This window comes from Leptodactylus fuscus, chromosome 6, assembly GCF_031893055.1.
Source record: "Leptodactylus fuscus isolate aLepFus1 chromosome 6, aLepFus1.hap2, whole genome shotgun sequence".
NCBI lineage: Eukaryota > Metazoa > Chordata > Amphibia > Anura > Leptodactylidae > Leptodactylus > Leptodactylus fuscus.
Window position 1 is genome coordinate 170,780,692 of NC_134270.1, and position 72,089 is coordinate 170,852,780.

Sequence of the window (72,089 nt, forward strand, 5' to 3'; positions counted from 1 at the left end):
ATTGTGGTCCGATTTTAGACTCCACCTCGTCAAAGACGAGCCTCCTGCAGAACCAGCATTGATTGTCCGAATGCTATACACTGTATAGCATTCAACACTGGTTCTGCAGGAGGGATGCTGGGGATTGCTACTCAAAGGTATTATCCTGTGGGTATACCATTCTCCCCGCGCCGTGTCCTACTCCTTCCACTTTGCCTTTTACTCATCCTGCAAAACCAGCGTTGATTGGTCAAATGCTATACAGTGTATCGCATTCAGCCAATCAACGCTGGTTCTGCAGGAGGCTCGTCTTTGACAAGGTGGAGTCTAAGATCGGACCACAATGTAGACTGCATATTTAACATTAAAGCAGTCTCCATTGTGGTCCGATCTTAGACTCCACCTCGCCAAAGACGAGCCTCCTGCAGAACCAGCGTTGATTGGCTGAATGCTGTACACTGTACAGTATAGCATTCGGCCAATCAATGCTGGTTCTGATTGGCCGAATGCTATACAGTGTATAGCATTCGGCCAATTTTTACAGCGAATAGCGAGTAGTATTCGATCAAGTATGAGTATTTCGAATACCATAGTATCTACTTGATTGAATACTACTCGCTCATCTCTACTAGTAATATCTGGTGAAGATCTTCTGCATCAAGGAGGCAATAAACATTGTTTCATTGTTCTTTTTTTTTTTTTTTTTTTTTTTTAAATGTAGGTTGTGAGCCGCACATAGGGCTCACAATGTACATTTTTCCCTATCAGTATGTCTTTGGAATATGGGGTGGAAATCCATGCAAACACGGGGAGAACATACAAACTCCTTGCAGATGCATTTTTGCCCTTGGTGGGATTTGAACACCAGGACTCCAGCGCTGCAAGGCTGCAGTGCTAACCACTGAGCCACCATGTGGCCCCTTGTTTCATTGTTCTTCACTGTATAGAGAAGATTCCTTCCGATCTGATCTCCTATAACAGTCATCTCCAGTACTGAGCACTTCCCTTCTCACTAACTAGTTCCATTCATATGGAATTATCAGACTGTCCCTGTAAATTGGGATAAAAATCCCCCTGATTGATAAAATATCTGCTAAATAACCTCATTTATGAAAGCTGTCTAGCAGGGATTGGTCAGTTGTAGTGCAGGGTTTATTCCCAGGATAAACAGGATTTATAGAGTTGATGTGACATCATTATTATATATATCAGACCTGCTGTAATATTGTGTTATGTGACAGCTCTTATGTGTATTTTTCAGCATCACCCCACTATACATGGGCCCGTATGGGGTGCACAACAGAAACAGAATGTGATCGCAACCAGACTACGGTCTACGACTTCTATAATGAAACAAATATCTGTACCAAGGCTTCTGGTGGTCCTGACTGAAAACCTTTATGAATAAAAGGCTAACATAAATGATAAATATTTGAAGAATGGAATCTTTTTCCTGATAAAATTTCAATAAAAAGTTTCATTCCTTCTTTACTTCATTCCATGTATACTAAAATTTGCTGCACAAGATGACCAGCTTTGAAAACAACATGATTTTGCCATACACTATAGAGATGTATGCTGTATACAGATGTATTACTTATTAAGATGGTTGTTGATCACTGCAGTCTACAAGAAAACAATCAATGGCAGCAGTGTGGTAAGCTATATAATATCAAAGCATAGAATAAGACAGTATAGCCCCTCTGCTATTAGCCACTGCAGCCCCTCTATGGTCTACCCCTTTTGCTGTGACATCATGATGTCACAGAACAGGAATAATGATATCATTGATGGCAATACGTTAAGAGCCATGTTACCAAATGCTATATCTGTATGTGCCTATCTGTGGATGCCCATGAGTGTGATCTGAAGTCAGTCAGGGGTTTTGCTACTTGTCATGACAATGTATCAAATTAGCATAATGAGAAGTTGGATAATTAATAAAATTTGTAGTTGGTCACTTCTATATTTCTTCTAATGTTGCTGTCATTTTAGTAATTTGCTTCCTTCGATAAATACATTACAAGTACTATAATACTGCTCCTATGTACAAGAATATAACTACTATAATACTACACCTATGTGCAAGAATATAACTACTATAATACTACCTCCTATGTACAAGAATATAACTACTATAATACTACTCTATGTACAAGAATATAACTACTATAATACTACTCCTATGTATAAGAATATAACTACTATAATACTACACCTATGTGCAAGAATATAACTACTATAATACTACCTCCTATGTACAAGAATATAACTGCTATAATACTACTCCTATGTACAAGAATATAACTACTATACTACTGCTCCTATGTACAAGAATATAACTACTATAATACTGCTCCTATGTACAAGAATATAACTACTATAATACTACCTCCTATGTACAAGAATATAACTACTATAATACTGCTCCTATGTACAAGAATATAACTACTATAATACTACTCCTATGTACAAGAATATAACTACTATAATACTACTCCTATGTACAAGAATATAACTACTATAATACTTCCTATGTACAAGAATATAACTACTATAATACTACTATGTACAAGAATATAACTACTATAATACTGCCCCCTATGTACAAGAATATAACTACTATAATACTTCCTATGTACAAGAATATAACTACTATAATACTACTCCTATATACAAGAATATAACTACTATAATACTACTCCTATGTACAAGAATATAACTACTATAATACTACCTCCTATGTACAAGAATATAACTACTATAATACTACTCCTATATACAAGAATATCACTACTATAATACTACCTCCTATGTACAAGAATATAACTACTATAATACTACTCCTATGAACAAGAATATAACTACTATAATACTGCTCCTATGTACAAGAATATAACTACTATAATACTACTCCTATGAACAAGAATATAACTACTATAATACTACTCCTATGTACAAGAATATAACTACTATAATACTACCTCCTATGTACAAGAATATAACTACTATAATACTACTCCTATATACAAGAATATCACTACTATAATACTACCTCCTATGTACAAGAATATAACTACTATAATACTACTCCTATGAACAAGAATATAACTACTATAATACTACCTCCTATGTACAAGAATATAACTACTATAATACTTCCTATGTACAAGAATATAACTACTATAATACTACTCCTATGTACAAGAATATAACTACTATAATACTACCTCTTATGTACAAGAATATAACTACTATAATACTACTCCTATGTACAAGAATATAACTACTATAATACTACCTCCTATGTACAAGAATATAACTACTATAATACTACTCCTATGTACAAGAATATAACTACTATAATACTACCTCCTATGTACAAGAATATAACTACTATAATACTACCTCCTATGTACAAGAATATAACTACTATAATACTACTCCTATGTACAAGAATATAACTACTATAATACTACCTCCTATGTACAAGAATATAACTACTATAATACTACTCCTATGTACAAGAATATAACTACTATAATACTACTCCTATGTACAAGAATATAACTACTATAATACTGCTCCTATGTACAAGAATATAACTACTATAATACTACCTCCAATGTACAAGAATATAACTACTATAATACTACTCCTATGTACAAGAATATAACTACTATAATACTGCTCCTATGTACAAGAATATAACTACTATAATACTACCTCCTATGTACAAGAATATAACTACTATAATACTGCTCCTATGTACAAGAATATAACTACTATAATACTACTCCTATGTACAAGAATATAACTACTATAATACTGCCCCTATGTACAAGAATATAACTACTATAATACTACCCCTATGTACAAGAATATAACTACTATAATACTACTCCTATGTACAAGAATATAACTACTATAATACTACTCCTATGTACAAGAATATAACTACTATAATACTGCACCAATGTACAAGAATATAACTACTATAATACTGCGCCTATGTACAAGAATATAACTACTATAATACTGCCCCCTATGTACAAGAATATAACTATGAGAAAAAATTCCAAAAAGGATTCAAACAAAGTTTGAAGGATCTGCAGCTCAGAGGAGGTTAAAACTCAAAAAAAAACTTTATTTCATACTTTTAAAAGGACTCACCCCAAGTGGGTGAATACATTCAGAAGTTTAACAACAGAACATAGTGAGAAAAAGATAGAAAAATGTGAAACTAAAACCAAAACCGCTGACGCGTTTCGGGACAGATTTTTAATGTCCCTTAATCATAGCGGAATACAGCCTACACAATGTGTTGCCTCGATCTCTTATATACTACTGACTTTAACCCAGTTTAGAACACTTAATTGTCTAATCCTCATCAGCCTTCTACATGTCGGTAAAAAACTCCACCCGATAACTTTTACAATGCCGGTAAATAACCCCAACCCATAATAAAACACCCTAACAGTCAGGTTTAAGATACTCAAGCCCTTCCAATTGTATAACAGGCATCCAAAAGAAAAAACATTAAAGAAAAATACGATATTCAAATTGATGGAAGAATATAAGATACCATGAAACTAGCTTTGCTAGGCATCAACCTACAGTTGTATCCCATAGAATATCAATCACAGGTTTCGTAAGTGTTTCAACCTACTCAAATCTGACCCCAAGGTAATTAACTTGCAGATCAGAAAAGGGGGAAGCTAAATGACTTTCGTCAATATTTACACAGTCCGTATCAGAATGCCGTCTAAACAGACTGTCGTCTCTTTAGTGTTAATTTGCTAGCAGACTGAGCGAAGGGAAAACAAGAGTTAAATAGGGGTTAATCTTCATGTACACATTTATTGTTGTTATACTGATAAGATGAACAAAGGGCTCTATTGTTATTATACTTGTAGACTGTACGAACGGCCAGTAGGGGTTAAATGTGAGTTAATCCCCATGTGCAGATTTTTTTTAATTATTTTACTGATAAACTGAACAAAGGAATTAGTTCTTTTTGTGTTAGTAAACTAAACGAAAGGCAAATAGTGGTTAAATAGGGGTTAATCCCTATGTACATGCCACTCGTTCTAAAACTAAAATCGGTGAAAGGATATATAACACTGACCTGCCAATGTTTGGGAACAAACAATCATAGCTCTTCTCATAGTACAAAGACTTTCCCAGAGAACATCAATTCCTCTGCACTGACATGTCAGTCCACCCCCGATAGATTGATTTATGGGGAGGACTTATCTCATTCACAAAAAGAGAACACGTGACTATCTTTTTCTCACTATGTTCTGTTGTTAAACTTCTGAATGTATTCACCCACTTGGGGTGAGTCCTTTTAAAAGTATGAAATAAAGTTTTTTTTTGAGTTTTAACCTCCTCTGAGCTGCAGATCCTTCAAACTTTGTTTGAATCCTTTTTGGAATTTTTTCTCATCGTTTTGCTCAAGGAGGTCAAGGAGAACAGGGTCGTGCACCACAGGAGGATAAATGAACGGAAGATAGGTGAGCTACTTCTCTATTTTTTCTAAAAGTGTTGTTTTTTGAAGAATATAACTACTATAATACTACTCCTATGTACAAGAATATAACTACTATAATACTACTCCTATGTACAAGAATATAACTACTATAATACTGCTCCTATGTACAAGAATATAACTACTATAATACTGCTCCTATGTACAAGAATATAACTACTATAATACTGCTCCTATGTACAAGAATATAACTACTATAATACTACTCCTATGTACAAGAATATAACTACTATAATACTACTCCTATGTACAAGAATATAACTACTATAATACTGCTCCTATGTACAAGAATATAACTACTATAATACTGCTCCTATGTACAAGAATATAACTACTATAATACTGCTCCTATGTACAAGAATATAACTACTATAATACTACTCCTATGTACAAGAATATAACTACTATAATACTACTCCTATGTACAAGAATATAACTACTATAATACTACTCCTATGTACAAGAATATAACTACTATAATACTACTCCTATGTACAAGAATATAACTACTATAATACTACTCCTATGTACAAGAATATAACTACAATAATACTACCTCCTATGCACAAGAATATAACTACTATAATACTACTCCTATGTACAAGAATATAACTACTATAATACTGCTCCTGTGTACAAGAATATAACTACTATAATACTACTCCTATGTACAAGAATATAACTACTATAATACTACTCCTATGTACAAGAATATAACTACTATAATACTGCTCCTATGTACAAGAATATAACTACTATAATACTACCTCCTATGTACAAGAATATAACTACTATAATACTACTCCTATGTACAAGAATATAACTACTATAATACTACCTCCTATGTACAAGAATATAACTACTATAATACTGCTCCTATGTACAAGAATATAACTACTATAATACTACTCCTATGTACAAGAATATAACTACTATAATACTGCGCCTATGTACAAGAATATAACTACTATAATACTACCTCCTATGTACAAGAATATAACTACTATAATACTGCTCCTATGTACAAGAATATAACTACTATAATACTACCTCCTATGTAAAAGAATATAACTACTATAATACTGCTCCTATGTACAAGGATATAACTACTATAATACTACTCCTATGTACAAGGATATAACTACTATAATACTACGCCTATGTACAAGAATATAACTACTATAATACTACTCCTATGTACAAGAATATAACTACTATAATACTACTCCTATGTACAAGAATATAACTACTATAATACTACCTCCTATGTACAAGAATATAACTACTATAATACTACTCCTATGTACAAGAATATAACTACTATAATACTACTCCTATGTACAAGAATATAACTACTATAATACTACTCCTATGTACAAGAATATAACTACTATAATACTACCTCCTATGTACAAGGATATAACTACTATAATACTACTCCTATGTACAAGAGTATAAATGCCCCCCTTTCTTTCTCCCCTTTCCCCCCAAAAATTAAATAAAATGAGTTTCCATGCTACTAGCTTTACATGCTGCTACTGTTGCACAATATACACAAAGTTATAAAACAGTTTTTAAGAATTCTTCTTACTGTATTACTTCAGTATTAGCTCAATAACACAGCATTAACTACTTCCGGACTACCCATAGACTTTATACATAATTCAAAAAGGAAAATGGGGGAAGGGGAAAAACACAGCCCAACAAGAAAAAACTCCTGATATTTTATAAAGTAACAATGTCCATATATGTCCGATGCACGGACTAACTCACGGCTCTGTAGAATCAAATCCCAGATCAGCTCAGTAGGCTGTGTATACACAACGTGCAGGAGGCTGTATTCCTCCTGCAACTCAGGCTAAATGTACCAGCCCCAGTTATAGGAGAAATCAGCCTCCAGTATAAAAAAAAAGAGTGATCAGATGTCCCCAAAGGTCTCATCACCTTATGGGGGCACAATCTGAAAAAAATAAATATATTATCTCTCTATCTTATAAAAATGAATTCTTGTCTGTCTGTCTGTCTGTCTATCTGTCTGTCTGTCTGTCTGTCTGTCTGTACTCTAATGCGAACCAAACGACTGGACCGATCTTCACCAAATTTGGTACAGAGATACTTCAGATATACGGGAAGGTTTAAGACGAGACTCCAACTCGCTCGGACGTACCGTTGCTGAGATACAGCATTCCAAACACAGTGCCCCCCCCTTAGCCAATACAAACCTGCAAGTCTTTCACTCATATTCCAACTGCAATACACACGGTCACTCCACATGCACAATACAACACTGATATCCAAACTGAGATACACGCATCAGAGGATTAGATACACAGATCAGCACAGAGTATCACACGCCACAGGATTAGATACACGGGTCTGCACACAGTCCCACACACCAGAGGATTAAATACGCATTTCTGCACACAGTTCCACACACTGAAGGATTTGATACGTGCATCTGCACACGGTTTCACATGCCGAAAGATTAGATACAGGCGTCTACATACAGTTATACACTCCAGAGGATTAGATACGTGCATCTGCACACATTTGTACACGCCATAGGATTAGATACACGCATCTGCACACAGTACCACATGCAGTAGGATTAGATACGTGCGTCTATACAAAGTTCCTCACGCCGAAGGATTAGATACACGCCTCTTCACACAGTACCACAAGCCAGAGAATTAGATACACGTCTCAGCCCACAGTACCACACGGGGGAGGATTAGATACGCTTGTCTACACACAGTACCACATGCCATAGGATTAGATACGCGCATCTGCACACAGTACCACACGCCATAGGATTAGATACGCGCCTCTTCACACAATACCATACAGGGGAGGATTAGATACACGTGTCTTCACACAGTTGTACACGCCATAGGATTAGATACACACGTCTGCACACAGTACCACATGCCGTAGAATTAGATACACGGGTCTGCACACAGTCCCACACACCAGAGGATTAAATACGCACTTCTGCACACAGTACCACATGCCATAGGATTAGATACGCGCGCCTGCACACGGTTCCACATGCCGAAGGATTAGATACAGGCGTCTACACACAGTTCCACACTCCAGAGGATTAGATACACAGATCAGCACACAGTATCACACGCCAGAGGATTAGATACACGGGTCTCCACACAGTCCCACACACCAGAGGATTAAATACGCATTTCTGCACACAGTTCCACACACTGAAGGATTTTATACATGCGTCTGCACAAGGTTCCACGTGCCGAAGGATTAGATACAGGCGTCTACACACAGTTCCACACTCCAGAGGATTAGATACGTGCGTCTGCACACATTTGTACACGCCATAGGATTAGATACACGCATCTGCACAGAGTACCACATGCCGTAGGATTAGATACACGCGTCTACACACAGTTCCACATTCCAGAGGATTAGATACGCGCGTCTGCACACAGTTGTACACGCCATAGGATTAGATACACGCGTCTGCACACAGTACCACATGCAGTAGGATTAGATACGCGCGTCTACACATAGTTCAACACGCCAAAGGATTAGATACGCGCCTCTTCACACAATACCACATGCAGTAGGATTAGATACTCGCGTCTACACATAGTTCCACATGCCAAATGATTAGATATGTTCCTCTTCACACAATACCACACAGGGGAGGATTAGATACATGCCTCTGCACACAGTACCACAAGCCAGAGAATTAGATACGCGTCTCAGCACACAGTATCACACGGGGGATGATTACATACGCGTGTTTGCACACAGTACCACACGGCGGAGGATTAGATACACGCGTCTACACACAGTACCACATGCCATAGGATTACATACGCGCATCTGCACACAGTACCACATGCCGTAGGATTTGATACGCGCCTCTTCACACAATACCACACAGGGGAGGATTAGATACACGTGTCTTCACACAGTTGTACACGCCATAGGATTAGATACACGCGTCTGCACACAGTACTACATGCCATAGGATTAGATACGCGCGTCTACACACAGTACCACATGCCGTAGGATTAGATACACGCGTCTGCACACAGTACCACATGCCATAGGATTAGATACGCGCGTCTACACACAGTACCACATGCCGTAGGATTAGATACACGCGTCTGCACACAGTACCACATGCCGTAGGATTAGATACGCGAGTCTACACACAGTACCACATGCCGTAGGATTAGATACACGTGTCTACACACAGTACCACATGCCGTAGGATTAGATACACGCGTCTGCACACAGTACCACATGCCGTAGGATTAGATACGTGTGTCTACACACAGTTCCACACGCCGTAGGATTAGATACGCATCTCTTCACACAATACCACACAGGGGAGGATTAAATACGTGCGTCTGCACACAGTACCACACGCCAGAGGATTAGATAAGCGCGTCTGCAGACAGTACCAAATTCAGTAGGATTAGATACGCACGTCTGCACAAGGTACCACATGCTGTAGGATTAGATACCCACATCTACACACAGTTCCACATGCCGTAGGATTAGATATGCGCCTCTTCACACAATACCACACAGGGGAGGATTAGATACGTGCATCTGCACACAGTACCACATGCCAGAGTATTAGATACGCGCATCTGCACACAGTACCGCACGCCAGAGTCATTAGATATGCACGTCTGTACACAGTTTCACTTACTGGAGGATTAGATACGCGCCTCTTCACACAATACCGCACGGGGAGGATTAGATATGTGCATCTGCACACAGTACCACACCAACAAGGATTGGATACTTGCATCTAAACACAGTACTACATGGGGAAGGATTAGATACAGCTTTACTCCAGGTATCCATATCAACTGATCACAGGTTTTTCACTGACATCCAAAATGAGATACACATAATCACATGATGCTTATGGACATACACACAAACAACATACAAAATACACCAGTGCAATTGGACAATTCTTATGGGGCCACTACACAAACATAACATGTAATATACCCGTGCGAAGCCGGGTCCTCCCTCTAGTATATAATAAAAAGTCTTAAAAATGTAAATAATAATAATAAAAATACGCTCTTACCACCTTATGGGGGCACAATCTGAAAAAAAAAATAAAATAAAATATATATATATATATATATATATATATATATATATATATACATATATATATATATATATATACAGTCCTATGAAAAAGTTTGGGCACCCCTATTAATCTTAATCATTTTTTGTTCTAAATATTTTGGTGTTTGCAACAGCCATTTCAGTTTGATATATCTAATAACTGATGGACACAGTAATATTTCAGGATTGAAATGAGGTTTATTGTACTAACAGAAAATGTGCAATATGCATTAAACCAAAATTTGACCGGTGCAAAAGTATGGGCACCCTTATCATTTTATTGATTTGAATTCCCCTAACTACTTTTTACTGACTTACTGAAGCACAAAATTGGTTTTGTAACCTCAGTGAGCTTTGAACTTCATAGCCAGATGTATCCAATCATAAGAAAAGGTATTTAAGGTGGCCAATTGCAAGTTGATCTCCTATTTGAATCTCCTCTGAAGAGTGGCATCATGGGCTACTCAAAACAACTCTCAAATGATCTGAAAACAAAGATTGTTCAACATAGTTGTTCAGGGGAAGGATACAAAAAGTTGTCTCAGAGATTTAACCTGTCAGTTTCCACTGTGAGGAACATAGTAAGGAAATGGAAGACCACAGGGACAGTTCTTGTTAAGCCCAGAAGTGGCAGGCCAAGAAAAATATCAGAAAGGCAGAGAAGAAGAATGGTGAGAACAGTCAAGGACAATCCACAGACCACCTCCAAAGAGCTGCAGCATCATCTTGCTGCAGATGGTGTCACTGTGCATCGGTCAACTATACAGCGCACTTTGCACAAGGAGAAGCTGTATGGGAGAGTGATGAGAAAGAAGCCGTTTCTGCACGTACGCCACAAATAGAGTTGCCTGAGGTATGAAAAAGCACATTTGGACAAGGCAGCTTCATTTTGGAAACAAAAATTGAGTTGTTTGGTTATAAAAAAAGGCGTTATGCATGGCGTCCAAAAAGAAACAGCATTCCAAGAAAAACACATGCTACCCACTGTAAAATTTGGTGGAGGTTCCATCATGCTTTGGGGCTGTGTGGCCAATGCCGGCATCGGGAATCTTGTTAAAGTTGAGAGTCGCATGGATTCCACTCAGTATCAGCAGATTCTTGAGAATAATGTTCAAGAATCAGTGACGAAGTTGAAGTTACGCCGGGGATGGATATTTCAGCAAGACAATGATCCAAAACACCGCTCCAAATCCTCAGGCATTCATGCAGAGGAACAATTACAATGTTCTGGAATGGCCATCCCAGTCCCCAGACCTGAATATCATTGAACATCTGTGGGATGATTTGAAGCGGGCTGTCCATGCTCGGCGACCATCTAACTTAACTGAACTTGAATTGTTTGTCCAAAATACCTTTATCCAGGATCCAGGAACTGATTAAAAGCTACAGGAAGCGACTAGAGGCTGTTATCTTTGCAAAAGGAGGATCTACTAAATATTAATGTCACTTTTCTGTTGAGGTGCCCATACTTTTGCACCGGTCAAATTTTGGTTTAATGCATATTGCGCATTTTCTGTTAGTACAATAAACCTCATTTCAATCCTGAAATATTACTGTGTCCATCAGTTATTAGATATATCAAACTGAAATGGCTGTTATAAACACCAAAATATTTAGAACTAAAAATGATTAAGATTAATAGGGGTGCCCAAACTTTTTCATAAGACTGTATAATAAAAAGTTTTAAAAAATGTAAATAAAATAACAATAATAATAATAATAATAAATACGCAAATAAAACACTGTTATTAAAGGTTATAGCCCCACCCCCGACGACACCGTACAAAATAAAAATGACCATAACAGAGAGGAAAAACTATATTATAAAGTTTTTCAGTGACACTTTGTGTTATTAAATAAAAAAAATAATAATAAATTGAAAACCAGACACAATTTCTCTCCTATTCTGTTTATATTTTCCTAGATATAAAAAAAATTAAAACACATTTGAAATTATAAACAACATAAAAATAAAGCCCTATGTGTCCCTGAAAAAAGACGCAAAAATTAGTTGACTCTGTTACAGCCCTCAAAACCGCACATACAAAAATAAACCTAAAATGTGTCTGGTCCTGGAGCACAAATTGGCCCGGTACTGGAGTGGTTAACAATGAAAATAACTTCACTCACGTTCTGCTCGGTGGATGGACGAACCCTTGTGGCCCGCATTCTCTTTAATAAGAGCACAACAGATAGCCATGTATGGGACTTTGGCTATCTTCGGCACCTCCTCAAAATGATTAAGAGTGTGAGTTCCTCCATCCACCAAGCAACATGCCTATATACAGCCTGGCTGTGGTCTGGCTGAATTCCCACCAAGTGGAGAGGGAAAAAACTATTCTCAGGTCCATTGGAGGTCTCAACAGACAAACACCCATCAATCACCTGGAGTTTCGGTAACATCCTGCTTTCTGAGAAAGAGAATTTTAGTTACATGCCAATGTAGTACACATTAATTATATGTTTTGGAAGTCATCCTCGAAGCAATTACTTACATTGCCAGTTTTACATGCTAGTTTCATTTAACAAAAAATGTATCTAGCACCCACACAGTTATATTTCTAGCACTTATGTATGAGCCAGAGTAGGCTGTATTAAATGTAACATTTAGCAATTTATTCCTATGAAAAGAAAACATTACATACATACAATCTGTTTTATAGATACAGAATCCCAGGAGCCCTGACAGTGTCATTCACTATACTTATAGATAGATATGCTTTACATATAGATTCCTAGAAGCCATGAGAGTATTCTACACTACGTTTTATATAGGGGTTCCCAGGAGTCCTAAGAGTGTTCTACACTATGTTTTATACATAGGTTCCTAGGAGACCTAAGAGTATTCTACACTATGTTTTATAGATAGGTTCCTAGGAGTCCTAAGAGTATTCTACACTATGTTTTATAGATAGGTTCCTAGGAGCCCTAATAGTATTCTACACTATGTTTATAGATAGGTTCCTAGGAGTCCTAAGAGTATTCTACACTATGTTTTATAGATAGGTTCCTGGGAGCCCTAAGAGTATTCTACACTATGTTTTATAGATAGGTTCCTAGGAGACCTAAGAGTATTATACACTATGTTTTATAGTGTTAGGACTATGCGGCAACTGAGGCCGAGGGGTTGGGTCGCAGCCCGTCTCTCTGCGGTTGCGTATTGCCGCCTGTCAATCCCTCCTTGTGCTGGCAGTCAGGTTTAGCAAGGGTTAAACCCTCTTGCAGCCGGAGGTTGTGGTCAGGCTGTGACTGACAGTCACATCGACCAATCACCTCCGTCTTGGGCAGCTGGCTTGGCCGAAAGTGGACCGACCTTTCCCTTTATAAAGAGGGATGTTCCTCAGCCCGCTGCCCTAATGTCAATTCACAAATGCACTATGTGTGCTTAGGCTAGCTAGCTAGTTAGAAATTTTGTTAGACAGAATTGTAGTTCAGGTAGAACGCTATTTCTAAAAAACTTTAGTTGTTAGCTTCTGTGGTGTGCCTCAGGAAGCCACTGTGTGCACACTAGCTAATTGTGGGCAGTCTAGCACAGGAGTGCTGTCCTTGTGCGGCTTCTCTGACCTACACAGGCCGCTGTGATTTAACAGAGCGAACTAGGGTGTGTAGAGGGCTGGCAGTGGCGTCTGTCAGACCCTGTTCACACCAGGGCGCTTCTGTGGTCCAGAGCCCAGCGGGCTCCTTTGGGTTTCATTTGTTTTTGTTTTTTTAATAAACCCAGCAAACCATAACATATAGATAGGTTCCTAGGAAGCCTAAGAGTGTTCTACACTATGTTTTATAGATAGGTTCCTAGGAGTCCTAAGAGTGTTCTACACTATGTTTTATAGATAGGTTCCTAGGAGCCCTAAGAGTATTCTACACTATGTTTTATAGATAGGGTCCTAGGAGCCCTAAGAGTATTCTACACTATGTTTTATAGATAGGTTCCTAGGAGCCCTAAGAGTATTCTACACTATGTTTTATAGATAGGTTCCTAGGAGCCCTAAGAGTATTCTACACTATGTTTTATAGATAGGTTCCTAGGAGTCCTAAGATTATTCTACACTATGTTTTATAGATAGGTTCCTAGGAGCCCTAAGATTATTCTACACTATGTTTTATAGATAGGTTCCTAGGAGCCCTAAGAGTATTCTACACTATGTTTTATAGATAGGTTCCTAGGAGCCCTAAGAGTATTCTACACTATGTTTTATAGATAGGTTCCTAGGAGCCCTAAGCGTATTCTACACTATGTTTTATAGATAGGTTCCTAGGAGCCCTAAGAGTATTCTACACTATGTTTTATAGATAGGTTCCTAGGAGTCCTAAGAGCATTCTACACTATGTTTTATAGATAGGTTCCTAGGAGCCCTAAGAGCATTCTACACTATGTTTTATAGATAGGTTCTTAGGAGCCCTAAGAGCATTCTACACTATGTTTTATAGATAGGTTCCTAGGAGTATTCTACACTATGTTTTATAGATAGGTTCCTAGGAGTCCTAAGAGTATTCTACACTATGTTTTATAGATAGGTTCCTAGTAGAGATGAGCGAACACTAAAATGTTCGAGGTTCGAAATTCGATTCGAACAGCCGCTCACTGTTCGAGTGTTCGAATGGGTTTCGAACCCCATTATAGTCTATGGGGAACATAAACTCGTTAAGGGGGAAACCCAAATTCGTGTCTGGAGGGTCACCAAGTCCACTATGACACCCCAGGAAATGATACCAACACCCTGGAATGACACTGGGACAGCAGGGGAAGCATGTCTGGGGGCATAAAAGTCACTTTATTTCATGGAAATCCCTGTCAGTTTGCGATTTTCGCAAGCTAACTTTTCCCCATAGAAATGCATTGGCCAGTGCTGATTGGCCAGAGTACGGAACTCGACCAATCAGCGCTGGCTCTGCTGGAGGAGGCGGAGTCTAAGATCGCTCCACACCAGTCTCCATTCAGGTCCGACCTTAGACTCCGCCTCCTCCGGCAGAGCCAGCGCTGATTGGCCGAAGGCTGGCCAATGCATTCCTATGCGAATGCAGAGACTTAGCAGTGCTGAGTCAGTTTTGCTCAACTACACATCTGATGCACACTCGGCACTGCTACATCAGATGTAGCAATCTGATGTAGCAGAGCCGAGGGTGCACTAGAACCCCTGTGCAAACTCAGTTCACGCTAATAGAATGCATTGGCCAGCGCTGATTGGCCAGAGTACGGAACTTGACCAATCAGCGCTGGCTCTGCTGGAGGAGGCGGAGTCTAAGATCGGACCTGAATGGAGACTGGTGTGGAGCGATCTTAGACTCCGCCTCCTCCAGAAGAGCCAGCGCTGATTGGCCGAATTCCGTACTCTGGCCAATCAGCACTGGCTAATGCATTGTATTGGCGTGATGAAGCAGTGCTGAATGTGTGTGCTTAGCACACACATTCAGCTCTACTTCATCGGGCTAATAGAATGCATTGGCCAATCAGCGCTGGCCAATGCATTCTATTAGCTTGATGAAGCAGAGTGTGCACAAGGGTTCAAGCGCACCCTCGGCTCTGATGTAGCAGAGCCGAGGGTGCACAAGGGTTCAAGTGCACCCTCGGCTCTGCTGCATCAGAGCCGAGGGTGCGCTTGAACCCTTGTGCAGCCTCGGCTCTGCTACATCAGAGCCGAGGGTGCGCTTGAACCCTTGTGCACACTCTGCTTCATCAAGCTAATAGAATGCATTGGCCAGCACTGATTGGCCAGAGTACGGAATTCGGCCAATCAGCGCTGGCCAATGCATCCCTATGGGAAAAAGTTTATCTCACAAAAATCACAATTACACACCCGATAGAGCCCCAAAAAGTTATTTTTAATAACATTCCCCCCTAAATAAAGGTTATCCCTAGCTATCCCTGCCTGTACAGCTATCCCTGTCTCATAGTCACAAAGTTCACATTCTCATATGACCCGGATTTGAAATCCACTATTCGTCTAAAATGGAGGTCACCTGATTTCGGCAGCCAATGACTTTTTCCAATTTTTTTCAATGCCCCCGGTGTCGTAGTTCCTGTCCCACCTCCCCTGCGCTGTTATTGGTGCAAAAAAGGCGCCAGGGAAGGTGGGAGGGGAATCGAATTTTGGCGCACTTTACCACGCGGTGTTCGATTCGATTCGAACATGGCGAACACCCTGATATCCGATCGAACATGTGTTCGATAGAACACTGTTCGCTCATCTCTAGTTCCTAGGAGTCCTAAGAGCATTCTACACTATGTTTTATAGATAGGTTCCTAGGAGCCCTAAGAGCATTCTACACTATGTTTTATAGATAGGTTCTTAGGAGCCCTAAGAGTATTCTACACTATGTTTTATAGATAGGTTCCTAGGAGCCCTAAGAGTATTCTACACTATGTTTTATAGATAGGTTCCTAGGAGCCCTAAGATTATTCTACACTATGTTTTATAGATAGGTTCCTAGGAGCCCTAAGATTATTCTACACTATGTTTTATAGATAGGTTCCTTGGAGCCCTAAGAGTATTCTACACTATGTTTTATAGATAGGTTCCTAGGAGCCCTAAGATTATTCTACACTATGTTTTATAGATAGGTTCCTAGGAGTCCTAAGAGTATTCTACACTATGTTTTATAGATAGGTTCCTAGGAGTCCTAAGAGTATTCTACACAGTGGCGTAACTAGGAATGGCGGAGCCCCGTGGTGAACTTTTGACATGGGGCCCCCCCTCCCCAAACCGATGCCGAAGACCTCGACTGACCCCCTCCTCCGCACTCTATTATGTCCCTTAGTAAGCCCTGCACACAGTATTATCCCCAATAGTGTCCCCTGCACACACAGTATTAACCCCTATAGTGTCCAATGCACACAGTATTATCCCCCATAGTGTCCCCTGCACACACAGTATTTACCCCTAGTGTCCCCTGCACACACAGTATTAACCCCTATAGTGTCCCCTGCACACACAGTATTATTAACCCCTATAGTGTCCAATGCACACACAGTATTAACCCCTATAGTGTCCAATGCACACAGTATTATTAACCCCTATAGTGTCCAATGCATACAGTATTATTAACCCCTATAGTGTCCAATGTACACACAGTATTAACCCCTATAGTGTCCCCTGCACACACAGTATTAACCCCTATAGTGTCCCCATATGTCCCACTGTGGACACCTATAAACATTTATTATACTCTGGGGTCTGAAAAGACCCCAGAGTATAATAATCGGAGACCCGGGGGATTAAAACCATTAAACCATTAAAAGAACAGAGATAGTTGCTTACCTGTTCCTGTCGGCTGTCCTGTCCGCTCTTGTCCAGCTTTAATGACGTCAGACGTCACATGACCCGGGAAGCTGGCCTGGGTCATGTGACGTCAGAGACGTCAGACACGAATGACGGAGGCCTGGCAGGATCGCGGAGAGTTAAGTAACACTGTTTTTTATGTTACCTTACCCCTCCCGGTGCGCCGATCATTATACTCGGGGGTCTGCAAAGACCCCCGAGTATAATGATAGCCTCTGTGGGCCCCGCAGTGTCACTTGCCGATCCCGGCCCAGCCAGGATCGGCAAGTGAATGGGGCCCGTAACGGACTTTTAAAAAAAAACAAAAACGCAGCGGTAGCGGCTGTCACCGGGCCCCCTAATGGCCCGGGCCCTGTGGCTGCTGCTACTGCTGCTACCACGGTAGTTACGCCCCTGATTCTACACTATGTTTTATAGATAGAGTTCTAAGAGTTTTAACAGTAATAATGCTAATATTGTCACAGCCTGGCTGACTGGTCTAAAGACTAATGTATTTCACTAAAATATATTAAATATATTTTAGTGAAATACATTAGTCTTTAGACCAGTCAGCCAGGGTGTGACAATACTGAAATAGTGGTTGTACTATACCCCTGTGAAGAGATAATAATGCTAATAACTTTATTTATGTAGCTCCAACATATTCCACAGCACTTTGTAAATCACAGGACACATGAACAGACTATATGAGAGATTACAATGTGACCAATAATTAAACAGATTTAAAAAAAAAATAGGAGTTAGAGCCCTGCTCCCAAGAGCTTACATTCTACAGTCTCATACACTATGTTCTATCAATATAGTTTTAGGAACCTTGAGAGTGTCATACATTATGTTTTAAGCCAATATAAACGGATTTGTAAATATATTCGGATTGAAACTAATCATTAGACCAAATCAGCTGAACCTCAAATTAAACAAAACTTCAAAAGTTGACCCATCTCTATTATTTGCCATAATAGATGTTACATAAAGATATTATCGTTCTTTCACATAGCACAGGCGATAGTGAGAGATCACAAAGGATCTCAATCATGGCTGATTTTGCATTTAGAAATGAGTGAAGTCTCCATTAGATCTACCCATGGGGAGAGGACACGGATGGCATCAAGACTCTTGTGCAATAGTGCCTGATGCCAGTGTGGTGTTTAGCAGACTCTAGTTTAAAGAGGTATTCAAGAGTCTAAGACATGGCTTTCTTCTTCTTAGGAGGTGACCGTGCATCTGTGGTCCACATTTTTTCTTCATCCCATTAAAAAGAATGAGACTGAACTGCGGCATGGCCATGTGAGCAATAATCCTGATGTCATTTCCTAAAAAAAGGAGTAAGCAGCCATGTTTTTGAAGTCCTGCATGATCCATTTAAAGGCTTTTGAGTTCAAAATTGAATATGAAAATAGCACATTATGGTGGAACTCCTGTCCTACTAGGGCATATTGAAATAATGGAGGGGGTGTTCAGATCCCCTTTTCTGCTCATACTTTGCAGATCTTGGCTTGTCCATGTTCGAAATCAATAGACCATATTCTAAGGAAAAGTAGCTACGTATGTAATAAATAGGACCAGATTGTCTACCATTTTATTAGTTGGTGATGTATTGATCGGCAATTAAAGGGTTAGGTCTCCATGTTTCTAAAGTCAACAACTTTGTCCTCTATTTATTCTCAGAAGATGTTCTTGGAGATGGAGCTCCATTGTTGTACAAGGTACACAGCCTGACTAGGACGGTGAGCTCCTGAAACATTACACAATGCCCTTGTCTTATTTCCCTTCACCATTGTCTTACCATGGTCCACACACAATGTTCCCTCTAAGGCTTTCTAGCTAGTGAGGGCAGAAGTCAAAAAGTCAACATAATATGTGTTTCGGTTTGGTCCAAACTTGTTCAGATGGAACTGGAAGGGAAATTATTATAATCTTGGGTCTCTTCAGACAAAAATAAAAAAACTTTATCCTTTTTTGTTTTCTCTTCAGGGCCACATTGCAGAGTCCGACAATCTGTGTCCAGTGGCGTAACTAGGAATGGCGGGGCCCCGTGGCGAACTTTTGACATGGGGCCCCCCCTCCTCAAACTGATGCCGAAGACCTCGACTGACCCCCTCCTCCGCACTCTATTATGTCCCTTAGTAAGCCCTGCACACAGTATTATGTCCATTAGTGGCCTCTGCACACACAGTATTAACCCCTATAGTGTCCAATGCACACACAGTATTAACCCCTATAGTGTCCCCTGCACACACAGTATTAACCCCTATAGTGTCCCCTGCACACACAGTATTAACCCCTATAGTGTCCCCTGCACACAGTATTAACCCCTATAGTGTCCCCTGCACACACAGTATTAACCCCTATAGTGTCCCCTGCACACACAGTATTAACCCCTATAGTGTCCCCTGCACACACAGTATTAACCCCTATAGTGTCCCCTGCACACACAGTATTAACCCCTATAGTGTCCAATGCACACAGTATTAACCCCTATAGTGTCCCCTGCACACACAGTATTAACCCCTATAGTGTCCAATGCACACAGTATTATTAACCCCTATAGTGTCCCCTGCACACACAGTATTAACCCCTATAGTGTCCAATGCACACAGTATTATTAACCCCTATAGTGTCCAATGCACACACAGTATTAACCCCTATAGTGTCCAATGCACACAGTATTATTAACCCCTATAGTGTCCAATGCACACACAGTATTAACCCCCATTGTGTGCCCTGCACACACAGTATTAACCCCTATAGTGTCCCCATATGTCCCACTGTGGACACCTATAAACATTTATTATACTCTGGGGTCTGAAAAGACCCCAGAGTATAATAATCGGAGACCCGGGGGATTAAAACCATTAAAAGAACAGAGACAGTTGCTTACCTGTTCCTGCCGGCTGCCGCTCTTGTCCCGCTTTAATGACGTCAGACGTCACATGACCCGGGAAGCTGGCCTGGGTCATGTGACGTCAGACACGAATGACGGAGGCCTGGCAGGATCGTGGAGAGGTAAAGTAACACTGTTTTTTATGTTCCCTTACCTCTCCGGTCCGCCGGTCATTATACTCGGGGGTCTGCAAAGACCTCCGAGTATAATGATAGCCTCTGTGGGCCCCGCGGTGTCACTTGCCGATCCCGGCCCAGCCAGGATCGGCAAGTGAATAGGGCCCGTAACGGACTTAAAAAAAAAAAAAAAAAACGCAGCGGTAGCGGCTGTCACCGGGCCCCCTAATGGCCCGGGCCCTGTGGCAGCTGCTACTGCTGCTACCACGGTAGTTACGCACCTGTCTGTGTCTTTCTTCTACAGGCGGATGAATGTAATTATCAATGTCATTGTCTTTGCCACTTTTTTCTGACTCATGGCCATGGGATTTTTGTACACTTGCATAATGTCCACCTTCAGTATTTCCTACCATAATGTCTACCAGTGCCACAACCCATGTCACTTCTATCTCCACTATCAACAGTCACATCTTTCTCTGTTATAGGTTCACAAAGCAGTAATTCTCCCTCTCCCCATTCCTATGATTTCTCCGCCTATCTGACTAAACTTTGTTCTAGTTCTTCTCTTCCTATTTTTTTTGTAGTTGGATCATGCAGTGATGATGATAGCCCACGTGTGTTGTAGCGTGAACATATCCCAAAACGGTGCTATATTTGCTAAAATCTTACTTTATTTCATTGACATCAGCACTGTAAGGGGGCATTCACATGTAGTAAAGTGGCGCTGATTCTGCCACGTTAACTCGCGACAGAATCAGCGCTGATAAACAGACTCCCACTGACTTCAATGGGTTCCATTTTCCCCGCGGAACACATTGATATCAATGGGTTACAAAGCCTCCCATTGATTTCAATGCGTTCTGCATGGAAAACGGAACCCATTGAAGTCAATGGGAGTCTTTTTTTATCAGCGCTGATTCTGTCGCGACTTATCGTGGCAGAATCAGTGTCACTTTTTTCCATGTGAATGCCCCCTAAGGTCTCTACCTAGAACTCATTACCTGAGAGCTTGTCAGTTCATGTCTATAGAAAAGTTGAGTCAACTCTCCTTCGTTAAAGGGGTTGTCTGAGTCCTTTCTTTTAGGGTTTATAAGTGATGCACATGGGGCCCAGTAAATATACATAAATAAAATGTATATACTTCTCCCGATTCTCTATTAACAGCAGTGGCTGCTGTGTACCAGTCCGCACCTGACAAAGCAGTGACATCCCCCTTGTATGAGGTGACCACTATAACCAATCCGCGGGCTCAGTTGTGACCTCTTTAGAAGGAACAAAGGAGGGAGGAGGAGATTTAAGACCTAACTATTGTTTCTTAATGAGAAGGTTTTACTTTCATTGGAGTTATTAAGATCCTCCCATGTCTGCCCAAAAACCTATAAATGAGGAACCTCAACCAAGATTTCCATCACACAATACGACCTGTCCTCAAGAGCTGAACAATGATCTCCCTGCTTGTAATTCTGAGTCTCTTCTCATTTCCTGCAGCAACAGGTAAGTTATCTGACACATCTGAGGACGAGATATTTGTCTGATTTATTGGTTTTACTATTAACTTATTGATAATATTGTTAATAATTAGAGATGAGCGAGTAGGTGTTCGATCGAATACTACGGTATTCCAAATACTCGTACTCGATCGAACACTACTAGCTGTTCAAAGTTTAAGGTTCGATGCAGAACCAGCGTTGATTGGCAGAATGCTATACATTCTGCCAATCAACGCTGGTTCTTCTCTTACCTTTAGAAGTCTTCTCCGTGCAGCGTACCCACGGCATCTTCCGGCTGGAATTCACTCTGCCTAGGCATCCGGCCTAGGCAGAGCCGACTGCGCATACGCAGGCATGCCCTCGCATGCGCAGTCAGCTCTGCTCAGGCGTCGGGCCAGGCAGAGCCGACCGCGCATGCTCAGTCGGCTCTGCCTAGGCCCCGATGCCTAGGCAGAGTTAATTCTAGCTGGAAGACGCCACCGGAAGAAGACTTCAAGGAGAATCCAGCCTGACCGTCACTCGTGGACTTGGTAGGTATAATTTTATCGAATGTTGCGTACCCCTGAAACGAGCATTTTCCCCCATAGACTATAATGGGGTTCGAAATCCGTTCGAACAGTCGAACAGTGAGCGGCTGTTCGAATCGGATTTTGCACCTCGGACATTTTAGTGTTCGCTCATCTCTATTAATAATGGTTAAAATAGTGGGTTAGAAAATATTTTAGCAAATGTTGGTGATTATTATAAGTGATCAATGTGCTGATTGTATCTTTTTTAGGTCTTTGGTGTTTTCATTGTGGGACAGGTCCGTGCACCGTAGATAGTCCACGGCTACTTTGTCCTTCAACCCATGCATGTGGTTCTGACTACACAATACAAGGCTCTGGTGAGTTATATAACTAAAATAGAAGGATAGTAGGATTGTGGGTGAATAATGGAAAGTGACTCTATTGTTGTTATGGAAAGGCTATAGTTCTAAATAGGTCTTGTGTAATATAAAAGGTAATGAGATGAGTGAACACCATTCGATCGAATATCAGGCTGTTCGAGGTATTTGATTCCAATCGAATACCATGAGGCAAACGCAGTAAAAATTTGTATCCCCTCCCACCTTCCCTGGCGCATTTTTTGCACCAATAACTGCGCAGGGGAGGTGCGACAGGAACTACGACAATGGAGGCATCGAAAAAAAAAATCTGAAAAAGGAATTGGCGGCCGAAATCAGGTGACGTCCAATTTATACGAACGGTGAGTTTAACCCCTTAGTGACCAGCCTATTTTGGACCTTAATGACCAAGCCAAATTTTGGAAATTTGCCCTGTGTGACTTTATCAGTGAATAATTCTGTAACAGTATAGCGCTTCCAAGCGATTCTGATATTGTTTTTTCGTGACATGTTGTACTTTACTGAGAAGGTACAATTAGACTGATATAACTTGTGTAAATTTATTAAAAAACTCGCTGAATGCTGAAAAAATGAAATGCTGAAAATTTTGAAAATTTTTCAATGTTTTCCATTTTCATCTGCGATATCTCACATATACACAATAATACAGGGCAAAAAAAGTTAGTAGTTATATATTTCTAAATGTTCCTTTTGTGTTTCAAGCATATTTGAAATAATTTTAGCATATTTGAGTACGGAAATTTAGACAATTTAGAAGTTTATCAAGTGTATAAGCAAATTTTGGAAATTTGGAGTATGTGATTATTTTTCCTGTACCAAGCTATGTTTGCAGACAGGAATTGGTGGCATAATGACAGAAACTCTCATTAAATGACCCAATTTGTAAAACTAGACCCCTTCAGGTATTCTTTGAGGGGTATAGTGAGTATTTTGATCAAACAAATATTGTTTTGCAAGAATTATTACAAATGATGAAAAAAATTACATTTTCATTTTCTTCAAATGTGTCATTTTAAAGCCAGTTTTTTTTTTTTTTTGCACACAACAAATCAAAAAGAAGAAACACACCCCAAAATATATCACCCCACTTCTCCCGTGTTAAAAAAAAATGTACACTTTGTGGCCTTAGTCCTATGTACAGACGCACGGTAGGGCCCAAGAAATAGGGAGGGCCAAATGGATTTCAAGACACAAATTTTTTATGCAGATATTTTAGGCCCATTGCACATTTGAACAAGATTTGAGTTACCAAAGCAATTGAAACCCCCCATAAATGACCCCATTTTATAAACTAGACCCCTTAAGGTATTCATTGAGGGGTATAGTGAGTACTTTGACACCAGAAGTTTTTAGAAAATTTGTGTCAAATAAAAAAAATCATATTTTTTTTACACAAAAGTGTCATTTTATAGGCAGTTTTTTTTGCACATATCACATGAGAATGAAGAAAAACACCCTAAAATAGATGACCCCATTTCTCCTGTGTTCACAAATGTACACTTTGTGGCCTTAATTCTATGTACGGATGCATGGTAGGGCCCAAAAAGATGGGAGCACCAACTGGATTTCAAGACACAATTTTTGCATCTAAATGTTTCAGGCCCATTGCGCATTCAAACAAGATTTCAGTTACCAAAACAATTGAAAACCCCAATAAATGACACCATTTTATAAACTAGACCCCTTGAGGTATTCATAGTACTGAGTATTGAGGTACCCCATAGGTTTTAAAAGAATTTGTGTCAAACTGAAAATTCTCATATTTTTTACACAAAAGAGTCTTTAAAGGCAGTTTTTTTTGCACACAAGGCATGAAAATGAAGAAAAATGTACACTTTGTGGCCTTAATCCTATGTACGGATGCACGGTAGGCCCCAAAAAGAAGGGAGCACCAACTGGATTTCAAGACACAAATTTTGCTTGCAGATATTTTAGGCCCATTGCACATTCAAACAAGATTTGCGTTACGAAAACAATTGAAAACCCCCCATAAATGACCCCATTTTATAAACTAGACCCCTTAAGGTATTCGTTGAGGTGTATAGTGAGTATTTTGACCCTATAGCCTTTTCACAGATTTTACTAACCTTGGCATGTGTAGCTTAAAAATTACTAAAATGTCCCTTTATCCCCAAAGTTTTCATTTTCACAAGGGGTTAAAGGAGTAAAAGGCCCCCACAGTATGTTAAACAATTTCTCCTGAACACAGCAATACCCCATATGTGGCCATAATCTGCTGTATGGGAACATGGCGGGGCTCAGAATGGAAAGAGCGCTATTTGGGTTTTGGATGGCAGATGTTGTTGGAATAGTTTTCAGGTGCCATGTCACATTTGCTGAGCCCCTAAAGTATTAATGCAATGGAAACCCCTCAAATGTGACCCCATTTTAAAAACTACACCCATCAAGGAATGTATCAAGGCGTATTATCATTTTGAGCCTAAAAATGTTTCCCAAAAATTAATGTACAAAATGAAAATTGAAATTTTGAAAGAAATATGCCATTTCGGGGCCCCATACGTTGCACCCACTTTGTGTTGTCAGAGACCTGCACTCCTAGAACTATTAAGGGGTCATCCCGAGGGGCAAAAATTCCCCAAGAAGTGGCCCCATTTTTTAGGGGCAATTTTAGGGTCTCGACAAATATGACATGGTGTCCAATCACCAACAATTTAAATCTGCACTCCAAAAGCACATATCGCTCCTACACATCTGCGCCCTGCTGTGTACCCAAATGGCAGCGAACTTAATGCCATATGTGGGTAGAAATGGCTGTTTGGTACAGCCGGGCAAAGAAGGGAAGGAGCGCTATTTTGGTTTTTAGAGCACAGTTTGGTTTTTGGACGTCACTTTTGCAAAGCCCCTGAATTGCCAATAAAGTGGAATCCGCAGACATGTCACTGCATTTTGGACACAAGCCCACTGATGGGATTTATCAGGTGGCATAGCGAGAGCGTTTTTAACCCCTGAGTGTTGCATTTATTTTGTTTCCAGGAATGAAATAGCAGCTGGTAATGAGAAGTTAAAAATGAAATTTTTCCAGAGATTCGCCATTTTAGTGCCCGATATGTTGTGCCCAACTTATGTTAGCAGAGATACAGACTCCAAAAACTGGTAAGCGGGCGTTTCGGACTGCTACATCGGACAGTGCTACACTGCTACATCGGCCAGCACTGCTACATCGGGCCATGCGCTCAGCTTGGCTACTCCGGAGTAGCCAAGCTCAGTGAACGGCCAGCTCTGCTTTATCTCTGATGTAGCAGTGCTGGCTGATGTAGCAGTCTGATGCAGCAGAGCTGAGTGTGCAGCAGGATTCAGAGCACACTCAGCTCTACTTCATCTCCGGTGTAGCAGTGCCAGCACTGCTACATCTCGGCATAGGAATGTAATGACCAGCTATAGCATTCGGCCAATCAACGTTGGTTCTGCCGGTGGAGGCGGAGTCTAAGAGTGGTCCACAGCAGTCTCCATTCTGGTCCGATTCTTAGACTCCGCCTCCTCACAGACGATCCTCCGGCAGAACCAGCGTTGATTGGCCGAATGCCGTACTTCTGTATGGCATTTAGCCAATCAACGCTGGACAATGCATTCCTATGGGAAAAAGTCAGCTCGCGCATATCGCAAGCTGACAGGGATCCCGACATAATACAATGACTTGGGCTTGTTAGAGGCCCCCAGACATGCTTCCCCTGCTGTCCCAGTTGCATTCCAGGGTGTTGGCATCATTTGCTGAGGTGTCATAGTGGACTTGGTGACCCTCCTGAGTCGAAGAGTGGGATCCCCTGAAACGAGCATTTTTTCCCCATAGACTATAATGAGTTCGATATTCGTTCGAATAGTTGAATATTGGGCGGCTAATCGAAATGAATATCGAATATTTTACTGTTCGCTCATCTCTAACTATGAAAGATGCAAAAATAAAAGAAAGATTATAGGTGTGAACAATTCCCACCTTGCAGACTCCCAGTGCAACTTTAATTTGTCACTTGGCCCATTTGTAGACCATTCAAGTGATTGGAGCTGAGACGCGATACCAAGCACAGCCACTGCACAATGAGTGACACTGTGGGGGTAACACGATGGCTCAGTGGTTAGCACTGCAGACTTGCAGCGCTGGAGTCCTGGGATTGAATCCCGTCAGGGACAACATCTGCAAGGAGTTTGTACGTTCTCTCTGTGTCTGCGTAGATTTCCTCCCATTCTACAAAGACATACTAATAGGAAAAAATGTATATTGTGATCCTTATATAGGGCTCACAATCCACCAATGTGATAGTCACCACACATGGTAAGGATCGGTCATGAATATGTTATTTTGGGAAACCTTGTATCATAAAATGTATTTTCTTATAACTTATTAGAAAATCCTGAGTGTATAGAGGGTGGTGGATCCTTTGCTAAGATTAGAGAGTTACAACAGTGCTAGAGGACCTGTCCTGTCCTGAATTACACAATCAGAATATTGACATCAATGAATACTGTGTAATATTTTGTTTCTCCTGTGGTGGCGCTGCAGAAAAATTGAACATTTATTTCCAGGATTCCTATAGATTATATTATATTATTTATTTGTAGATCGCAACGCACCTACAATTCTGAACAGGACATGCGTACCTAAATCTCAATGTGGCTTTGTGGGTAGCAGGACCACAGAGGGACCTGATGAACCCCGGAAGGTCATCTCATGTTGTAACAAGTTGATGTGTATTCCTGATTATGGTAAATGTAAGTCGTCTAGTTATGGTTCTTTTAGACATATGACTGTGTAGTGTCCCACCAGGACGTTACTAGTGGATGAATGGTTGATGTTTTATACATCAATGTGTTCTTATATTTACACAAGTTTACCTGGAGTTTTCCATCCAAGACATGATTATTTGCTGAAAAATTCTTTACTGAGATTTTCCCATGAACACAACCATATTTAGACTTGAAGACAATGAAAAGTTAAACATTTATGCAAATAGTAAATTAAAAATTCCTGAATTTTAAAGATTTTGTCTAACCATGTTATGGGTTACAATCTTATGCCTTGATTGGTTTCCAATGGATATGACCATGAAAGCAAGGAACTTTCTATGAATTCAAACTCGTCAGAAACTCAGACATGATTTCCTTATTGTAGTCAAGTTATCAGGAGGAAACTACATGTATGAGAAGATAACCTGACCACAATAAGGACATCATGGCTGGTTATCTGGAGGACACTACATGTATGAGAACATAACCTGACCACAATAAGGACATCATGGCTGGTTATCAGGAGGACACTACATGAATGAGAAGATAACCTGATCACAATAAGGACATCATGGCTGGTTATCTGGAGGACACTACATGTATGAGAAGATAACCTGACCACAATAAGGACATCATGGCTGGTTATCAGGAGGACACTACATGTATAAGAAGATAACCCGACCACAATAAGGACATCATGGCTGGTTATCAGGAGAGGACACTACATGTATGAGAACATAACCTGACCACAATAAGGACATCATGGCTGGTTATCAGGAGGACACTACATGTATGAGAAGATAACCTGACCACAATAAGGACATCATGGCTGGTTATCAGGAGGACACTACATGTATGAGAAGATAACCTGACCACAATAAGGACATCATGGCTGGTTATCAGGAGGACACTACATGTATGAGAAGATAACCTGACCACAATAAGGACATCATTGCTGGTTATCAGGATGACACTACATGTATGAGAAGATAACTTAACCATAATAAGGACATCATGGCTGGTTATCAGGAGGGGACACTACATTTATGAGAAGATAACCTGACCACAATAAGGACATCATGGCTGGTTATCAGGAGGACACTACATGTATGAGAAGATAACCCGACCACAATAAGGACATCATGGCTGGTTATCAGGCGGACACTACATGTATGAAAAGATAACCCGACCACAATAAGGACATCATGGCTGGTTATCAGGAGGACACTACATGTATGAGAAGATAATTCTGATACAATAAGGACATCATGCCTGTATTTCAGAAGTTTCTAGTTGGGTGGTGTAGCTTAAGATCGATAAGTCAGCCCCAACCCTGAGTTAGACAGTTGGTCTGAAAAGATGAGTCGATTGAAGTCTGGGCCTCACAATTGTTGACTGAGCCTGTAGACATCTATCCAGGGCTAGAGTTTTCATTAAAACATTTTTATTGAAGTTTTCAAAAGGAGATGCAAAACAAAAGGTAGTAACTAGAGATGAGCGAACACTAAAATGTTCGAGGTTCGAAATTCGATTCGAACAGCCGCTCAATGTTCGTGTGTTCGAACGGGTTTCGAACCCCATTATAGTCTATGGGGAACAGATACTCGTTAAGGGGGAAACCCAAATCCGTGTCTGGAGGGTCACCAAGTCCACTATGACACCCCAGGAAATGATGCCAACACCTCTGGAATGACACTGGGACAGCAGGGGAAGCATGTCTGGGGGCATCTAACACACCAAAGACCCTCTATTACCCCAACATCACAGCCTAACAACTACACACTTTACACACTCAATACCACCTCTCTGACAGTAGGAAAACACCTTGAAACATGTGTATTTGGCACTTGCAGTGAGGAGAGCTTGTCACCAGCAGTGAATTTGGCCCTTGTAGTAAGTTGAGGTTGGCACCAACATTTGTTTTGAAAATCAGGGTGGATTGAGCCTCTAACCAGCAGAGTTTGGGCAAATTCATGGTGGAGGGAGCCTCTAAACACCCCAGTTTGGGCAAATTCATGGTGGAGGGAGCCTCTAAAAACCCCAGTTTGGACCAATTCATGGTGGAGGGAGCCTCTAACCAGCCCAGTTTGGGCAAATTCATGGTGGAGGGAGCCTCTAACCAGCCCAGTTTGGACCAATTAATGGTGGAGGGAGCCTCTAACCAGCCCAGTTTGGACCAATTAATGGTGGAGGGAGCCTCTAACCACCCCAGTTTGGACCAATTCATGGTGGAGGGAGCCTCTAAACAGCCAAGTTTGGACCAATTCATGGTGGAGGGAGCCTCTAAAAACCCCAGTTTGGACCAATTCATGGTGGAGGGAGCCTCTAACCAGCCCAGTTTGGGCAAATTCATGGTGGAGGGAGCCTCTAAACAGCCCAGTTTGGGCAAATTCATGGTGGAGGGAGCCTCTAACCAGCCCAGTTTGGACCAATTAATGGTGGAGGGAGCCGCTAAACAGCCCAGTTTGGGCAAATTCATGGTGGAGGGAGCCTCTAAACAGCCCAGTTTGGACCAATTCATGGTGGAGGGAGCCTCTAAACAGCCCAGTTTGGACCAATTCATGGTGGAGGGAGCCTCTAAAAACCCCAGTTTGGACCAATTCATGGTGGAGGGAGCCTCTAAACAGCCAAGTTTGGACCAATTCATGGTGGAGGGAGCCTCTAAAAACCCCAGTTTGGACCAATTCATGGTGGAGGGAGCCTCTAACCAGCCCAGTTTGGGCAAATTCATGGTGGAGGGAGCCTCTAACCAGCCCAGTTTGGACCAATTAATGGTGGAGGGAGCCGCTAAACAGCCCAGTTTGGGCAAATTCATGGTGGAGGGAGCCTCTAAACAGCCCAGTTTGGGCAAATTCATGGTGGAGGGAGCCTCTAACCAGCCCAGTTTGGACCAATTAATGGTGGAGGGAGCCTCTAAACAGCCAAGTTTTGGGAAATTCATGGTGGAGGGAGCCTCTAACCAGCCCAGTTTGGACCAATTAATGGTGGAGGGAGCCTCTAAACAGCCCAGTTTGGACCAATTCATGGTAGAGGGAGCCTCTAAACAGCCCAGTTTGGGCAAATTCATGGTGGAGGGAGCCTCTAAAAAACCCAGTTTGGACCAATTCATGGTGGAGGGAGCCTCTAACCAGCCCAGTTTGGGCAAATTCATGGTGGAGGGAGCCTTTAAACAGCCCAGTTTGGGCAAATTCATGGTGGAGGGAGCCTCTAACCAGCCCAGTTTGGACCAATTAATGGTGGAGGGAGCCGCTAAACAGCCCAGTTTGGGAAAATTCATGGTGGAGGGAGCCTCTAAACAGCCCAGTTTGGACCAATTCATGGTGGAGGGAGCCTCTAAAAAACCCAGTTTGGACCAATTCATGGTGGAGGGAGCCTCTAAACAGCCCAGTTTGGGCAAATTCATGGTGGAGGGAGCCTCTAACCAGCAGAGTTGTGGGAAAGCAGGGTGGAGGGAGCCTCTAACCAGCAGAGTTGGTGGAAATCAGGGTGGAGGGAGCCTCTAACCAGCAGAGTTGGGGGAAATCATGTTGGAGGGAGCCTAGTATTAGCAGAATTGTGCAACGCTTATGGTGGATGAGTATGAGGATGCGGAGGAATTGGAGAGGTTGAGTACAGACATGGAGTTTCATGTTGGGGTGCTTTACACAGGTGGGCACAAAAATGAAGGCTCTATCCAGTGGTGGTTCATTTTTATCAAAGTGAGCCGGTCGGCACTCTCAGCTGACAGACGGGTGCGCTTGTCAGTGATGATGCCACCGGCTGCACTGAACACCCTCTCAGATAGGACGCTGGCGGCAGGACAGGACAGCACCTCCAAGGCATATAGGGCAAGTTCAAGCCACAGGTCCAACTTCGACACCCAATACGTGTAGGGCGCAGAGGGGTCGGAGAGGACAGGGCTGTGGTCGGAAAGGTATTCCCGCAACATGCGCCTATACTTCTCACGCCTGGTGACACTAGGACCCTCCGTGGCGGCACTTTGGCGAGGGGGTGCCATCAAGGTGTCCCAGACCTTAGACAGTGTGCCCCTCGTTTGTGTGGACCGGTGAGAACTTGGTTGCCTACTGGAGGAACTGCCCTCCCTGCCGCCAACGTCACATGCTGGAAACATCTCCATCATATTCTGCACAAATTGCCTGTGGCAAGCATTGATGCGATTGGCCCTCCCCTCTACCGGAATAAAAGACGAGATGTTGTTTTTATACCGGGGGTCAAGGATAGCAAAGATCCAGTACTGGTTGTCCTCCATGATTTTGACAATACGCTTGTCGGTTGTAAAGCACCCCAACATGAACTCAGCCATGTCTGCCACAGTGTTAGTTGGCATGACTCCTCTGGCCCCACCGGAAAGTTCAATCTCCATTTCCTCCTCATCCTCCATGTCTACCCATCCGCGCTGCAACAATGGGACGATTTGAAGTTGCCCGGAAGCCTCCTGTATCACCATCACATCATCGGACAACTCTTCTTCCTCCTCCTCCTCCTCCTCCTCCTCCATTAAACGCAGTGAAGCGGACAGATGTGTGGACCTACTCTCCAGCTGTGACGGATCGGATGCTATCCCTGACTCCTCTGTGTGATCTGAGTTATCCCTGATGTCAATCAGGGATTCTCTCAGAACACACAAGAGCGGGATTGTAAGGCTCACCATCGCATCCTCAGAGCTCACCCTCCTTGTGGACTCCTCAAAGACCCGTAGGATGTCACAAAGGTCTCTCATCCATGGCCACTCATGGATGTGAAACTGAGGCAGCTGACTTTGTGGCACCCTAGGGTTTTGTAGCTGGTATTCCATCAAAGGTCTCTGCTGCTCAACCACTCTATTCAACATCTGAAACGTTGAGTTCCAGCGTGTGGGGACGTCGCACAAAAGCCGGTGTTGTGGCACATGCAGGCGTTGCTGGAGAGATTTTAAGCTAGCAGCGGCTACTGTCGACTTGCGAAAGTGGGCGCACATGCGCCGCACTTTCACCAGTAGCTCTGGAACATTGGGGTAGCTCTTTAGGAAACGTTGCACCACTAGGTTGAAGACGTGGGCCAGGCATGGAACATGTTGGAGTCCGGCAAGCTCCAGAGCTGCTACCAGGTTCCGGCCGTTATCACAAACGACCATGCCTGGGCCCAGGTGCAGCGGCTCAAACCATATTGCCGTCTCATCGAGGAGGGCATCCCTCACCTCGGAGGCAGTGTGCTGTCTGTCCCCCAAGCTGATCAGCTTCAGCACAGCCTGCTGACGTCTACCAACGCCAGTGCTGCAACGTTTCCAACTCGTAGCTGGGGTCAATCTAACAGCGGAGGAGGAGGCGGTGGCGGAGGAGGAGGCGGTGGCGGAGGAGGAGGCGGTAGAGGAGGAGGAGGAGGGGGGTGTTCTTCTCGTGTCCCTGCCAGGAATGTTAGGCGGGGAGACGAGGTACACCGGGCCAGTTTGGGAAGCAGTCCCAGCCTCAACTACATTCACCCAGTGTGCCGTCAGTGAAATGTAGCGTCCCTGTCCGCATGCACTTGTCCACGCGTCGGTGGTCAAGTGGACCTTTGTGCAAAGCGCGGAACTAAGGGCCCGCCTGATGTTGAGTGACACGTGCTGGTGCAAGGCGGGGACGGCACACCGGGAGAAGTAGTGACGGCTAGGGACGGCATAGCGAGGTGCCGCAGTTGCCATCAGGTCCAGGAAGGCGGGAGTTTCAACAAGCCGGAACGCCAACATCTCCTGGGCCAGCAGTTTAGCGATGTTGGCGTTCAAGGCTTGCGCGTGTGGGTGGTTAGCAGTGTATTTCTGCCGCCGCTCCAATGTCTGAGAGATGGAGGGTTGTTGTAAAGAAACGCCTGATGGTGCCTTTGATGGTGCAGGAGAAGGAGATAAGACAGGACCAGGGGAGGATGAGGTAGAAGTCAACAAAGTGGCGGAGGCAGATGAAGTGGTGTCCTGGCTCGTCCTCTGGAGTGCATCGCCAGCACAGTCAGCAGGGGCAGTGGCAGAGGCAGAGGCAGTGGCAGAGGCAGTGGCAGTGGCGTGAACGGCAGGCGGCCTTTGTCCTGCCGTTGCTGCCTGCCACTGATTCCAGTGCTTGGATTCCAAATGACGGCGCATTGAAGTGGTGGACAGGTTGCTCTTCTCAGAGCCCCTAATCAATTTCGAGAGGCAAATTGTGCAGACAACACTATATCTGTCCTCGGCGCATTCCTTGAAAAAACTCCACACCTTCGAGAAACGTGCCCTCGAGGTGGGAGTTTTTCGGGGCTGGGTACGAACTGGAACATCTTGGGAGATTCCGGGTGTGGCCTGGCTTCGCCTAAGCTGCTGACCTCTGCCTCTGCCTCTAGCTACCCTTTTTGGTGCTGCACCTGCCTCAACATCCACACTACTTTCCCCGCTTGACATCCCCCCTGTCCAGGTCGGGTCAGTGTCCTCATCATCCACCACTTCCTCTTCCAACTCCTGTCTCATCTCCTCCTCCCGCACAATGCGCCGGTCAACTGGATGCCCTGACGGCAACTGCGTCACATCATCGTCGATGAGGGTGGGTTGCTGGTCATCCACCACCAAATCGAACGGAGATGGAGGAGACTCTAGTGTTTGAGCATCTGGACACAGATGCTCCTCTGTTAGGTTCGTGGAATCGTGACGTGGAGAGGCAGGTTGAGGGACAATGAAAGGAGCGGAGAACAGCTCTGGGGAGCAGGGACAGTTTGGGTTATTGTTCTGTAAAGCTTCGGAATTTTGGGAGGAAGGAAGACAAGACTGTTGGGTAATAGGAGGAGAGGAGGCAGAGTCTGACTGGCTGCTGGACAATGTGCTGTAAGCGTTCTCTGACAGCCATTGCAAGACCTGTTCCTGGTTCTCGGGCCTACTAAGGTTTGTACCCTGCAGTTTAGTTAATGTGGCAAGCAACCCTGGCACTGTGGAGTGGCGCAATGCTTGCTGCCCCACAGGAGTAGGCACGGGACGCCCTGTGGCTTCACTGCTACCTTGCTCCCCAGAACCATTCCCCCGACCTCGCCCACGGCCTCGTCCACGTCCCTTTCCGGGAGCCTTGCGCATTTTGAATTCCTAGTTAGAAATTGGCACTGTATACCAGTAGTAAAAATTGTGGGTGCACGTAACCCCAATATATTCTTTGAATTCCCAGTCAGACACTGGCACTATATGGCAGTAGCAAGAAATGAGGGTATTTGTATTCCCAATATATTCTTTGAATTCCCAGTCAGACAATGGCACTGTATACCAGTAGTAAAAATTGTGGGTGCACGTAACCCCAATATATTCTTTGAATTCCCAGTCAGACACTGGCACTATATGGCAGTAGCAAGAAATGAGGGTATTTGTATTCCCAATATATTCTTTGAATTCCCAGTCAGACAATGGCACTGTATACCAGTAGTAAAAATTGTGGGTGCACGTAACCCCAATATATTCTTTGAATTCCCAGTCAGACACTGGCACTATATGGCAGTAGCAAGAAATGAGGGTATTTGTATTCCCAATATATTCTTTGAATTCCCAGTCAGACAATGGCACTGTATACCAGTAGTAAAAATTGTGGGTGCACGTAACCCCAATATATTCTTTGAATTACCAGTCAGAAACTGGCACTATATGGCAGTAGCAAGAAATGAGGGTATTTGTAACCCCAATATATTCTTTGAATTCCCAGTCAGACAATGGCACTGTATACCAGTAGTAAAAATTGTGGGTGCACGTAACCCCAATATATTCTTTGAATTCCCAGTCAGACACTGGCACTATATGGCAGTAGCAAGAAATGAGGGTATTTGTATTCCCAATATATTCTTTGAATTCCCAGTCAGACAATGGCACTGTATACCAGTAGTAAAAATTGTGGGTGCACGTAACCCCAATATATTCTTTGAATTACCAGTCAGAAACTGGCACTATATGGCAGTAGCAAGAAATGAGGGTATTTGTATTCCCAATATATTCTTTGAATTCCCAGTCAGACACTGGCACTATATGGCAGTAGCAAGAAATGAGGGTATTTGTATTCCCAATATATTCTTTGAATTCCCAGTCAGACAATGGCACTGTATACCAGTAGTAAAAATTGTGGGTGCACGTAACCCCAATATATTCTTTGAATTCCCAGTCAGACACTGGCACTATATGGCAGTAGCAAGAAATGAGGGTATTTGTATTCCCAATATATTCTTTGAATTCCCAGTCAGACAATGGCACTGTATACCAGTAGTAAAAATTGTGGGTGTATATAGCCCCAATTCTATTGCTAGGGGACTTGCAGGGTATTTCTGGGGTGAAGGTGGGGGGGCACACCGTTGGAACGGGTATCGGGGTATATATCGGGTATACGGGAATACACTGACAGTGTATTCCATTCAGGATCCTGGGAAAGCTGGGTTGCGGCGATTGAGCCCGTCAGTGCCACGTTACACTGACAAGCTTCTCCCTGGAATTTAGCTCTTATAAGAGCTGTTGGTTGTCTTCTCCTTCCTATCCTAGCCTGTCCCTGCCTACCCAGAATCTAAGCCCTAGCTAACTGGACGGAAACCTCCGTCCTCGGTGAATTGCAAGCTCAGAATGACGCGAACCTGGGCGTCGCTGTTCTTTTAAATTAGAGGTCACATGTTTTCGGCAGCCAATGGGTTTTGCCTACTTTTCTCAACGTCACCGGTGTCGTAGTTCCTGTCCCACCTACCCTGCGCTGTTATTGGAGCAAAAAAGGCGCCAGGGAAGGTGGGAGGGGAATCGAGTAATGGCGCACTTTACCACGCGGTGTTCGATTCGATTCGAACATGCCGAACAGCCTAATATCCGATCGAACATGAGTTCGATAGAACACTGTTCGCTCATCTCTAGTAGTAACATCAAAATAAGGGGCAGTGGGTGAGGAATGGAGATTAAGACAGATGGCAAGAAAGGAAAGAAAAAGTAGAGCTATGGGGGAGGCTCTGCCGCAGCAGAGAAACATTTGTAGTAACAAAATGAAGAAAAATAACTAATAAACAATTTAAGGAAATGTGCAAGTCCATAACAATGTGGAAAACCAACAGATATCTGTGGATGGAAAAAGAGAAAGGGGTGTCCAGGATGGGGGTTGCAAAAAAGACTTTTGGTCAGCTTGTACTGCTGCATTTGATGTCCGGTACCCTGCAGTTGGGCATTACAGGAAAGGATTTGCTGGTTTGCATCTCACAATGGGAACTGCATTTCAGATAATGTGTTGACGAAGCTGTGTAAATGATCTGAGCCTTGACGGAGGAACCATGCTCCAACTCAGCTAAGACCATGGTTAATGGACCATGGAACTAACACTTACATTGTAGAGGAATTATTTAGTATTCCATGTGCTGGACAAACCCTTCCCATATGTCCTGATAGTAAATCTGTATGTTCTCCATGTGGTCCCTCTAGTAAGATATCGCTGTGTTAGGTAGAGCAGAGATCTCTTACAATGAGTAGCTCTCACTATGGAGGACCACTAGTGTCTCTGTATTGTACGGAAGCTTGAAGATTTCACAACTAACTGATAATGAGGGATAACCCCTTTAAAATGAGAAGGGGAGAGGAGGAATATTCTTCATAGGGTCATACATGGGAAATATTATGGGGGAATGTTATGGAGCAAGTCCTCTTTATTATGTCACTGCTTCTCTTCTTCAGATCAATATGCAATGGAAGATTACGTGCCAAATGGACTGGAATGTCCTTCCTTTTCATCTCATGGTCGTACCATGATACAATGCAGAGGTTACGAGAAGTGGTGTTTTTTCCAGACTAGAAACATACCAGGTATGTTACTTCCGATATGACCAGGCCCCACTTTGCGGAAAAGCTGCTTTTATTGTTGTAGATTTTGCTGCAGTTTCCTGAGCCGAAGCCGTAGTGGATTTTACGGGAGGGAAAAGTATAAGAATTTCCATTATATTTCCCTTCTATTTCCAAGCCAAAATCTGCAACAAAAAAAGCTACTTTTCTGGAGCCTCAGGCTAACCAGAAATGGTCAGTTGTAGTACAGGGTTTATTCCACCATCAGGACTCTGCAGTTTTATTACCTGTAGATAGATTCCTCTCTTGATAAACCCTTACTCTTATGGGTGAAACGCATAGGGTTATATTTGCATCAGAATTCACTACAGCTGGTTTGTGCTTAGTCTGACCTTACAGGGCACCGATATGACCTCTATGTAGTTAAGGGATGCGCTCAGTTTATTTCAGGTATGACCGCGACTGTGTTCAGTCGACACTGGGTGAACTTATTGAATCCCATATGGTATCCAGAAAAACTGTCAGCAAAAAATGGTATACCGATATCAACCTAACAGCAAGACAGGAGTCATAACTTCCATTGGGCTAGATGGGTTTATATCTCAGTACGACTATTTATTATACACACATTTACTCTATTTAGGTCTTTGTCCTGATCATTAAAATACCATTAAAAGTTACTATATAGGATAGCAATTCCAGTGAATCCAGAATATATTCCCAGGATAAACAGGAATTATATAGTTTGTTTTATTATTATTATTATTATTATTATTATTATTATTATTATTATTATTAATCAGACTTTCTGTAATATTGTGTTATATGAATGTTCTTATGTGTATTTTTGCAGGATCAGACTTATTTTCAACAGCCATTTGGGGGTGCACTACAGAATCGTACTGTGACAAGCAGATTACAGACATCAGTGAATCATTAAACAAAGAAATCATTATCTGCACCAAAGCCTAATATATCAAATACACCCCAGTGTCTGAAAAACTAACAGAAATTACAAGTATTGGAAATACGGAATATTTTTTCCAATAAACATTGGATAAAAGCATCCACGCCCTGAAATAATACCCTACCCAATAATACACAAATTCTAACTAGCATAAAATATAACTTTTATTTTGATCAGCTAAAAATAATATAGCCAGGGCTATTAAAACAAACAAATAACAAACACACCAGCAGGCGTGATTAGGACAACTCCCAATACACTCTTTCAGTATGTGTCCCCACAGACTGCTGGCGCAATTATATTGATTTAAATGAGCATCCAGGGAATAGTAAACTAACTCTCTGGCACATGCTAGTAAACACCACTTTATAGGTTCAAGAATAAGAGGTTGTTACTCTAGCTGCTGCCGTAGCTGTATAGGATAATCATCCCCCCATTACCCTGCTCTGATATCTTGCATAGAGCCCTGGAGCCTATTGACACTCATGCACACTTACACACATGCCACCCTATGTAAGCTAGGTGCGGCTTTTTTACAGATTAAGTGTGCATACCAAATGCTGGTCTTAGTAATTTACTGACATTTATGCTCTTTCACTATGTCCCTGCCTGTTCAAAATAAACTACAGGTATCCAGGTTTAAGATGCGCATAATAAAATCTCTCAACGCGTTTCAAAGTTAAACTTATCATCAGGAGAGGATGTAACAATCAAAAAAATAATAAAGATGTAGTTGCGGTTAAAACCGCATTTCCCAGTCCCTGATGGTGGGAGCCGGTACGGAGTGTCTGACGCTGACTGCTGCAGCGCTGGGGTTTAAATAGAGCCCAGACTGCTTCTAAGGATACGCCCCCTCGACATCATTCGGGTCTCCGCCAATCAGATTGCAGAGTCTCCGTGCGGAGGATAGCTCCTCCTTCTGTGGGCATATGTTTGCCTCCGAAGCGTCCAAAATAAACAGCGCTGTTACTGTCTATGGAAGAGGAACCCGAAGGTAGGTATATATCATATCTGACAGATATTGGGAATGAATCGCTCCACACCAAAACTCTTTATTGCCATTAATACGCAAACACACAACTCCCTGCATTTATTGGCAGGTGAAAAAGATCGTGTAGCATATAGATAGGTCTGAAAAGTGGGCAATACCCTGCGTTTATTGACGGGTAAAAATACCCGCCTAGCATACATATTCATTTAGCGGAAGTTCAAAAGGAACCATGATAGGGGGACATTTCTGAGAATCAGTCCCATCATCACTTCAGTACACTATCGATGCGAATAAAAAATAAAAAATGTTTAATCTAATCATTTACAAGATTACTGCTACGGTAAAAGGACTTAATATGGAGTTAACCCTATCCCTACCATAGTGTACTAAGAGGAGCTATAGTGAAAGGACTTAATATGGAGTTAACCCTATCCCTACCATAGTGTACTAAGAGGAGCTATAGTGAAAGGACTTAATATGGAGTTAACCCTATCCTTACCATAGTGTACTAAGAGGGACAAGTGCCTCAAGACATGCCTTTCCCTCATTGTTCCTATTTCCTGGGTTTTTATAGATTAGAGAAGATATCAAAATTAGTGGAGTATATCCAGCCCTACTGTCTATTTAGTCTCAAATAAATGGGGCAAAGGAAATTTGATCGTTAAGACCTTTTGGTCTTACACATTGGAATTTAAAGATCCACCTCGCCTCGTGTTGTAACAAAAGGCGATCCCAGTCACCTCCCCTTGTGGGTTCGGGTACATGTTCAATACCCTGAAACTTCAAAGTTTCAGGGTTGCCACCATGATACTGCCACACGTGGTTCGATAAAGTTTTATCCTCTTTCCTGTTGATATAACCAATATGTTCCAACACTCTCTTTTTGAACTCACGTCGGGTCTTTCCGACATAGTTGAGTGGACACGGACATGTGACACAGTAGATCACTCCTGCCGTCCGGCAGTTGATAAATTGTCTCGTATCATAATGGATGTTAGTCGTTACGCACAGTACTTGATTCCCTTTCTGTATGTGTTCACATGCCTTACATGTACCACACTTGAATGTGCCGTGTGGAATACTGCGATTTAACCACGTTTTCTCAGGTGCAGCAGGTCTTAGATGGCTATGTATCAATAGGTCACGTAGGTTCCTGCCTCTCCTGTACGTGACACTAGGTCTTTCACTCACAAGGGGTCTAACCTCTGAATCCATTGTGAGAATGTCCCAATATGATCTTAAGATATCCAGTACTGGATATCTTAAGATCATATTGGGACATTCTCACAATGGATTCAGAGGTTAGACCCCTTGTGAGTGAAAGACCTAGTGTCACGTACAGGAGAGGCAGGAACCTACGTGACCTATTGATACATAGCCATCTAAGACCTGCTGCACCTGAGAAAACGTGGTTAAATCGCAGTATTCCACACGGCACATTCAAGTGTGGTACATGTAAGGCATGTGAACACATACAGAAAGGGAATCAAGTACTGTGCGTAACGACTAACATCCATTATGATACGAGACAATTTATCAACTGCCGGACGGCAGGAGTGATCTACTGTGTCACATGTCCGTGTCCACTCAACTATGTCGGAAAGACCCGACGTGAGTTCAAAAAGAGAGTGTTGGAACATATTGGTTATATCAACAGGAAAGAGGATAAAACTTTATCGAACCACGTGTGGCAGTATCATGGTGGCAACCCTGAAACTTTGAAGTTTCAGGGTATTGAACATGTACCCGAACCCACAAGGGGAGGTGACTGGGATCGCCTTTTGTTACAACACGAGGCGAGGTGGATCTTTAAATTCCAATGTGTAAGACCAAAAGGTCTTAACGATCAAATTTCCTTTGCCCCATTTATTTGAGACTAAATAGACAGTAGGGCTGGATATACTCCACTAATTTTGATATCTTCTCTAATCTATAAAAACCCAGGAAATAGGAACAATGAGGGAAAGGCATGTCTTGAGGCACTTGTCCCTCTTAGTACACTATGGTAAGGATAGGGTTAACTCCATATTAAGTCCTTTCACTATAGCTCCTCTTAGTACACTATGGTAGGGATAGGGTTAACTCCATATTAAGTCCTTTCACTATAGCTCCTCTTAGTACACTATGGTAGGGATAGGGTTAACTCCATATTAAGTCCTTTTACCGTAGCAGTAATCTTGTAAATGATTAGATTAAACATTTTTTATTTTTTATTCGCATCGATAGTGTACTGAAGTGATGATGGGACTGATTCTCAGAAATGTCCCCCTATCATGGTTCCTTTTGAACTTCCGCTAAATGAATATGTATGCTAGGCGGGTATTTTTACCCGTCAATAAACGCAGGGTATTGCCCACTTTTCAGACCTATCTATATGCTACACGATCTTTTTCACCTGCCAATAAATGCAGGGAGTTGTGTGTTTGCGTATTAATGGCAATAAAGAGTTTTGGTGTGGAGCGATTCATTCCCAATATCTGTCAGATATGATATATACCTACCTTCGGGTTCCTCTTCCATAGACAGTAACAGCGCTGTTTATTTTGGACGCTTCGGAGGCAAACATATGCCCACAGAAGGAGGAGCTATCCTCCGCACGGAGACTCTGCAATCTGATTGGCGGAGACCCGAATGATGTCGAGGGGGCGTATCCTTAGAAGCAGTCTGGGCTCTATTTAAACCCCAGCGCTGCAGCAGTCAGCGTCAGACACTCCGTACCGGCTCCCACCATCAGGGACCGGGAAATGCGGTTTTAACCGCAACTACATCTTTATTATTTTTTTGATTGTTACATCCTCTCCTGATGATAAGTTTAACTTTGAAACGCGTTGAGAGATTTTATTATGCGCATCTTAAACCTGGATACCTGTAGTTTATTTTGAACAGGCAGGGACATAGTGAAAGAGCATAAATGTCAGTAAATTACTAAGACCAGCATTTGGTATGCACACTTAATCTGTAAAAAAGCCGCACCTAGCTTACATAGGGTGGCATGTGTGTAAGTGTGCATGAGTGTCAATAGGCTCCAGGGCTCTATGCAAGATATCAGAGCAGGGTAATGGGGGGATGATTATCCTATACAGCTACGGCAGCAGCTAGAGTAACAACCTCTTATTCTTGAACCTATAAAGTGGTGTTTACTAGCATGTGCCAGAGAGTTAGTTTACTATTCCCTGGATGCTCATTTAAATCAATATAATTGCGCCAGCAGTCTGTGGGGACACATACTGAAAGAGTGTATTGGGAGTTGTCCTAATCACGCCTGCTGGTGTGTTTGTTATTTGTTTGTTTTAATAGCCCTGGCTATATTATTTTTAGCTGATCAAAATAAAAGTTATATTTTATGCTAGTTAGAATTTGTGTGTTTAAAGGTAGCATTTTGTGCCCCTCTTTGTCAAATAGAACCTACCCAATAATAGCCTACCCTACCCAATAATACCCTACCCAATAATTCCCTACCCTACCCAATAATACCCTACCCAATAATACTCCACCCTACAATACCCTACCTTACCAATAATACCCTATTCTACAATACCCTACCCTATCCAATAATACAAACCAATATGGAGGAATAGGGGGGAAGGGAAAACACAGCCCACCAATGTAATTACAGAGAAGAGAAGAAACCAGAGACAACTCACGTCCCTTATAGTAGGATTGTATGCATGGATCTCAGAATATTCCTCCGGCAAGGGAATGTGTCCTTGTAGAAAGTGAAATCCAGCGAATCTTCTTCATTAAAAACTCCTTTATTGAATTAATACATAAATACATTAAAATTTCTTGAACAAAGTTAGACAGAGATGGTATAACCCATGATGGTAAGTAATGCCGCTAGCTGATGCATTTCGAAAGGAATAGATCTTTCTTAGTCATGGCCTACCCAATAATACCCTACCCATTAGTACCCTACCCAATAATACCCTACCCAATAATACTCTACCCTATCCAATAATACTCTACCCTACCCAAGCCAATAATACTCTACCCTACCCAATTATACCCTACACTACCCAATAACTCTACCCTACCCAATAATACCCTACCCTACCCAATAATACCCCACCCTACCCAATAATACTCTACCCTACCCAATAAAACCCTACCCTAAATTGTGCTGCACAAGATGAGCAGCTTAGAGATAGAACATGATTCTGCTATACACTGTATGGAGATTTTATATTGCTAAAAATCCACAGAATGTTTTAGGAAACTGGAAACAAAAATATTAATAAAGTTACATTATTTCCTTATAGGTTATCTTTTTTTGGTATCCACTATGTGGTAAACCTGACACATTACCGTCCGCCATCACAGTGATATCAAATACAGTTTTTCTTGTATAATTCCAACACCCATATATTTTAAAAAAAGTTATGGTAGTAAATGTATAAATCTTCCATCCATAGGAAATAGTAAAATAGCTGATCGGTAGGTGTCTGACCACTGAGACACCCCTCGATCCATCGATTACCCATTGTGAATTCATCTTGACTACAGCCAGGCTGAATGTTGGTCTATTTGTGCTGTATAAGATACATTTATTTCAAAGGAAGTGCCGAAATCCAGGACTCAACTATCTCAGCAGCTGCCATTGAAGTGAATATGAGCGTGGTTGCATCCTGACCAACATGGGCACATCAACATTCAGGCTGGATTTACAACAAGCAGGAAACACACCCAAATTTTCAAGGTCAGTGGGGGTCTCAGTGGTCAGTTACTTATCCTCTGTCCTACGATTAGAAGATAAATACTTTTCATAGTTTAATCCCGTTAATATCTCCATACAAATAATGCCACAACCCGTTGGAGGGAACTAAAGGATGGGGATAGTAATATGGAGCTGTGAGGTCACTGGTAGATCAAAGACACTCAACCGACTGCTCCAGCCCAACTCCAAGACTGGGAAATGTTGTGGGGATCGGATTCTATAAACTATCCTATTCACTACACAACAAGGAGTCTAAAAATTGAACGCTTTAATTGTTAGTTTCCACACTGTGTAGTGATTAAAAAAAAAAAAAAAAATTCCTATGGCTACTTAGTCCCCCCTGGTGTCCACTTACCTGCACAGAAGCACTGCCGCTGGTCTAGTCCGGTCATTGTTAGCTACTGGCCAAGCATTGTGGGAAATAACCTCTGACCTCGATTACACCTAAAAAGATCGGGATCGGAATTCAGATTGCGATCGTGAAATTTACTCGATCGCCGATCGTAATCCGATCTTTTCCAATCCCGATTGCTCAACCCTAATGACGACATCATCATAGACAGTAGGGGGCACATGATCCCATAGATATGTCCTCCATACATAGTCACCACCTCAGTACATCTACATACAATACATTGTTTGTTTGCTTTCACTATACAAGTCTTTGTTGATGTGATGTTATGGGAACAAGTCGCCATTATCCAATTTCACTTTTCTACCCACTTTCCATGTGATTGTTCCTGGGACATATTAACCATATGAAGTGTCCAGTGTATGTGTGTGAGGCGGGGAATGTGAATATGGACATACTGTAATGATCCAGTATAGAGACGGTAATGGCGGAGCCAGAAATAATGGGATTTACAAGGCTCCGGGCTACTGGGATTCTGCTGGACAGGTGTGAGGTCTCTGCAGAATCTATTGTGATCATGGAGAATTGTATCAGGTCCATGAAATAAGAGAACGCAGCGGCCCACACCCTTATTCCCAATACCTCAGACTAGAGATGAGCGAACACTAAAATGTTCGAGGTTCGAAATTCGATTCGAACAGCCGCTCACTGTTCGTGTGTTCGAACGGGTTTCGAACCCCATTATAGTCTATGGGGAACATATACTCATTAAGGGGGAAACCCAAATCCGTCTCAGGAGGGTCACCAAGTCCACTATGACACCCCAGGAAATGATGCCAACACCTCTGGAATGACACTGGGACAGCAGGGGAAGCATGTCTGGGGGCATCTAACACACCAAAGACCCTCTATTACCCCAACATCACAGCCTAACAACTACACACTTTACACATTCAAAAAAACTTCTATCAAAGTGGGAAAATACCTGGAAACCGTCTTTACTCCCCAAATGGATGGACACAAACCCCAATTTAAGCTCAACAAACAGTAACAGCCACCCCTTTAAATCATGTTCCCCATGACAACCACGGATGGAATAGACAATGGGAAATCCAAAAGCCCTCACCCTTAACTGTCATTTTGAGTGTGTGTGTGTGTGTGTGTGTGAGTGATGTGGTAAGACCTCCCAAAATTCACTTTTCTAGCCCTTAACATGAGCCCTTCCAAACAAAGTTACAGGACCTTAAGCTGAGCTACCAGCAGAGATTGAGGCCCTTGGCATGAGTAGAGCCTTGCACCAGCAGTGTTTTTGGCCCTTAGGGTGAGTTGAGCCTTGTACCAGCGTGTGTCCCTTAACATCAGGCGGGCCCTAAGTTCTGCGCTTTGCACAAAAGTTCCACATTAACTAGGCTGAATTGTACAAACCTTAGTAGGCCCGAGAACCAGGAACAGGTCTTGCAATGGCTATCGGATAACGCTTAAAGCACATTGTCCACCAGCCAGTCAGCCTCTACCTCCTCTCCTCCTCTTACCCAACAGTCTTGTCCTCCTTCCACCCAAAATTCCCAATCTTCCCAGAACAATAACCCCAACTGTCCCTGCTCCCCAGAGCTGTTCTCCCTTCCTTTGACTGTACCGCAACCTGCCCCTCCATTTCGCGATTCCACGGACCTAACAGACGAGTATTTGTGTCCAGATGCTCAAACACTAGAGTCTCCTCCATCTCCGGTCGAATTGGTGGCGGCTGACCAGCAATCCACCCTCATCGACGACGATGAGACGCAGTTGCTGTCAGGGCAGCCAGTTGACATGCGCATTGTGCAGGAGGAGGAGGCGAGACAGGAGTTGGAAGAGGAGGTGGTGGACGACGAGGACACTGGCCCCACCTTGACAGGGCGGATGTCAAGCGGGGAAAGTAATGTGGATGTTGAGGCAGGTGCAGCACCAAAAAGGGTAGCTAGAGGCAGAGGTCAGCAGCTTAGGCGAAGCCAGGCCTCACCCGGAATCTCCCAAGATGTTCCAGTTTGTACCCAGCCCCGAAAAACTCCTGCCTCGAGGGCACGTTTCTCAAAGGTGTGGAGTTTTTTCAAGGAATGCGCCGAGGACAGATATAGTGTTGTCTGCACAATTTGCCTCTCGAAATCGAGTAGGGGCTCTGAGAAGAGCAACCTGTCCACCACTTCAATGCACCGTCATTTGGAATCCAAGCACTGGAATCAGTGGCAGGCAGCAACGGCAGGACAAACGTCGCCCGCCGTTCATGCCACTGCTTCTGCTCACAGTGCTGGTGATGGACTCCAGAGAACGAGCCAGGACATCACTTCATCTGCCTCTGCCACTTTGTTGACTTCTCCCTCATCCTCCCCTGTTCCTGTCTTATCTCCTTCTCCTGCACCATCAAAGGCACCATCAGGCGCTTCTTTACAACAACCCACCATCTCTCAGACATTGGAGCGCTGGTAGAAATACACCGATAACCACTCACCCACGTAAGCCTTGAACGCCAACATCGCTAAACTGTTGGCCCAGGAGATGTTGGCGTTCCGGCTTGTTGAAACTCCAGCCTTCCTGGACCTGATGGCAACTGCGGCACCTCACTATGCCGTCCCTAGCCGTCACAACTTCTCCCGGTGTGGCGTCCCCACCTTGCACCAGCACGTGTCACTCAACATCAGGTGGGCCCTTAGTTCCGCGCTTTGCTGCAAGGTCCACTTGACCACCGACACATGGACAAGCGCCTGTGGTCAGGGATGCTGCTTATCTTTAAGGACAGGCAGGGTGAATGTGGTGGAGTCTGGTCCCGGGGTGCAAACTGGGGTAGCCTATCTCCTCTCCCAGGCCCAAAATTCATGGCAGTAGACTGAAACCCTACTACGCTGCAACCTCCACCCCAGCTACTAGCGGCAAACGCTAAAACACTGGCGTGGGGAGACATCAGCAGGACGTGCTGAAGCTCATCAGCTTGGGGGACAGACAGCGCAGTGCCTCCGAGGTCAGGGATGCCATCCTGGCTGAGATGGCAATGTTTTTTTCCCTGCTACACCTGGGGCCTGGCATTTTTGCGCCTGTGATAATGGCTGGAACCTGGTAGCGGCTCTGGAGCTTGCCTGCCTCCAACACGTTCCATGTTTGGCCCACGTCTAACTTAGTGGTGCAACGTTTTTTTTAAACATACCTAAATGTACCAAAGCTACTGGTGAAAATGCGGCGCTTGTGCGCCCACTTTTGCAAGTGTACAGGAGCCGCTGCTAGCCTCAAAACACTCCAGCAAGGCCTACATCTGCCTGATGTCCACACACGCTGAAACGATACATACCATATCTTGACCAGAGTGTGTGAGCTGCACAGACCTTTGATGGAGTTCCATCTACAAAACCCAAGGGTTCCTCAAAGTCAGCTCCCTCAGTTTCTGCACCATGAGTTTCCAGGGGTGGCAGAGTTATGGCTAGAGGCAGAGATAGGGGTGATGTTTAGGGGCAAAAGCAGTGTGGATGTGGAGGCAAGCTAAGCAGCAACAACTGGGGGTACAAGCAGAGGCATGGACTGGGGTGATGTCTAGGGGCAAAAGCAGTGTGCATGTGGAAGGAAGCTAAATCAACAAAAAAAATGGGTAAAAGCACAGGCATAAACTGGGGTGATGTTTAGGGGTGAAAGCATTGTTGATGTTGAGGGAAGCTAAGCAGCAAAAAATGGGGATACAAGCTGAGGCATGGGCTGGGGTGATGTCTAGGGACAAAAGCAGTGTGGATGTGGAGGCAAGCTAAGCAGGGAAAAAGGTGGCTAGAGGCAAAGGGATGTCCAGAGGCAGCAAGGGCAAAGATGCAACACTCTCCCCTGTTTCAAGAATTTTCCCCAGGTATGGAACACGTTAATGGCACCCCCTGGGCAAACTACCGCCACTGAGGGGCTTAGTGTCACCAGGAGGGACAAATATAGGTGAATGTTGCGGGACTACCTGGCCAACCCCAGCTCTGTCCTCTCCCATCCCCTGCGCCCTATACTCATTGTGTCTCCAAGTGTGATTTGTGGCTGGAACTTGTGCTGTTCGCTTTGGAGGTCCTTCCCTGCTGCCAGCGTGCTATCTGAAAGGATCTACAGTGCAGCCGGTGGCATCATCACCGATAAGTACAGCTGTCTGTCAGCTGACAGGCTGACTTTCACCCAAATGAACAGACAATGGATAGACCCATCATATACATGTCAGTTACATGACAAATTTAGTCCAGTTTGCTCACTTTGCAAGTCTAACATGAGTTGGAGATCTGCAGAGAGAAACCTCACCACCTCTTGCGTGTGCTATCATTTGGAAGGCAAGCCCTGGGCTCAGTGGGTGAGAGCAAGCGCAGGATAATCGTCGTTTGGCCTTACGGCCACTGCCTCTCCCACCGTTGACAGTGCTGGCGCTGCAGTCCAGACCACCATCCTGGTCACCTCCAAATCTAACTCTGACACTTTGGGGAGTTTGCCCTGATCCTCCCCTTTTCCTGCCACTTCTCCTTTTGCCTGCGTCATCATGCGCCTCTTCCCAGCAACTCCCCATCTCCCAGGCCATTTAATTTCAGGCTAAAGTACAGCGCAACCCACCCACATGCCCAAGGCTTTAACGGCCTCATCTAAAAAATTCTGGCCCAGGAGATGTTGGGGTCCCGGCTTGTGGACACTGTGCCCTTTTTGGGCAGAGTGTCTACTGCGCCACCTCAATGTGCCATCCACACCAGCAATTTTCACCAAACATAAGGCGGTCCCTAAGTTCAATGCTTTGCACAAAGTTCCACCTGACCAGCTATGCATGGACAAGTGCATGCGGACAGGGATGCTGCCTTTCAATCTTGGCACAGTGGTTGAATGTACTTGAGGCGGGGACTGCGTTGCTAAATGTGGTGAACTGACTTGTCTCCCCACACAACATTCCTGGGAGGAGGGCTGAAACACCACCCTCCTCCACTGTTAGATTGACCCCAGCTACGAGCTGGAAACACTGCAACACTGGTGTGGGGAGACGTCAGCGGGCCGTGCTGAAGCTCATCAGCTTGGGGGACGGACAGCACACTGCCTACAAAGTGAGTCATGCCATCCTCGATGAGACGGCAATGTGGTTTTTGCCACTGCACCTGGGCCCAGGCATGTTGTCATGTGTGATAATGGCCGTAACCTGGGATCGGCTCTGTAGCTTGGCAGCCCGCAACATGTTCCATGCCTGGGCCACGTTTTTAACTCATTGCTGCTAATCTTTTTAAAAAAGTACCCCAATGTTCCTGAGCTCCTGGTGAAAGTGTGGCGCTTGTGCGGATAGTTTTGAAAGTCTATAGTTGCCGCCGCTAGCCTCTATGCACTCCTACAACGCCTGTACCTGCCTGAACAACGGCTGTTGTGCGACGTCTCCACACTGCTGGCACTAAACATATCTTTTGAGCAGAGTGTGTGAGCAGCACAGACCTTTGATGAAGTTCCAACTGCAAAACCCTAGGATTCATCAAAGTCAGCTCCCTCAGTTGCTCAACCATGAATGGCCATGGGTGGCAGACTTATGTGAAATCCTATCCCATCCATTGCAGTGGACACGAAACATTAGCATGCACTCATCACAACTCCGGATATGGTAGCTGCGTTCAGCAGGGTGCAGGGTACAACACAGACCAGGCCCGAGCACCAGGAACAGGTGTTAGAAATACTGCAGCATCCGCCATTTCCTTCCAATTTTGTGGTTGTGGACCCGCCACCGATGTTTGAGGATGATGAGACACAGTTGCCATCAGGGAAAGCTGTGGTCATGTGCGGTTTGCAGTAAGGGGACAGTGCGTAATTGGAAGAGGAGTTGGTGGATGACGAGGCCACCGACCCCACATGGACAGGGGTGATGTCTAGGGGCTAAAGCAGTGTAGATGTGGAGGGAAGCTAAATCAACAAGAAACCTGGGTAGAAGCAAAGGCATAAACTGGGGTGATGTTTAGGGGCGAAAGCAGTGTAGATGTGGAGGGAAGCTAAGCAGCAAAAACAGTGGGTAGAAGCAAAGGCATGCAAAACTCTACCCTGTTGAAAGACTTATTCCTAGGTCTGGGACACGTTAATGGCCCCCCTGGACAAAATACTGCCACTCAGGGGCCTAGTCTCACCAGGAGGGACAAGTATAGGCGCATGTTGTGAGAATACCTGGCCAACCCCAGCTCTGTCCTCTCCGATCCCTATGTGCTCTGTGCACTTATTTTCTTATCTTTTTATCTGTACTGCACATCTCTTGCCAACTTCCTTTGGGATCTTAGGAGTGGTGGTCCACTTCAAGAGATGGTAACTTCAGTTCTGGAGTTGTCATTAGACAGTGTAATGGGATTAGCTGAGGGATCGCTGTCTTAACCACTTTTTGGCACAAAATTAAATTCCAAAGCCAAGTATGGTGCAAGTATATGATGCAAGGACACCTACACATCTGTCTGACACATTGGGGAGTTCACCCTCATGCGCCCTTTTGGCCTGCACCATCATGCGCCTCTTCCGAGCCACTCCACATCTCCCAGGCTTTTCATTGCAGGCAGAAGTACAACACAACCCACCCCCATGCCCAAGCCTTTAACAGCCTCATCGATAAACTGCTGGCCCTGGAGATGTTGGTGTTTATGCTTCTGGATACCCAGGCCTTCCGTCAGCAGATGGCAGCTGGGGCACCTCCCTATGCTGGGCCTAGCCGTTACTACTTCTCTTGGTGTGCTGTCCCTGCCTTGCACCTGCATGTGTCCCATAACATCAGTCGGGCCAGGAGCTCTGCGCTTTGCTGCAAGGTCCACTTGACCACCGACACATGGACAAGTGCCTGTGGTCAGGGATGCTGCAGTGCTTATCTTTAGTGACAGGCAGGGTGAATGTGGTGGAGTCTGGTCCCCGGGTGCAAACTGGTGTGGCCTATCTCCTCTCCCAGGCCAAAATTCATGGCAGGAGTAGACAAACCCTACGACGCTGCAACCTCCACCCCAGCTACTAGCGGCAAATGCTGTAACACTGGCGTGGGGAGATGTCAGCAGGACGTGCTGAAGCTCATCAGCTTGGGGGACAGACAGCACACTGCCTCCGAGGTCAGGGATGCCATCCTGGCTGAGATGGCAATGTTTTTTTCCCTGCTACACCTGGGGCCTGGCATTTTTGCGCCTGTGATAATGGCTGGAACCTGGTAGCAGATCTGGAGCTTGCCAGACTCAAACACGGTCCACACATGACCCACGGTTTCAACTTGTTGGTGCCATGTTTCTTTGAAACCTACACCATTGTGCCTGATATACAGGTCAAAGTGGGCCATTTTTGTAAGTGAGAACTAGCCTCTGCTAGGCAGAAAACATTCAGAGCACACTCCTCATCTTCGCACCGTTGGCTGGTGGAGGAAGACTAGGGGGATGGAGTGGCATCTGATGTCCCTGTCCCACACGAGGCTAGAGGGTGCACTTCAGTGCATCCCATTGCTTCACCACAAATGGTGTGAAGGGGAGTGGAAAATGGAGGAAATGGAGAGTGACCCTTACAGTTGGGGACAGCAAAGGCATGCCAAGTAACACACTGGCACACATGGCTGACTTCATGTTGGGTTGCTTTTCAAGAGTCTAACGCATACTTCAAGTCATGGAGACCAAATAATACTGGATTTTTACAAGCCTCGAACCACGGTCAAGGTCTAATGTCTGTTCCTTTCTTATATTAGGGGAGAGGAACAAAAAATTACTTAAGTGATTCGTTTAGCATACATAGACTGACTATTAATGTATATCCCACTTAGTGTTGTTGGGGTTACACACCATCACAACCTGGCTAAAGCTTCTATAGCTGTTAATAAAGTCAACATAACTTTACAGTATCCAAAAAGACAGCTGGTACCGACAGAGAGCAAGACAAATGTCAACCAAAGCTGTGAGCTCTGAACACCCACAGTGACTTTGGCGTCATCATTATAAGGGAGCGGGTGGTAATAAATAACTTGGCAGTGCCTACAACCCAACAAGCTTATAACTATATTTACATTAAGATACACAAATGACACTTTTTAGTAGCATGTCATGAGACAAGCTGATAAGATCTTCCTTTGTGCAGTGCTATTTGAAAGTTAATAGCTGCCTTCATTTTAATTCAGGAGAAGTTGCAGACAGATTAGATTTAGAACATGTTGTCTTCATTGTCAAAATCCTCTATATAGGTAATGGGTTTTTTGGGCCGAGCTGTCTGGGAACGAGCTGGTGCAGCACTGACAACCTGGGTGAATATGGCAAGAGACTAGCCTGAGATGTAGGGTGAATGTATCCCCAAATTATTTGGGGAATTTCCACTCAAACTGGCACTATATGGCAGTAGCAAGAATTGAGGGTATATGTAGGCCCAATATAGTCTTTGAATTCCCAGTCAGAAAATGGCACTATATACCAGTAGCAAAAATTGTGGGTGTATGTAACCCCAATATATTCTTTGAATTCCCAGTCAGACAAAGGCACTATATACCAGTAGCAACAATTGTGGGTGTATATAGCCCCAATTGTATTGCTAGGGGACTTCCAGTGTATTCAAGTTAGTTTCTGGGGTGAAGGTGGGGGGGGCACACCATTGGAACATGGATCGGGGGTATATAGGGTATACGGGAATACAATGTCAGTGTATTCCATTCAGGATCCTGGGAAAGCTGGGTTGCGGCGATTGAGCCCGTCAGTGCCATGTTATACTGACAAGCTTCTCCCTGGAATTTAGCTCTTACAAGAGCTGTTGGTTGTCTTCTCCTTCCTATCCTAGCCTGTCCCTGCCTACCCAGAATCTAAGCCCTAGCTAAATGGACGGAAACTTCCGTTCCCGGTGAATTGCAAGTTCAGAATGACGCGAACCTGGGCGGCGCTGTTCTTTTAAATCAGAGGTCACATGTTTTCGGCAGCCAATGGGTTTTTCCTACTTTTTTCAACGTCACCGTTGTCGCAGTTCCTGTCCCACCTACCCTGCGCTGTTATTGGAGCAAAAAAGGCGCCAGGGAAGGTGGGAGGGGAATCGAGTAATGGTGCACTTTACCACGCGGTGTTCGATTTGATTCGAACATGGCGAACAGCGTGATATCCGATCGAACATGTGTTCGATGAACACTGTTCGCTCATCTCTAGTTGGGAACCATGTGAAACCCAGGAGAGGAGAATATAAGTGTTTGTTTTTTTTAGACACCTCCACTGGGCAGTCTTCTACTGGAAAGGGGTCCAGTGCCATGTACAGACATCATGTAATGTCAGGCTTCTTTCCATTAATGAAATATATAGCTTTTGGAGATACAAGCTATCCCTGGCTATCATGGTGTTGGGGGCCTCTATTTTGGGGCATTAAACTGTGTGTGGGGCTACTCAGGAGAATTATATACCATTTGGGGCTGCTGTGGATCATTATATACCATGTGGAGCATTATACTGTGAGGTGCACTGTGGATCATTATATACCAAGTGCTTATATCCTATTAACGAACGCCAAAATGAAAAATGTGTTGCTAATATGATGCTTTATTTTTATAGTAACTCATATTTAACACTCGTGGGATCCAAATTCTCACTTTACAAAGTTTATTTTATTAAGTTTATCCGTCAAATACCTTTCTCCCACATTCCTATGGGAGTGGGGTATTTGACGAATACTCTTCGCTCAACACTAGTCTATACATTATGTAGAACCACACGGCTGCAGATTTATTGCTAGATCTTTATTACAATAGAATTTTTTTTTATAAAAATAAATCCCATCTCTCTGTAGTACAGCCCCTCCCCCCATAGTCCACAGTCCCAGGGACCAGCACCCCACACTCTACATCCAGAAGAGGGGCTGCTGGCCTGTACTGGACTGAGATAGGGAGTTCTCCATGAAGGAATTCAGAATGGAACCAAGGTCCGGAACACCGCCCCAGTGTCCTGAAAACACAAGACAGAAGGTCATGATAATGTTAGTATGTCATCCTCCTGTACCCCAAGTGTCAGACATCAGTTCTAGATTAGAAAAAGGGTGTGTTAGATTTGGAAAGCAGAGGGCTCCTCACCTTTTTTTACTATGGGATTCCCATATTTGGTCCTTGTCCGCGGGGTAGAGTTTATCGTCCAACAGTTCTTTCCTTAAACTTTACCACAGTGTATGGATAACCCTCCTCCCCCAACCTGTCCATAGATCAATAAGATATCAATATAGGAAATCATCAACTACTATCCTTACTGAGTATTATAAAGAGGGACTACTCACCAACAGGAGACCTCATAATGGTCAATCAGAGGGTCATTTCTTTTGGGAGGACCAAATCCTGGTGTTTGAGTCCACTGTTACTGAATGCTTCCAGGATACATTCCGCTGGGTCAAATCTATTCAACTTGATACATCTGAAAGATAAGATAAGTCAGCCATTATAGAGGAGATGTCAATGGTACAAAATGGTCTGGTGACGTGTTTAAAAAAAGAATCCCAATGTGTGAGCTGAATGATAAATCAGTATGGGGGAATTTTTGGAGAAGCCGACACATCACATCCTTTTATATCCAGATAGATCTGGTGAGTTACCTGTAGGCTTGCCCTCTAATAGGCTTTAATGGATACCAGTGCCCTGTGTATGTTTGGCTTAGTATCTTTGCTTATATTTTTCCAAAAATATTTATTTACATTGAATCCAATTCCTTGTGTATATTGACCGCAGTTTTGATATACTCCACTCCAGCCTACAGTTCTTCCCTCATCATCTCTGGAATGAAAGAGTAAGCGTCCATTGTATCTGAAGGAACAAGAGCACATGTTACACTGCATGACTAAAGGAAGATATACCGTATACTACTGAGGTGTGGGCAGTGGGGCTTCATCTATATAGTACTTAATATACTGTATGTTGTGGTGGAAAACCCTAAAAACCTGGAGCAAACAGATAAGATATGATGGCCAGGGGGTGTTTTCTATCACACCGATCTGATCGTCCATTAGAGGTAAGGGGCACCGGGGGCGCTATAAACCGAAATATCAAAAAGGTGTAAAATATTTTATGAACAAACAAGGGACTCTCTGTATATGGAATTAACTGTGTATTGTAAGGGCCCATAAAGTGGTCGGAGCAGCAGAACTGAGCCAGTAATGTCAATGAATACATAAATAACAATAGTAAAATGAATAAGCTCCCAAATTACTTCTACCCCCCCCCCCCCCAAGAGGGTCAAGTGCCCTCAAATATCCCAAACTCAGTCTAAATATACATGACATACAAGACAAGGTTATAGTCATAAGGTTAAGAGCAAACAATTTAATGTTTCCCTCCCAATGTTTGATTGTGTCTGACCACAAATCCTCCTATATATCCCATACATGCTCCAGCTCCAGGGGTGCACAGAGACCCCCAATATAATAAACTATCAAAAAGCTATATTATCCAGATATTAGTCTTATACTAAAGGTAATAAACTGAAATCTAAACAAGAAATAAGGAAACAAATTTTTTCTTGCAGATATATTGTGTAGAGTGTGATAGGAGGGGACGGCGGGATCACTTACCTTACAGGTGATGGGTAGATAGATCTCTGCTGAGAAGGATGGAAGGAGACAATGTCCTCTAGAGCTGACCAGGAGTGTGACTGAGGGGGAAGGGAAGACCCTGCTTTATATCTGTGTCAGGGGTGGGGGGTCTGTGATTGTCTCTCCCACCACTGATTAAATATCATTTACAGTCCTATGAAAAAGTTTGGGCACCCCTATTAATCTTAATCATTTTTAGTTCTAAATATTTTGGTATTTGCAACAGCCATTTCAGTTTGATATATCTAATAACTGATGGACACAGTAATATTTCAGGATTGAAATGAGGTTTATTGTACTAACAGAAAATGTGCAATATGCATTAAACCAAAATTTGACCGGTGCAAAAGTATGGGCACCTCAACAGAAAATTGACATTAATATTTAGTAGATCCTCCTTTTGCAAAGATAACAGCCTCTAGTCACCTCCTGTAGCTTTTAATCAGTTCCTGGATCCTGGATAAAGGTATTTTGGACAAACAATTCAAGTTCAGTTAAGTTAGATGGTCGCCGAGCATGGACAGCCCGCTTCAAATCATCCCACAGATGTTCAATGATATTCAGGTCTGGGGACTGGGATGGCCATTCCAGAACATTGTAATTGTTCCTCTGCATGAATGCCTGAGGATTTGGAGCGGTGTTTTGGATCATTGTCTTGCTGAAATATCCATCCCCGGCGTAACTTCAACTTCGTCACTGATTCTTGAACATTATTCTCAAGAATCTGCTGATACTGAGTGGAATCCATGCGACTCTCAACTTTAACAAGATTCCCGATGCCGGCATTGGCCACACAGCCCCAAAGCATGATGGAACCTCCACCAAATTTTACAGTGGGTAGCAAGTGTTTTTCTTGGAATGCTGTTTCTTTTTGGACGCCATGCATAACGCCTTTTTTTTATAACCAAGCAACTCAATCTTTGTTTCCAAAATGAAGCTGCCTTGTCCAAATGTGCTTTTTCATACCTCAGGCAACTCTATTTGTGGCGTACGTGCAGAAACGGCTTCTTTCTCATCACTCTCCCATACAGCTTCTGATTGTGCAAAGTGCGCTGTATTGCTGACCGATGCACAGTGACACCATCTGCAGCAAGATGATGCTGCAGCTCTTTGGAGGTGGTCTGTGGATTGTCCTTGACTGTTCTCACCATTCTTCTTCTCTGCCTTTCTGATATTTTTCTTGGCCTGCCACTTCTGGGCTTAACAAGAACTGTCCCTGTGGTCTTCCATTTCCTTACTATGTTCCTCACAGTGGAAACTGACAGGTTAAATCTCTGAGACAACGTTTTGTATCCTTCCCCTGAACAACTATGTTGAACAATCTTTGTTTTCAGATCATTTGAGAGCGGGCTGTCCATGTTCGGCCACCATCAAACTTAACTGAACTTGAATTGTTTTGTAGAAAGAAATGGTCCAAAATACCTTCATCCAGGATCCAGGAACTGATTAAAAGCTACAGGAAGCGACTAGAGGCTGTTATCTCTGCAAAAGGAGGATGTACTAAATATTAATGTCACTTTTCTGTTGAGGTGCCCATATTTTTGCACCGGTCAAATTTTGGTTTAATGCATATTGCGCATTTTCTGTTAGTACAATAAACCTCATTTCAATCCTGAAATATTACTGTGTCCATCAGTTATTAGATATATCAAACTGAAATGGCTGTTGCAAACACCAAAATATTTAGAACTAAAAATGATTAAGATTAATAGGGGTGCCCAAACTTTTTCATAGGACTGTACATAACACAAGTCTATTCAATAGGTAAAAGTTACCCCCAAGACATCAGACTAGAAAAGTTCTCTTCACCTTTCCCTCTATTGTATGGAGAAGTTACTGTGTTATATCTGTATCTAGTTCTGTCATATCAGACATAAAATAGATATTACATAGATCACATAAAATATCCCCCTTGCTCTCTCCAGACACTAGTCAAATATTCGGTAGGAGTCTGAGGTAGAGATGAGCGAACAGTGTTCTATCGAACTCATGTTCGATCGGATATTAGGCTGTTCGGCATGTTCGAATCAAATCGAACACCGCGTGGTAAAGTGCGCCATTACTCGATTCCCCTCCCACCTTCCCTGGCGCCTTTTTTGCTCCAATAACAGCGCAGGGTAGGTGGGACAGGAACTACGACACCGGTGACGTTGAAAAAAGTAGGCAAAACCCATTGGCTGCCGAAAACATGTGACCTCTAATTTAAAAGAACAGCGACGCCCAGGTTCGCGTCATTCTGAGCTTGCAATTCACCGGGGACGGAGGTTTCCGTCCAGTTAGCTAGGGATTAGATTCTGGGTAGGCAGGGACAGGCTAGGATAGGAAGGAGAAGACAACCAACAGCTCTTATAAGAGCTAAATTCCAGGGAGAAGCTTGTCAGTGTAACGTGGCACTGACGGACTCAATCGCCGCAACCCAGCTTTCCCAGGATCCTGAATGGAATACACTGTCAGTGTATTCCCGTATACCCGATATATACCCCCGATACCCGTTCCAACGGTGTGCCCCCCCACCTTCACCACAGAAATACCCAGCAAGTCCCCTAGCAATAGAATTGGGGCTATATACACCCACTATTTTTGCTACTGCCATATAGTGCCATTGTCTGACTGGGAATTCAAAGAATATATTGGGTTTGCAAATACCCTCATTTCTTGCTACTGCTATATAGTGCTAGTTTCTGACTGGGAATTCAAAGAATATATTGGGGTTACAAATACCCTCATTTCTTGCTACTGCCATATAGTGCCAGTTTCTGACTGGGAATTCAAAATGCGCAAGGCTCCCGGAAAGGGACGTGGACGAGGCCGTGGGCGAGGTCAGGGGAATGGTTCTGGGGAACAAGGTAGCAGTGAAGCCACAGGGCATCCCGTGCCTACTCCTGTGGGGCAGCAAGCATTGCGCCACTCCACAGTGCCAGGGTTGCTTGCCACATTAACTAAACTGCAGGGTACAAACCTTAGTAGGCCCGAGAACCAGCAACAGGTCTTGCAATGGCTGTCGGATAACGCTTACAGCACATTGTCCAGCAGCCAGTCAGACTCTGCCTCCTCTCCTCCTATTACCCTTGTCCTCCTTCCTCCCAAAATTCCCAAGCGTCACAGAACAATAACCCCAACTGTCCCTGCTCCCCAGAGCTGTTCTCCGCTCCTTTCATTGTCCCTCAACCTGCCCCTCCATGTCGCAATTCCACGAACCTAACAGAGGAGCATCTGTGTCCAGATGCTCAAAAACTAGAGTCTCCTCCATCTCCATTCGATTTGGTGGTGGATGACCAGCAACCCACCCTCATCGACGACGATGTGACGCAGTTGCCGTCAGGGCATCCAGTTGACCTGCACATTGTGCGGGAGGAGGAGATGAGTCAGGAGTTGGAAGAGGAAGTGGTGGATGATGAGGACACTGACCCGACCTGGACAGGGGGGATGTCAAGCGGGGAAAGTAGTGTGGATGTTGAGGCAGGTGCAGCACCAAAAAAGGTAGCTAGAGGCAGAGGTCAGCAGCTTAGGCAAAGCCAGGCCACACCCGGAATCTCCCAAGATGTTCCAGTTCGTACCCAGCCCCGAAAAACTCCCACCTCGAGGGCACGTTTCTCGAAGGTGTGGAGTTTTTTCAAGGAATGCGCCGAGGACAGATATAGTGTTGTCTGCACAATTTGCCTCTCGAAATTGATTAGGGGCTCTGAGAAGAGCAACCTGTCCACCACTTCAATGCGCCGTCATTTGGAATCCAAGCACTGGAATCAGTGGCAGGCAGCAACGGCAGGACAAAGGCCGCCTGCCGTTCACGCCACTGCCACTGCCACTGCCGACTGTGCTGGCGATGCACTCCAGAGGATGAGCCAGGACACCACTTCATCTGCCTCCGCCACTTTGTTGACTTCTTCCTCATCCTCCCCTGTTCCTGTCTTATCTCCTTCTCCTGCACCATCAAAGGCACCATCAGGCGCTTCTTTACAACAACCCACCATCTCTCAGACATTGGAGCGGCGGCAGAAATACACCGCTAACCACCCACACGCGCAAGCCTTGAACGCCAACATCGCTAAACTGCTGGCCCAGGAGATGTTGGCGTTCCGGCTTGTTGAAACTCCCGCCTTCCTGGACCTGATGGCAACTGCGGCACCTCGCTATGCCGTCCCTAGCCGTTACTACTTCTCCCGGTGTGCCGTCCCCGCCTTGCACCAGCACGTGTCACTCAACATCAGGCGGGCCCTTAGTTCCGCGCTTTGCACAAAGGTCCACTTGACCACCGACGCGTGGACAAGTGAGCGGACAGGGACGCTACATTTCACTGACGGCACACTGGGTGAATGTAGTTGAGGCTGGGACTGCTTCCCAAACTGGCCCGGTGTACCTCGTCTCCCCGCCTAACATTCCTGGCAGGGACACGAGAAGAACACCCCTCTCCTCCTCCTCCTCCACCGCCTCCTCCTCCGCCACAGCCTCCTCCTCCGCCACAGCCTCCTCCTCCGCCACAGCCTCCTCCTCCGCTGTTAGATTGACCCCAGCTACGAGTTGGAAACGTTGCAGCACTGGCGTTGGTAGACGTCAGCAGGCCGTGCTGAAGCTGATCAGCTTGGGGGACAGACAGCACACTGCCTCCGAGGTGAGGGATGCCCTCCTCGATGAGACGGCAATATGGTTTGAGCCGCTGCACCTGGGCCCAGGCATGGTCGTTTGTGATAACGGCCGGAACCTGGTAGCAGCTCTGGAGCTTGCCGGACTCCAACATGTTCCATGCCTGGCCCACGTCTTCAACCTAGTGGTGCAACGTTTCCTAAAGAGCTACCCCAATGTTCCAGAGCTACTGGTGAAAGTGCGGCGCATGTGCGCCCACTTTCGCAAGTCGACAGTAGCTGCTGCTAGCTTAAAATCTCTCCAGCAACGCCTGCATGTGCCACAACACCGGCTTTTGTGCGACGTCCCCACACGCTGGAACTCAACGTTTCAGATGTTGAATAGAGTGGTTGAGCAGCAGAGACCTTTGATGGAATACCAGCTACAAAACCCTAGGGTGCCACAAAGTCAGCTGCCTCAGTTTCTCATCCATGAGTGGCCATGGATGAGACACCTTTGTGACATCCTACGGGTGTTTGAGGAGTCCACAAGGAGGGTGAGCTCTGAGGATGCGATGGTGAGCCTTACAACCCCGCTCTTGTGTGTTCTGAGAGAATCCCTGATTGACATCAGGGATAACTCAGATCACACAGAGGAGTCAGGGATAGCATCCGATCCGTCACAGCTGGAGAGTAGGTCCACACATCTGTCCGCTTCACTGCGTTTAATGGAGGAGGAGGAGGAAGAAGAGTTGTCCGATGATGTGATGGTGATACAGGAGGCTTCCGGGCAACTTCGAATCGTCCCATTGTTGCAGCGCGGATGGGTAGACATGGACGATGAGGAGGAAATGGAGATTGAACTTTCCGGTGGGGCCAGAGGAGTCATGCCAACTAACACTGTGGCAGACATGGCTGAGTTCATGTTGGGGTGCTTTACAACCGACAAGCGTATTGTCAAAATCATGGAGGACAACCAGTACTGGATCTTTGCTATCCTTGACCCCCGGTATATAAACAACATCTCTTTTATTCCGGTAGAGGGGAGGGCCAATCGCATCAATGCTTGCCACAGGCAATTGGTGCAGAATATGATGGAGATGTTTCCAGCATGTGACGTTGGCGGCAGGGAGGGCAGTTCCTTCAGTAGGCAACCAAGTTCTCACCGGTCCACACAAACGAGGGGCACACTGTCTAAGGTCTGGGACATCTTGATGGCACCCCCTCGCCAAAGTGCCGCCACGGAGGGTCCTAGTGTCACCAGGTATGAGAAGTATAGGCGCATGTTGCGGGAATACCTTTCCGACCACAGCCCTGTCCTCTCCGACCCCTCTGCGCCCTACACGTATTGGGTGTCGAAGTTGGACCTGTGGCTTGAACTTGCCCTATATGCCTTGGAGGTGCTGTCCTGTCCTGCCGCCAGCGTCCTATCTGAGAGGGTGTTCAGTGCAGCCGGTGGCATCATCACTGACAAGCGCACCCGTCTGTCAGCTGAGAGTGCCGACCGGCTCACTTTGATAAAAATGAACCACCACTGGATAGAGCCTTCATTTTTGTGCCCACCTGTGTAAAGCACCCCAACATGAAACTCCATGTCTGTGCTCAACTTCTCCAATTCCTCCGCATCCTCATCCACCATAAGCGTTGCACAATTCTGCTAATACTAGGCTCCCTCCACCCTGATTTCCCCCAACTCTGCTGGTTAGAGGCTCCCTCCACCCTGATTTCCACCAACTCTGCTGGTTAGAGGCTCCCTCCACCCTGCTTTCCCAGAACTCTGCTGGTTAGAGGCTCCCTCCACCCTGATTTCGCACAACTCTGCTGGTTAGAGGCTCCCTCCACCATGAATTTGGCCTAACTGGGGTTTTTAGAGGCTCCCTCCACCATGAATTGGTCCAAACTGGGGTTTTTAGAGGCTCCCTCCACCATGAATTGGTCCAAACTGGGGTTTTTAGAGGCTCCCTCCACCATGAATTGGTCTAAACTGGGGTTTTTAGAGGCTCCCTCCACCATGAATTTGCCCAAACTCTGCTGGTTAGAGGCTCAATCCACCCTGATTTTCAAAACAAATGTTGGTGCCAACCTCAACTTACTACAAGGGCCAAATTCACTGCTGGTGACAAGCTCTCCTCACTCCAAGTGCCAAATACACATGTTTCAAGGTGTTTTCCTACTGTCAGAGAGGTGGTATTGAGTGTGTAAAGTGTGTAGTTGTTAGGCTGTGATGTTGGGGTAATAGAGGGTCTTTGGTGTGTTAGATGCCCCCAGACATGCTTCCCCTGCTGTCCCAGTGTCATTCCAGGGTGTTGGTATCATTTCCTGGGGTGTCATAGTGGACTTGGTGACCCTCCAGACACGGATTTGGGTTTCCCCCTTAACGAGTATATGTTCCCCATAGACTATAATGGGGTTCGAAACCCGTTCGAACACACGAACATTGAGCGGCTGTTCGAATCGAATTTCGAACCTCGAACATTTTAGTGTTCGCTCATCTCTAGTCTGAGGTATTGGGAATAAGGGTGTGGGCCGCTGCGTTCTCTTATTTCATGGACCTGATACAATTCTCCATGATCACAATAGATTCTGCAGAGACCTCACACCTGTCCAGCAGAATCCCAGTAGCACGGAGCCTTGTAAATCCCATTATTTCTGGCTCCGCCATTACCGTCTCTATACTGGATCATTACAGTATGTCCATATTCACATTCCCCGCCTCACACACATACACTGGACACTTCATATGGTTAATATGTCCCAGGAACAATCACATGGAAAGTGGGTAGAAAAGTGAAATTGGATAATGGCGACTTGTTCCCATAACATCACATCAACAAAGACTTGTATAGTGAAAGCAAACAAACAATGTATTGTATGTAGATGTACTGAGGTGGTGACTATGTATGGAGGACATATCTATGGGATCATGTGCCCCCTACTGTCTATGATGATGTAGTCATTAGGGTTGAGCAATCGGGATTGGAAAAGATCGGATTCCGATCGGCGATCGAGTAAATTTCACGATCGCAATCTGAATTCCGATCCCGATCTTTTTAGGTGTAATCGAGGTCAGAGGTTATTTCCCACAATGCTTGGCCAGTAGCTAACAATGACCGGACTAGACCAGCGGCAGTGCTTCTGTGCAGGTAAGTGGACACCAGGGGGGACTAAGTAGCCAGAGGATTTTTTTTTTTTTAATCACTACACAGTGTGGAAACTAACAATTAAAGCGTTCAATTTTTAGACTCCTTGTTGTGTAGTGAATAGGATAGTTTATAGAATCCGATCTTCGATTATTAAAAAAAAATCCTATTGACTTGCATTGGGATTGGAATCGGGTTCAAATGGAAAATGATCGGAAATCGGATTTTAAAAATGATCCTGAAATCTCAAGATCGGCTCAACCCTAGTCGTCATAAACACACAAGGCCTCTGATATACTGAATATACCTACAGATTCCAGACAAAATATAGAGAGAAATGATCAAATGATGTTTGTTACTAATTGTCAAAATATTAGAATAATAGAATACCAGATCTCTCTTCCTTTATAAAAATGAATTCCTGTCTGTCTGTTCTTTATGTGCGACCAAACGACTGGACCCCCCCCCCCCCCCATTAGCTAAAACAAAGCTGCAAGTATTTCACTCATATTCCAACTGCAATACACACGGTCACTCCACATGTACAATCCAACACTGATATCCATGCATCAGAGGATTAGACACACAGGTCAGCACACAGTATCACATGTCAGAGGATTAGATACACGCGTCTGCACACAGTTCCACAAGCCAAAAGATTAGATACGCGCCACTGCAAACAATACCACATGGTGGAGGATTAGATTCGCGCTACTGCACACAATACAACACGTGGAGGGTTAGATACATGTGTCTGCACACAGTACCACATGCCAGATGATTAGATATACGTTAGCACACAGTACCACATGCTGGAGGATTAGATATGTCCATCTATACAGTTACACATGCTGCAGGATTAGATTTGCACGTCTGTGCATACTTCCACACGTCGGAGGATTAAATACGTACGTCTTTACACAATATCACACGATGGAGGAGGATTAGATTTGCACCACTGCACACAATACCACACACCAAAGGATTAGATACACGCTACTGCGCACAATACCACATGGGGGGGGGTTAGATACACGAGTTTGCACACAGTACCACATGCCAATGGATTAGATATGCAGCTCAGTACACAGTACCACACACTTGAGGATTAGATACGCACGTCTGCACACAGTACCACACACTGGAGGATTCGATACACAAGTCAGCACACAGTATCACAGCCAGAGGATTAGATATGCACATCTGCACACAGTACCACATGCCAGAGGATTAGATAAACAAGTCAGCACACAGTACCACACGCTGGAGGATTAGAAACACATGTCAGCACACAGTAACATGCTGGAGGATTAAATGCGCATGTCTGTACACAGTACCTCAAGCAGGAGGATTAGATACGCACGCATGCACAAAGTACCAAGCGCTAGAGGTTTAGATACATGCTTCTTCACACAATTCCACACACCAGGGGATAAGATACTCACCACTGCACACAATACCACATGCCAGAGGATTATATAGATGGCTCTGCACAGAGTACCACATATTAGAGTTTTACTCCAGGTTTCCTTAGCAACCCAGCCATTTTCTTCACTGCTCTATGTCAGCTTTAAAGGGGCAGCGTGCTGTGGATGACACTGTTACACAAGGTCACATACACACAGCTTTACTCCAGGTCTCCATAACAACCGTTCACAGGTTTTTCCACTGATATCCGAAATGAGATGCTTATGGACACACACAAACGATATACAAAATACACCAGTGCAAAACTGGGCAATTCTTATGGGGCCACTACACAAACAAAAAATGAAATATACCCGTGCGAAGCCGGGTCCTCCTGCTAGTAATAAATATATAATTGTAAGGATTGGAGTCAGGGTCAGGCAGTGCAAAGTGACACAGCTGGGAAAGCAGGGGGACCAGGAACCACAAAGTGAATGGCTGGCAAGGATCCATGCCTGGCTGGGGTTTAAATAGCAGCAGAGAACACACCTGATGGCTAATGACATGGAGACTGAAGGCAAGGAAAAGATTAACCCTTAATGATCTAAGCACACCCAATAGAACTCCTAACACGTCTCCCAGGGAGACGCCGCGCAGCAAGGAGACCGCCGCGACTCCGTATCCTGACAATAATTGCTCACAGAATTTAATGATATATCAGATGTTTACATAAATTTTAACTAAAGCGCCATACTTATAACTGGATATAACTGTAAATAGCCTCACAAAGAAATAGCACAACTGACAAAAAGTCTATAATATGCATGTCCACCAAACCATTACACATATCATTGCATAATAGCATATTAGAGTAGTGCAAAACATCAGCAGTAAGATGTATATCAGATGTCTGCAAAAGCAAAACAAATAATAAATTTACTATATATGATGCAACACATATACAAGGACTTTACATGCTATTGTGTCACTGCACAAATAAAGACTGGTGTGAATGGTAACAAACAGACTCCTATGCAAATAGCAAATCTCCAAACCCTAATGATGCCCCTGTGTGTATGCACCAAACACATAAAGATACAATAACCATTACCATGCAACAATAACATAATACAGTACCAGGTAATGGATGGGACTTCCAACACAAGCCGCCTACACATGTTTCACTGCTGGCTTCCTCAGTGGGTCTGCAAGGTGAAGGTCACACATCCATATAGAAGTAATACAGGTGTAGATAATGATCCTACATTACCCTGAGTGGCCACTGGGGAAGCGTCAGAATGACGGCAGGCAACACCCACCCACCTAACTAATCACAGATACTTGTGTAGGAAAATGCCATGGTATCGCAAGATCAAAACAAGAACCGCAGTAGTCATGTATAGAAGTGAGCATGCTCAGTCACACAAAGATCAGCCAGAATTTGGCAAATATTAATAATTTAAAGGGGGAAAAAAATTAAAATATCTCTTATATAAATAAAAATGACCGTCCAGGAGTTGGCAGAGACTTTAGTCCAGGTCTGGGAGGAGATCCCTCAGGAGACCATCCGCAACCTCTTCAGGAGCATGCCCAGACGTTGTAGGGAGGTCATACAGGCACATGGAGGCCACACACACACTGCTGAGCCTTGTTTTGACATGTTTTAAGGACATTACTTCATTCTAAACTCTATCAAACTCATTGTAGATATTGTGCCTGGTGGGATTCAAACCCAAGACTCCTATGCTGCAAGGCTGCAGTGCTAACCACTAGAGATGAGCGAACACTAAAATGTTCGAGGTTCGAAATTCGATTCGAACAGCCGCTCACTGTTCGAGTGTTCGAATGGGTTTCGAACCCCATTATAGTCTATGGGGAACATAAACTCGTTAAGGGGGAAACCCAAATTCGTGTCTGGAGGGTCACCAAGTCCACTATGACACCCCAGGAAATGATACCAACACCCTGGAATGACACTGGGACAGCAGGGGAAGCATGTCTGGGGGCATAAAAGTCACTTTATTTCATGGAAATCCCTGTCAGTTTGCGATTTTCGCAAGCTAACTTTTCCCCATAGAAATGCATTGGCCAGTGCTGATTGGCCAGAGTACGGAACTCGACCAATCAGCGCTGGCTCTGCTGGAGGAGGCGGAGTCTAAGATAGCTCCACACCAGTCTCCATTCAGGTCCGACCTTAGACTCCGCCTCCTCCGGCAGAGCCAGCGCTGATTGGCCGAAGGCTGGCCAATGCATTCCTATGCGAATGCAGACTTAGCAGTGCTGAGTCAGTTTTGCTCAACTACACATCTGATGCACACTCGGCACTGCTACATCAGATGTAGCAATCTGATGTAGCAGAGCCGAGGGTGCACTAGAACCCCTGTGCAAACTCAGTTCACGCTAATAGAATGCATTGGCCAGCGCTGATTGGCCAATGCATTCTATTAGCCCGATGAAGTAGAGCTGAATGTGTGTGCTAAGCACACACATTCAGCACTGCTTCATCAAGCCAATACAATGCATTAGCCAGTGCTGATTGGCCAGAGTACGGAATTCGGCCAATCAGCGCTGGCTCTGCTGGAGGAGGCGGAGTCTAAGGTCGGACCTGAATGGAGACTGGTGTGGAGCGATCTTAGACTCCGCCTCCTCCAGCAGAGCCAGCGCTGATTGGCCGAATTCCGTACTCTGGCCAATCAGCACTGGCTAATGCATTGTATTGGCGTGATGAAGCAGTGCTGAATGTGTGTGCTTAGCACACACATTCAGCTCTACTTCATCGGGCTAATAGAATGCATTGGCCAGCGCTGATTGGCCGAATTCCGTACTCTGGCCAATCAGTGCTGGCCAATGCATTCTATTAGCTTGATGAAGCAGAGTGTGCACAAGGGTTCAAGCGCACCCTCGGCTCTGATGTAGCAGAGCCGAGGCTGCACAAGGGTTCAAGCGCACCCTCGGCTCTGATGTAGGAGAGCCGAGGGTGCACTTGAACCCTTGTGCAGCCTCGGCTCTGCTACATCAGAGCCGAGGGTGCGCTTGAACCCTTGTGCACACTCTGCTTCATCAAGCTAATAGAATGCATTGGCCAGCGTTGATTGGCCAATGTATTCTATTAGCCTGATGAAGTAGAGCTGAATGTGTGTGCTAAGCACACACATTCAGCTCTACTTCATCGGGCTAATAGAATGCATTGGCCAGCGCTGATTGGCCAGAGTACGGAACTCGACCAATCAGCGCTGGCTCTGCTGGGGGAGGCGGAGTCTAAGATCGCTCCACACCAGTCTCCATTCAGGTCCGACCTTAGACTCCGCCTCCTCCAGCAGAGCCAGCGCTGATTGGCCGAATTCCGTACTCTGGCCAATCAGCACTGGCTAATGCATTGTATTGGCTTGATGAAGCAGTGCTGAATGTGTGTGCTTAGCACACACATTCAGCTCTACTTCATCGGGCTAATAGAATGCATTGGCCAATCAGCGCTGGCCAATGCATTCTATTAGCGTGAACTGAGTTTGCACAGGGGTTCTAGTGCACCCTCGGCTCTGCTACATCAGATTGCTACATCTGATGTAGCAGTGCCGAGTGTGCATCAGATGTGTAGTTGAGCAAAACTGACTCAGCACTGCTAAGTCTCTGCATTCGCATAGGAATGCATTGGCCAGCCTTCGGCCAATCAGCGCTGGCTCTGCCGGAGGAGGCGGAGTCTAAGGTCGGACCTGAATGGAGACTGGTGTGGAGCGATCTTAGACTCCGCCTCCTCCAGCAGAGCCAGCGCTGATTGGTCGAGTTCCGTACTCTGGCCAATCAGCGCTGGCCAATGCATTCTATTAGCCCGATGAAGTAGAGCTGAATGTGTGTGCTTAGCACACACATTCAGCTCTACTTCATCAGGCTAATAGAATACATTGGCCAATCAGCGCTGGCCAATGCATTCTATTAGCTTGATGAAGCAGAGTGTGCACAAGGGTTCAAGCGCACCCTCGGCTCTGATGTAGCAGAGCTGAGGGTGCACAAGGGTTCAAGTGCACCCTCGGCTCTCCTACATCAGAGCCGAGGGTGCGCTTGAACCCTTGTGCAGCCTCGGCTCTGCTACATCAGAGCCGAGGGTGCGCTTGAACCCTTGTGCACACTCTGCTTCATCAAGCTAATAGAATGCATTGGCCAGCACTGATTGGCCAGAGTACGGAATTCGGCCAATCAGCGCTGGCCAATGCATCCCTATGGGAAAAAGTTTATCTCACAAAAATCACAATTACACACCCGATAGAGCCCCAAAAAGTTATTTTTAATAACATTCCCCCCTAAATAAAGGTTATCCCTAGCTATCCCTGCCTGTACAGCTATCCCTGTCTCATAGTCACAAAGTTCACATTCTCATATGACCCGGATTTGAAATCCACTATTCGTCTAAAATGGAGGTCACCTGATTTCGGCAGCCAATGACTTTTTCCAATTTTTTTCAATGCCCCCAGTGTCGTAGTTCCTGTCCCACCTCCCCTGCGCTGTTATTGGTGCAAAAAAGGCGCCAGGGAAGGTGGGAGGGGAATCGAATTTTGGCGCACTTTACCACGTGGTGTTCGATTCGATTCGAACATTGCGAACACCCTGATATCCGATCGAACATGTGTTCGATAGAACACTGTTCGCTCATCTCTACTAACCACGAGCCACCATGTTGCTCTGGATTTGCTCATCTTTCTAACAGATACCTAACTTGGACATATGGGTCTTTTCTTAACCATGCTAAGTGTATCTATATGAAAGATCGATAGTACATAGATATTCCGTATTTATTTGTCCAGATTTCTGATACTACTATGTATCTCCAAAAATAAGCCCTGGTCACAGTCAGGTTATGTCATGTGATGTCACAGAATGGACCCTAAAACCCACTGACACTGCAAATTGTGAAGTTAGGGTTATTATAGTAACAAAGAATGATATTATTGTCCTTAAAATAGGAGTTTAACTCCTTCCCGACATCCACCGTGCAATTACGGTGGATGCCGTCAGCCTAAAGATGGCCGACCGGCATTACCGTACGATGGAGACCCAGAGCTAATGCCCACGATCAAAGTCCACTCTGATCATGGGCATTGATGACTGTGACTCACCATCCCCACCTCCAGAGTATTGCAACTGTCTTCGGTCGTCCTCTTACCAAATTCATTGCAAGTCGGCTTCTGAGAGGCAAGATCGTCTGAGCCAACCTGTTCCAGAAGTCACCACCCATCAACTTTATTACAGGCTTCAACTTCTCAAGATACTAATTTAACCCCCTCCCCCCATGGGAATTTTTCGATTTTCGTTCTTTTTGAGTCCTCCCCTCCCTTCCAAACCCCACAACTATTCAGAGCCATACGAGGTCTTAATATTTTCAAGAAAATTTTTTCTTCATGATGCCGTCGTTAATTATTCTGTACAATGTACTGGGAAGCTGGAAAAAAATTCTGAGTTCGGTGGATTTGAAGAAAAAGTGCATTTCTTATGGGCTTCATTTTTACGACGTTCACTGTGCAGCCAAAATGACCTGTCACCTGTATTCTATGTTTCAGTATGATTCTGAGGATACCAAATTTATATGGTTTTATTTACATTTTAACCCCTTAACAAAAATCCAAAACTGTGGCAATATTTTTTTATAAAAGTCACCATAGTCTGACACTCGTAGCTTTTTTATACTTCCATGTACGGGGATGTATAGGGCTGTCATGCCAACGTGACGCCGGCCCCGGAGCTTGCTTCACTGGCAAAATGGTGACACCCACGTGCAGGGGCGAACCATTTGTTTCTGCCGTCTGAGGCAGACATCAGAAAGCCGCCCCCTCCCGTGCGAAGGGGCGGGTCGAGCTGAGGGGGCGGGGGCGAGTGGAGCGAGCGTCTTAACAGGCAGAGAGCAGGCACGGAGAAGGCCTGCTCTCTGCCTGAGCGTGAGGGGCGGCCGCTGGAGCAGCGCTGCTCCAGTGACCTCCCCAATCCACCGCTCAGTGACGGTGACCCTAAGCCAGTCCAGGACAGTTTGTAAAAATGCCGCCCTCCCCGTGGCCCTGGCATAGCGCTGCCTGAAGAGCTCATGGGAGGTGCGACGCTGCCCACGTGCTGTTGATAAAATGTTCAGATTTTACCGAGGTGCCAGAAGGGATATTGCCCACGATCGGTGCGGGCACTGATCACAGACACTAGCGCTGGGTGTCTGCTGTATAAAACAGTAGACACCTGGAGGCTATCTTTAAACACCCAAAATCTGCCGTACTAGTAGGGAAGGGATTAAAGAGGACCTTTTACATATTCTGGCAGTGGCAGTATTATATACCGCACTATATACAGTGCGCTGTCAGTTTTGCCAGTATGCACCCCAGTGCCAGAGATATCTGTGCTATTAGTTTCAACACCAATGTATCTCCACTGTCAGAAGGGCGGGCCTTACGTCATCATTGGTCTGTGAGGAATGGCCTTACTGTTCCTTACCACCCTGTAATGATGCTGAGCAGTAAGGCCCACCACTCTGATAGTGGAGGGATACTGGTGCCGAAACCAATGGACCAGCATCTTCAGCAACTGGGAGCATACCGGCAAAGCTTTCTGCTTTCCAGCATTATATAATATCGTCATTGCCAGAGGACATG